Here is a 60,522-nt window from a genome sequence, read left to right as displayed (position 1 = left end):
CAGGAGAGCACTGTACAGGAGGGCACAATACTGGGATCAGGAGAGCACAGCACAGGGGGAGTCAGGAGGGCACAAGACTGGGATCAGGAGGGCACAGTACAGGGGGAGTCAGGAGGGCACAATATTGGGATTAGGAGAGCACAGTACAGGGGGAGTCAGGAGGGCACAATACTGGGATCAGGAGGGCACAATACTGGGATCAGGAGGGCACAGTACAGGGAGAGTAAGGAGGGCACAGTACAGGGGGAGTCAGGAGGGCACAATACTGGGATCAGGAGGGCACAGTACAGGGGGGAGACAGGAGGGCACAATACTGTAATCAGGAGGGCACAATACACAGGGAGTCAGGAGGGCACAATACTGGGATCAGGAGGACACAGTACAGGGGGAGTCAGGAGGGCACAGTACTGGGATCAGTAGAGCACAAAACGGGGAGTCAGGAGGGCACAATACTGGGATTAGGAGGGCACAGTATTGGAATCAGGAGGGCACAGTACAGGGGGAGACAGGAGGGCACAGTACTGGTATCAGGAACACGCAGTACAGGGGGAGTCAGGAGGGCACAATACTGGGATCAGGAGGGCACAGTACAGGGGGGAGTCAGGAGGGCACAGTACAGGGGGGAGTCAGGAGGGCACAGTACAGAGGGGAGTCAGGAGGGCACAATACTGGGATCAGGAGGGCACAGTACAGGGGGGAGACAGGAGGGCACAATACTGGGATCAGGAACACGCAGTACAGGGGGAGTCAGGAGGGCACGGTACTGGGATCAGTAGGGCACAATGCAGGGGGAGTCAGGAGGGCACAATACTGGGATCAGGAGGGCACAGTACAGGGGGAGACAGGAGGGCACAGTACTGGGATCAATAACACGTAGTACAGGGGGAGTCAGGAGGGCACAATACTGGGATCAGGAGGGCAAAGTACAGGGGGGAGACAGGAGGGCACAATACTGTGATCAAGAGGGCACAGTACAGGGGGAGACAGGAGGGCACAATACTGGGATCTGAAGGGCACAGTACAGGGGGAGACAGGAGGGCACGGTACTGGGATCAGGAACACACAGTACAGGAGGAGTCAGGAGGGCACAATACTGGGATCAGTAGGGCACAATACAGGGCAGGTCAGGAGGGCACAATACTTGGATCAGGAGGGCACAATACTGGGATCAGGAAAACGCAATACAGGGGGAGTCAGGAGGGCACAATACTGGGATCAGGAGGGCACAGTACAGGGGGAGACAGGAGGGCACAATACTGGGATCAGGAGGGCACAGTACAGGGGGAGACAGGAGGGCACAATACTGGGATCAGGAGGGCACAGTACAGGGGGAGTCAGGAGGGCACAATACTGGGATCAGGATGGTGCAGTACAAGGGGAGACAGAAGAGTACAATACTGGGATCAGGAGGGCACAATACTGGGATCAGGAGAGCACAGTACAGGGGGAGTCAGGTGGGCACAATACTGGGATCAGGAGGGCACAGTACAGGTCCAGGGACACTTTGAGGGCCATCCAGGGACGGCTTAGTAAAAAGTGTGACTGTCCCAGCAAATCCGGGACAGTTGGCAAGTATGATGTAATGCAAGATTATAACAGGGCTCCATGCCCCATGCATGGTGCCGCTGCATTAACACAACCCTGCCAACGACAGAAGAGGAGCTTGCACATGTGTATTTCGGCTGTCTTTCTAGGCATTTAGACCCAGTGCATGAGGCTCCGGCGTTCATCTGCAGGGTCCTTGCTCTGACCCCTATGTCCTTAAGTGATTCAGCAGTAATAAAGGGGTCAGAGGAAGGGGCCAGGATGCACCGAAGGGGGAACGGGCACCTTACCCTCCCATAAGAGTTGAATGTTGAAGAGAGGCTGCAGCATTAAAATGGAACGGCGGGAGGTAGGAAACCCTGGAGACCTGAGTATAATACCATTTCTATTGCAGGAAACTACATGTCTAGAGACATGTGGGTTGATTTACTAAAACTGAAGAGTGTAAAGTCTGATGCATCTGTGCATGGGAGCCAATCAGCTTCTAACTTCAGTTTGTTCAGCTAAAGTGTTACTAAACCCACAACAGTGAAATCAGTCTGTATATGCAGTAAAGCATGCTTGTTATACTCACTGGAACCTAAGGGGTTAATCTTCTGCATTGTGGAAAAAGGCTGTTTGATCCTGTCTGCTCTGATCCTCCACTTCTTTTGCTGTCCCCAATCCATCTGCTGATAGTACAGAGCGCTAGGAGGCACTCTGCACATGCTCAGTTTGGTTTGTATTGCTAGAGAGTTTTTTTTTTTCCTTGGGATAATGCATGTGATCTACACAGGACCAATCAGCACTGTCCAGACAGGGGGTCAGGGGTCATGCAGGCTCATAGGACAGTCAGAGGAGAATGAAAACTCCTACAAGATTAACTAGTGCTCGGCTGGACACTGATAGAAGTCACAAGACTGCTCTAACTGCTGATGAGAAAAAGTATTTAGCAGTTTATATTTAGTAAAATAAATGCCTTCCCATGTTGTGTGTACTGTGGGAGACCAGATATAGTGAATGCAGGGTCCGTGCAGATCAGATATAGTGAATGCGGGGTCCAGGGAGACCGGATATAGTGAATGCGGGATCCAGGGAGAGTGGATATAGTGAATGCAGGGTCTGGGGAGAGCGGATATAGTGAATGCAGGGTCCAGGGAGAGCAGATATAATGAATGCAGGGTCAGGCAAGAGTGGAATAGTGAATGCGGGTCCGGGGAGAGCGGATATAGTGAATGCGGGGTCTTGGGAGAGCGGATATAGTAAATGCACGGTCCGGGGAGAGCGGATATAGTGAATGCAGGGTCCATGGAGAGCGGATATAGTGAATGCAGGGTCCAGGGAGAGCGGATACAGTGAATGCGGGGTATGGGGAGAGCAAATATAGTGAATGCAGGGTCCGGGGTTACCGGATATAGTGAATGCAGGGTCCTGGGAGACTGGATATAGTGAATGTAGGGTCCTGGGAGAGCGGATATAGTAAATGCAGGGTCCTGGGAGACCGGATATAGTAAATGCGGGGTCCGGGGAGACTGGATATAGTGAATGCGGGGTCCGGGGAGAGCGGATATAGTGAATGCAGGGTCCTGGGAGACCGGATATAGTGAATGCAGGGTCCTGGGAGACCGGATATAGTGAATGCAGGGTCCTGGGAGACTGGATATAGTGAATGTAGGGTCCTGGGAGAGCGGATATAGTAAATGCAGGGTCCTGGGAGACCGGATATAGTGAATGCGGGGTCCGGGGAGACTGGATATAGTGAATGCGGGGTCCGGGGAGAGCGGATATAGTGAATGCGGGGTCCTGGGAGACCGGATATAGTGAATGAAGGGTCCGGGGAGAGCGGATATAGTGAATGCAGGGTCCTGGGAGACCGGATATAGTGAATGCAGGGTCCTGGGAGACCGGATATAGTGAATGAAGGGTCCGGGGTTTAGTAACACTTTAAGCTTTGAAAAAAAAATAAAAGAACTGGAAGCTGATTGGCTACCATGCACAGCTGCAGCAGATTTTGCGCTCTCCAATTGCAGTAAATCAGCCCCCATGGCCTTTTTCTTGCAGAACCCGATAAAAGTTGGTGATGGAAAACATGTTTTCAATAAAAAAAGAAAAATGCACTTTTTAATGGTAGGGTCATGGCCCAGCCAATAGGGAAACAATTCAGCCATGTGGGTATTTTTCTGTATGGCCTGGCACAATGGTGACATAGATAGGGCTTGTTTATATTGGCATTGCTGCTGGAGAGCAATCAGCTTTGGACCGTTTTTCAGCAGGCGTATAATATGTGGTCAGGAGACTTATATTGCCTCCTCGCCACCTGCTTTAATCCCTAAAAACCCCTACCACTGGCGCAGTCCCATTCACTTGAATGAGTCATACTGCCCACCAAAGAGATGAGGGGTATAATTCTTGCTGTGCTGCAAAGCATCCTGACCAAGTCAAGAGGTGTACAATCTAAGGTCCCTAATTTACATTCATACAGATACTAGGGCCAATTAACCTACCAGCATGGTTTTTTGAGGAAACCCACACAGGCACAGAGAGAACATGCATGCATCAGGTGGGTGGTGCCACAGTTAGGATTCAAACCAGCAACCCTAATACTACCAAGTGGAAGTGCTAACCATTTAACCACTGTGCTGCCTGTTTACTATGATTTCATGTGTGGCTTCATACACAAATGTCTATGCAAGTTGCACATGAAGTCACAACATAAGAGAGTGCAGAAACTATTTTACAAACATCAGGCAAGTAGTGCCATGGTTGGGATTCAAGCCAAAAACCCTAGTGTTGCAAGGTGGAAGTGCTAACCATTTAGCCACTGTGCTGTCTGAAGACTAGGCTTTTATGTGCGGCTTCATGCACAAATGTCTGCAAGTCTCAAAATAATAGTGCACTAACCCTTTTTCAAACTCCAGGCAGCTGGTGTTATGATTGGGATTCAAACCAACAACCCTAGTAGTGTCACATGGAAGTGTTAATGATTTAACCACTGTGCTGTCTATGAACTGTGATCTTATGTGCAGCTTCATACAGAAATGTCTATGCAAGTTGCAAAAAAAAAAATAGTGCAGGAACTGTTTATCAAACTTCTGAAAGGAGATGCTATGGTTGGGATTCAAACCAATAACCCAATTATTCTGAGGTGGAAATTTTAACCATTTATCCACTGTGCTGCCTCTGAACTGAGAGTTCATCTGTGGCTTCATGCAAAAATGTCTATACAAGTCACAAAATAATAGTGCAGGAAACCTTTTTCAAATCTCCAGGCTGGTGGTGCCATGGTTGGGATTCAAACAATGGACTCTCGTGCTGCCAGGTGGAAGTGCTAATCATTTAGCCACTGTGCTGTCCGTGGAGTGGGATGGGATGTAATGAGCTTCTTCATACACAAATGTCTATGCAAGTTGCAAAATATTTATGAAACTCCAGGCAGGAGGTGCAATGGTTGGGATTCAAACCAACAACCCTAGGGCTGTCAAGTGGAAGTGCTAACTATTTAGCCGTGATGCTGTCTGAAGACTGTGATTTCATGTACGGCTTCATGCATAAATGTCTATGCAAGTCGCAAATAATAATGCAGTAACCCTTTTTTAAACTCCAGTCAGGTGGTGCCGTGGTTGGGATTCATACCAAGGACCCTAGTAGTGCCACGCAAACATGTTAACAATTTAACCACTGAGCTGTCCGTGAACTGTGATCTCATGTGCAGCTTCATACAGAAATGTCTATGCAAGTTGCAAAAGAAAAGAGTGCAGGAGCTATTTATCAAACTTCCAGCAGGAGGTGCTGTGGTTGGGATTCAAACCAACAACCCTAGTGCAGCCAGGTGGAAGTGCTAACCATTTAGCCACTGTGCTGCCTGTGAACTGCAACGTCTTGTGCGGCTTCATGCAAAATAGTGCAGGAACCCTTTTTCAAAACTCCAGGTGGTGCCATAGTTGGGATTCAAACAATGGACTCTAGTGCTGCCAGGCAGAAGTGCTAACTATTTAGCCACTGTGCTGTCTGTGAGCTGGGATGTCATGAGCTTCTTCATACACAAATGTCTATGCAAGTTGCCAAAAATAATAGTGCAGGAACCATTTATCAAACTCCAGGTAGGCGGTGCAGTGGTTGGGATTCATACCAACAACCCTAGGGCTGTCAGGTAGAAGTGCTAACCATTTAGCCACTGTGCTGTCTGTGAACTCATGTGTGGCTTCATGCACAAATGTCTATGCAAGTGCAAGAACCCTTTTGCAAACTCCAGGCAGGTGGTGCCATGGTTGGGATTCAAACCAAGAACCCTAGAAGTGGCAGGCAGAAGTGCTAACCATTCAGCCATTGTACTGTGAATTTGTGCAGCCTCATACAGAAATGTCTATGCAAGTTGCAAAAAAAATAGTGCAGAAGCCATTTATCGAATTCCAGGCAGGTTGTGCCAGGGTTGGGATTCAAACCAAGGACTCTAGTACTACCAGGTGAAATTGCTAACAATTTAGCCACTGTGCTGTCTGTGAATTGTGATCTCATGTGCGGCTTCATACACAAATGTCTATGCAAGCTGCACATGAAGTCACAAAAAAAAATATTGCAGGATCCCTTTTTCAAACTCCAGGTGGGTGGTGCCATGGTTGGGATTCAAACCAAGGACCCTAGTACTATCAGGTAGAAGTGCTAACAATTTAGCCACTGTTCTGTCCATGAACTGTGATCTCATGTGTGGCTTCATACACAAATGTCTTTGCAAGTCGCAAAAAAATAGTGCAGGAGCCATTTATCGAACTCCAGGCAGGTGGTGCCGTGGTTGGGATTCAAACCAAGGACTCTAGTACTACCAGGTGAAATTAATAACTATTTAGCCACTGTGCTGTCTGTAAACTGTGATCTCATGTGTGGCTTCATACACAAATGTCTATGCAAGCTGCACACGAAGTCGCAAAAAAAAATGTTGCAGGAACCCTTTTTCAAACTCCAGGTGGGTGGTGCCACGGTTGGGATTCAAACCAAGAACTCTAGTACTATCAAGTAGAAGTGCTAACAATTTAGCCACTGTTCTGTTCATGAACTGTGACCTCATGTGTGGCTTCATGCACAAATGTCTTTGCAAGTTGCAAAAAATATACCCAAACATACCACCCGAGCAACGAAGGAGTGGCTTCGTAAGAAGCATTTCAAGGTCCTGGAGTGGCCTAGCCAGTCTCCAGATCTCAACCCCATAGAAAACCTTTGGAGGGAGTTGAAACTCTGTGTTGCCCAGCGACAGCCCCAAAACATCACTGCTCTAGAGGAGATCTGCATGGAGGAATGGGCCAACATACCAGCAACAGTGTGTGCCAACCTTGTGAAGACTTACAGGAAACGTTTGACCTCTGTCATTGCCAACAAAGGATATATAACAAAGTATTGAGATGAACTTTTGATATTGACCAAATACTTATTTTCCACCATAATTTGCAAATAAATTCTTTCCAAATCAGCCAATGTGATTGTCTGGATTTTTTTCTCATTTTGTCTCTCATAGTTGAGGTCTACCTATGATGCCAATTACAGACCTCTCTCATCTTTTTAAGTGGGAGAACTTGCACAATTGGTGGCTGACAAAATACTTTTTTGCCCCACTGTGTATATTTTTATTTCTGATGTTTTATTTATTTTATTTTTTTATTTTATTTTATTTTTACCATCCTTTTCCTTTTGAATTGTTTCACCCATCTCATGTACTTTTTTCATTTGTTCACCGTTCCCATCCATTTATCTTCCACATTTAATTTCCACAATTTTGTTCCCCTCTTTTTTAATTTTTTTCTTCTTTTGTAAATTTCCCCCCTTTTTTTCTCTGTGACTTTCCATCCATTTACACTCTAATCTACTTATCTTCTTACAACAATGGTTTAATCACTAGTTTAATCACATGTGTACCCGTCTGATTGGTTAATTGAACTGTCAATTAGCCTCCATTTCCATATAAAGACAACTTCGCTCTTCCACCTCCCCCTGCTTGATAAAGGAGCGCACTTCCGCCTTTGCAGGCCAGCACATGCTCCGAAACGCGTTGCAGTGCATTCTGGGTATCTGACGTCATCACGGCCATGCCGCTACTGCGTTCGAGCGTGCGGTCCAACCAGCTCTGAAGGGAGGATGTGCACGCTGGCCGGCTCCTCAGCTGTTCCTCTCCAGCCACCACGCTGCTCCAGCAGCACGCTGACTACACCATCCTCCATTCTGATGACAACTCTTCACCCTGTACACCCATCTGACTGATGTTACAACCTACTACGGCTTTTTATGCTTATATTAACCTCAACCATGTGAGTGCTTTTACCTTTCAACCTTAATAAAGTGGTATGCTGCACTTAGAGGCGCTTCTTCTCCTTCTCTCACATGTTGGCACCATCTGCCTGACGAAGAGGTCCTGCGTGGCCCCAAAACGTTGCACCTGTTCTTATGTGGCATGATCTTTCTGCAATAAACATTTTGGACAACACTTGGAGATCCTTGGTGTGTTGGCATTGATCTGTTGGCACCACCCCACTTGACAAATTCAAATGAAAAATCAAAGGGGCTGGGAGGACAATTGTTGGCTAACCATCCAATCAGCAGTCAGTGTTCAGGTATTCAGCCAGAGACAGATTTGTGGATACTTGAACACAATAGCCAGCAATGGAAATTCCACCATCCACACTGTTTAGTGTGGAAGAAAAACTGTATGCATGTATAGAAAGATACTATGCCCAGATGAATTCCCCACTGACTGTGCTCCTGCAGAAAAGTCTTCCCAACACTGAAGCAAGTTGAAATGCAAGACTGGAGAGTCAGCAACTCGTCCTGAAGAATTACTTCATTACACAGAGTAGAGTGTACAGGTAAAATTTCTTACGCGTTTCGGCAATAAGCCGTACTCATAAGGATTATTGCCAAAATGCGTAAGCCAGTTTTATAGCCCCAAATGATGCGGCTATAGTCTCTGAATAGTGCTTAGCCATACATGCATAGAAAGGACTGGAGAGCTGGCAACTCATCCTTCCGAAGAGATTCTTTTATTCCATCAAGTACAGTGTACAGGTAAAACTGGCTTACGCGTTTCTGCAATAAACCGTATTTAAAAGGATTATTGCCAAAATGTGTAAGAAGTTTTATAGCCCCAAATGATGGCACTATAGTCTCTGAATAGGGCTTAGCCATACATGCATAGAAAGGAGTGGAGAGCCGGCAACTCGGCCTTCCGAAGACTTCTTTTATTACATCGCATAGAGTGTACAGGTAAAACTGGCTTACGCGTTTCAGCAATAAGCCGTATTTATAAGGATTATTGCCGAAATGCATAAGTCAGTTTTATAGCCCCAAAATAATGGAGCTATGGTCTCTGAACAGGGCTTTGCCATACATGCATAGAAAGAAAGGAGTGGAGAGCCGGCAACTTGTCCTTCCGAAGAATTACTTCATTACATTAAGTACAGTGTATAGGTAAAACTGGCTTACGCGTTTCGGCAATAAGACGTAATTAGAAGTATTATTGCCAAAACGCGTAAGCCAGTTTTTTTGCCCCAAATGATGGAGCTAGGGTCTCTAAACAGGGCTTTGCCATACATACATAGAAAGAAAGGACTGGAGAGCCAGCCACTTGTCCTTCCGAAGAATCACTCCATTACATCGAGTACAGTGAACAGGTAAAACTGGCTTATGCGTTTCGGCAATAAGATGTACTTATAAGGATTATTGCCGAAATGCGTAAGCCAGATTTATAGCCCCAAATGATGGAGCTATGGTCTCTGAATAGGGCTTTGCCATAGATGCATAGAAAGCAAGGAGGGGAGAGCCGGCAACTCGGCTTTTCAAGGAATTACTTTATTCCATCGAGTGTACAGGTAAAACTGGCTTATGTGTTTCGGCAATGAGCCGTAATCACAAGTCTTACTGCCAAAACATGTAAGCCAGTTTTACCTGTACACTCTACTCGATGGAATAAAGTAATTCTTCAGCAGGCCAAGTTGCTGGCTCTTCACTCATCACTTTCTATGCATGTATGGCTAAGCCTTATTCAGAGACCATAGCCCCATCCTTTTTGACCATAAAACTTTTACCTGTACAGTTTTACCTGTACAGTGTACTCAGTGTAATGAAGTAATTCTTCAGAATTTGGTTCCCATACCCCCAAGGTACATAGATAACCTAAAAGTGCATAGATACCCCCAGACCTGTGCAAACAACAAATGCATTTTTCTTTAAAAAAAAAAAAAAAAAAAAATATATATATATATATATATATATATATTTGGTACAGATCAGTGTCTCCATTTATTTTAGAAGAAGAAAACCGTACAGAATCTAACTGTTCAGAGTACAAACAGAAGAAGGACGACTCGTCCTCGAGGTCTCGTCCCGAGGGAATACGGAGACCAAGTAACTACGGCAAGACTCCTATTCAATCCTGAAGTTCCCAGATCGGATTATATTTTACCATTACCCCTTCCTTGCATTTATGGATTTTTTATTTAAGTAAGAAAAAAAAATGTTTCTCCTCCGTCCAGGACTTGTATCAAGTCGTACTCCGGCTATGATGTTTCACAGTGAAGTATGGAAAGATGACAACCTGTCTGGTCGCTCATGGTTCCCTAGTTGAGGTGATATCCTGACTTCTGTTGTGTCGCTGGAGACTCTGCCCTGTGGGACAATAACGAGTTCTGTAAATGGCATAGAGGGCAAAAGGGAGTGGGCGAGTGGCGGCTGTTAACTGTTACAGTGCCAGAAGAGAGCCGCTCAGGACAGTATCTGGAGGCTCGGAGGAGGCAGAGTGAGGAATATTTTGGCAGAAGCCTGTAGGGAATAAGACAGGGCTTGACAAGTTTGCTTTGAATTTAGGAGCCAGCTAAAAAGGCTAGAAGCTATTTTTTTTTTTTTTAAATCAGCTGCCCGGCCTTTAGAACTGTGTGTCAGAAGGAGAGAGAGGAAAGAAAAAAAAAAAGGGGGAAAAAAAAAAGAAAAATGAAAAAAAAAGAAGAGAAATTGAGGGGGAAAAAAAAGAAAAAAAGAAAAACAGAGGAAGAAAAAAGAAAATCAATGGGGAAAGTCAGCTGCCCGACGTTTAGAACTGTGTGACAGAAAAAAGGAAAAAAAAAAAGAAGAAACAAAAGAAGAAAAATGGGGGGAGAGAAAAAAAAAAGAAAAAAAAAAGAGAAAAAAATGGAAAAAATAAAAACAGGAAGAAAAGAGAAAAAAGGAAAAAAAATGGGGAAAATCAGCTCCCTGGCATTTAGAACTGTGTCAGAAGGAGAGAGAAAAAAAAAGAGAATAAGTAAAAAAAAAGAAGATAGAATGGTGAGATTCAGAGAAAGGTGGGAGAAATGGGATAAGTTCAAAGTGGAATGTAAAGAAGGATAGGGAGGGGATAAGAAAGGAAGAAAGACAAGGGTGCCTTGAGAGTGAAGAGTAAAGAAGCGGAGCGAGGAGATGAGGGAAAATTAGGGAGCAGAGGGGGGCAAGGGGGTGGGAGTGGGTGGATGGGGTTCTCTTTTTATAGAGGTATAAGGGAATTGTGTATTGTTGAATATTTTGACATTTTTAACGATGTAGTGTGATCCATTGAAAATTAATAAAGCACATGTAAGCCTAAAATCAAATATGTAATCTAAAAAAACAAACAAAAAAAAAAAACAACTGTGTGTCAAAAGGAGAGAGAAAAAAAAAGGGGAAAAAAAAGAAAAAAGGAGAAAAAAAGAGAGAAAATAAAAACGGAGGAAGAAAAGAGAAAAAAAGGGATATAATAAAAACGAAGAAAGAAAAGAAAAAAGAAAAAAAGGAGAAAAAAAAAAGAGAAAAAAAAGGAGAAAAAAAAGAGAAAAAAGGAGAGAAAAAAGGGGAGGGAGAGAAGAAAAAAAAATGGAGGAATAAAAGAGAAAAAAAAAGGAGACAAAAATAAGAAAAAAGGAAAAAATAAGAGGAAAAAGAAGGGGGGAAAAAAAGAAAGGAGAGAGAAGAGAAACAGGAAAAAAGTGAAAGAAGGAAATAGCAGGGAGAAGGAGAAAAAGACAAAAAAGAGAGAGAATTTAAAAAAAAAAAAAAAAGAGAAAGAATGGAAGCTATGCGGGCAGGCCAGGATGACACACTGAAAGCGTAAGTCCTCCTTACACTGGACCCAACCCCCCCTCCCATGCTGTACCGGTATACGTGATTCCCCTGCTGTCAGGCACCAGGAACTCCCCCCTGGCTCTCTCTCCTTTCAGCATTGACAGGACAGACTAGACATAATCATCCGCAAAAGTGGCAAACTTATGTTCTATATTTCCTATACATATTCCCTTTATGTCTGGATTTCTTCTTATTGTTGACAACAGTGATTCCAAGGACAAAACATACAACAATGGGGACAGCGGGCAACCCTGTCTTGTTCCATTTGTCATCCCAAATGACTCCGACATCTCCCATTTACCATAACCACTGCGAAGGGTCTCCTGTACAACTTTCCTATCCATGCTCTCATGCCTAAGCCTTTGAGATCTAGAAAAGATTGGAATTTGTTTGAGAGGTTGTTGGAATCACGGGGAGATGGGAAACATGGTATGGCCAAAATATATAAAATTCTCACAGAGTTAGACATAGGGGAAAGAAAACTAAGGTTTATAGAAAAATGGGAAAGAGATTTGGAGGTGGAGGAGGTTAAACAGAAAAAAATATTTAGATTGGTTCACGAGAATGTAAGTACACGCGAGGTGGAAATGAATTATAAATGTTTGATGAGAGGGTATATTACACGGAGTATAGAGCACAAGATGTGTGGGGAGAAATCACCTTTCTGTTGTCGGGGATGTGGAGAGATTGGCACAATGTATCACATATGGTGGAAATGTCCAAAAATACAAGTATTCTGGAGAAACGTAGTACATCAACTTAGAACAATTACAGAAATAGATATTAGCTTGGACTCTGGAATATGACTTTTACATAATACAGAATTATCAGTAAACAAATATAAAGAAACAGGTATATTGTACTTTGTAAATGCAGCTAAAAGTCTGATACCAAAGTAGAAGCTCCAATAGAGGACTGGATAGATAGAGTGGACCAGATTGGTAGAATGGAGAAATTATATTATATACAAGAAGATAGGTTGGAGACATAATATGCAAAATGGAATAAATGGGAAGAGTTTAGATCGAAGGTGAATAGATGAAGAAGGGTTTCTCTTTTTTTATGCCCCTTTGAAATAAGAACACTTTTCGGGTCTCTTTTTTTTTTTTTTTTCTCTTAGAGTGGAAGATGAAGAGAGGTGCAGGATGGATGGATGGTGGGAGGGAGGGAGGGGGGGAGGAAAGGATGATTTTGCTAGCCGGGGGGATTGGAGAAACAAGGAAATATGGGAAATGATTGTTATACGTTTTGTTTTTAAGAGAATGTAAAGAATTTGTGCTGTGGTTTTTATCTTTCCTAATACTTTGAAAACTAATAAACATTTAAATAAAAAAAAAAGAAACATGTTCAGGATGCATTTTGGCATAAGCGCTTTTGACGCGTTCCGGTTCATTTAACTCCTCCCACCAATGATGGAGGATAATTTTTTCCATGGATATCAATGATGAGCTACTATTCCTCCCACTGATACCAATGATGGGGCATAACTCCTCCCACTGATACCAATGATGGGGCACTATTCCTCCCACTGATACCAATGATGGGGCACTATTCCTCCCACTAATACCAATGATGGGGCACTATTCCTCCCACTGATACCAATGATGGGGCACTATTCCTCCCACTGATACCAATGATGGGGCACTATTCCTGCCACTGACACCAATGATGGGGCACTATTCCTCCCACTAATACCAATGATGGGGCACTATTCCTCCCACTAATACCAATGATGGGGCACTATTCCTCCCACTAATACCAATGATGGGGCACTATTCCTCCCACTGACACCAATGATGGGGCACTATTCCTCCCACTGATAACAATGATGGGGCACTATTCCTCCCACTGACACCAATGATGGGGCACTATTCCTCCCACTGATACCAATGATGGAGCATAACTCCTCCCACTGACACCAAAGATGTGACACTATTCCTCCCACTAATACCAATGATGGGGCACTATTCCTCCCACTGATACCAATGATGGAGCATAACTCCTCCCACTGATACCAATGATGGGGCGCTATTCCTCCCACTGATACCAATGATGGGGCACTATTCCTCCCACTGATACCAATGATGGGGCATAACTCCTCCCACTGATAACAATGATGGGGCATAACTCCTCCCACTGATACCAATGATGGGGCATAACTCCTCCCACTGATACCAATGATGGGGCACTATTCCTCCCATTGACACCAACAATGGGGCAGAATTCCTGTTGCTGACATCAACAATAAGGGCACTATTTCTCCCACTGACACCAATGATGGAGCAAAGCTCCTCCCACTGATACCAATGATGGGGCATAACCCCTCCCACTGAAGGGCATAACTCCTCCCTGTTAGGATCCGCCAGGCGGAGCCCTCCGTCTGCCAGCTGGTAGACCTACCCAGAGCGTGGGGTCTAAGCCCGGGCTGTGCTTTCACCAGGGCCCCTGATGGTGGGGATGGACTTGAAACAGTCCCGGGCCAGGTCACGACCTCTGAGCGGGCCACCAGCGGCCGAGGAGGCCTCCGGGGATGTATGTACAGTTGTGACCAAAATTATTCAACCCCCAATGCTGTAAAGGGGTTTAGGGACTATAGTGTACATTTGGAATTGTATTCAGAATCAAATCCTACAAGGACGTTGTAACTACCCAAATGCAACTAAAATGACATCAATTGTTTATGTAATACAGTAGTAAATGGTTCTTATGTGGTTTCTTCATTGCCACAATTATTCAACCCCTTAAAGACTACCACTCTGAAGAACAGAGGTTCATACAGGTGCTTTCCATCAGGTATTGAAAACACCTGTGGATGTCACCGAGCAGCAATCAAGCATAATAAGCACCAATTAGGCAGCTTTAAAATGACTGTGATACTCAGCTCCTTCTAGACATTTACTGGTGTGGTTACAAACATGGTGAAGGCAAGAGAATGGTCCAGGAAGACAAGAGAAGAGGTGATTTCTCTTCACAGGAAGGGCAATGGCTATAAGAAGATTGCAAAGATGTTAAACATACCAAGAGACACCTTAGGAAGCATCATTCGCAAATTCAAGGCAAAGGGCACTGTTGAAACGCTACCTGGTCGTGGCAGAAAGAAGATGCTGACTTCGACTGCTGTGCGCTACCTGAAGCGTAGAGTGGAGAGAAGTCCCCGTGTGACTGCTGAGGAACTGAGAAAAGATTTGTCAGATGTGGGTACAGAAGTTTCAGCCCAGACAATAAGACGCACACTGCGTAATGAAGGCCTCCGTGCCAGAACTCCCAGGCGTACCCCCTTGCTGTCTCCAAAGAATAAGAAGAGTCGACTGCAGTATGCCAAAAGCCATGTGGACAAACCACAAAAGTTGTGGGATAGTGTTCTGTGGACTGATGAAACAAAATTAGAACTGTTTGGGCCCATGGATCAACGCTATGTTTGGAGGAGGAAGAACAAGGCCTATGATGAAAAGAACACCTTGCCTACTGTGAAGCATGGTGGAGGGTCAATCATGCTTTGGGGCTGTTTTGCTTCTGCAGGTACAGGGAAGCTTCAGCGTGTGCAAGGTACCATGAATTCTCTTCAGTACCAGGAGATATTGGATGGAAACGTGATGCAGTCCGTCACACACCTGAGGCTTGGGAGACGTTGGACCTTTCAACAGGACAATGATCCCAAGCATACCTCCAAGTCCACTAGAGCATGGTTGCAGAGGAAAGGCTGGAACATTTTGGAGTGGCCATCGCAGTCACCAGACTTAAATCCGATTGAGAACCTCTGGTGGGACTTAAAGAAAGCAGTTGCAGTGCGCAAGCCTAAGAATGTGACTGAACTGGAGGCCTTTGCCCATGAAGAATGGGCGAAGATACCCGTAGATCGCTGCAAGACACTTGTGTCAAGCTATGCTTCACGTTTAAAAGCTGTTATAACTGTAAAAGGATGCTGTACTAAGTACTAAGATTGAATGTCACTTGGGGGTTGAATAAAACTGATAATGCTGTGAGCACAGAAAAGACATTTGTGGTTATTTCATTATAACTGTTATGTTATATTTGTCTGACCTACAAGTGCCTCTTTAATGTAAATGTAAGCAAGATGACTGAATGATCAAAAGCAATGTCAAACTGGCCAAAACACTCAATTTCAGTGGGGGTTGAATAATTTTGGTCACAACTGTAGGTACCAGGAGAGCCAGCTGTGAAGAGGATGGCGGCCCCAGCAGGGTGGTACGGATAGTGGCCCCGTGGGGTAAGCGGGGTACCGAATCGGCGGGCTAGGAGTAGTCGGGTCACACGCAGGGTCAGCCAGGTAAATCAATCCGTAGGAACAGTCAGGATAAGCCGAGTCAAAACGCAGGAGCAGGCAGAATAGTCAGAACAAAGCCGGGTCAATCACAGGAGCGGGTAGAATAGTCAGAACAAAGCCGGGTCAATCTCAGGGGCAGGCAGCGTAGTCAGGGTCAAAAAACAGGGTCACAGCAGGAGCAGGTATTCAGGATCACATATAGACCTTGCGGCAATTTATGACAGTGCAGGGCATCTTTAAATAGTGCGCCCTGCACTGTCATTGGCTGGCTAGGACGCGCCCCCGGCTGTCATTGGACGCCTGAGGCGCGCCCGCGGTTTCTACTGCGCATGCGCGGCGTCCTGTCAGCCGCGGCTCGCCGGGACCTAGTTCCTGTGTCCCGGCGTGATCTGCCGCCAATGCGCATGCGCGGGGGACAGAGCCGCGATTGCGGCAGACGGAGCCGGGATCCCTGACATTGCCCCCCCCCAACGGGCACCCTCCGGGAGCCCCACTGATCTCTCCACCGCGGGTGAGCACGAAAAAACTCCCGGATGAGCCTGGGCGTGTGAACGTCCTGGGCGGGTTCCCAGGAGTTCTCCTCAGGACCATAACCCTTCCATTTTATCAGGAACTGAGTCTGGCCCCCCCTCCTTCGGCAACTGAGGATAGCCTCCACCTCAAATTCCTCCTGGTCACCTATGGCGATTGCCTCGGGAGGTCTGGATTCTCGGTCTGGGAAGGGATGCGGTCTGGACGGCTTCAGGAGAGATACATGAAACACAGGATGTATTTTGAAAGTCTGCGGAAGCTCGAGTTCGTAGGCCACCTCGTTGACCATTCGTTTAACAGGAAATGGGCCAATGTACTTGGGTCCCAGCTTCTTTGAGGGGCACAGCATCTTCAAGTTGGCTGTTGCCAGCCAAACCAGATCTCCTGGTTGAAGCAGTAAATCTCCTCTTCTCTTTCTGTCGAAAGCCTTCTTACTGTCCTCCTGGGCCTTAGCGATGGCTTCCTGAATAGTCTTGTTGTTGACGGAAAAGAAGTTCAAGATGTCCTGCGACGCCGGTACCAGATTTTCAGGCATTAGATCAGGGAGGAATGTGGGGTGATACCCGTAATTAGAAAAGAATGGCGATTGACCCGTAGCTGAGTGACTTGAGTTGTTGTATGAGAACTCCGCAGAAGGCAACAACGTCAGCCAGTCATCCTGGAGATAGGAGGTGTAGCATCGTAAATACTGTTCCAGCGTTTGGTTGGTCCTCTCGGTTTGACCGTTGGTCTGCGGGTGGTAGGCGGATGAGAGCGACAGCTTGATTCCCAGCGCTTTACATAGGGCGTTCCAGAACCTGGAGGTGAATTGCACCCCCCGATCCGACACAATGTCTTCGGGGACTCCATGAAGCCTGACCACTTCCCGAATGAAGATCCGTGCCGTTTCCGGTGCCGATGGGGTCTTCTCCAGGGGCACGAAATGCGCCATCTTCGAGAAGCGGTCGACGATCACCATTATCGCTGTGTGGCCTTGGGATGGTGGGAGTTCGACCACAAAATCCATGGCTATCATTTGCCAGGCCCGCTTGGGTATAGGTAATGGACGTAACAATCCCCATGCCCTACTCCTGGAGGGTTTGTTCCTTTGACAGGTGGGACACGTCCGGACGTAACGCTCACAATCCTTGATCATGTCCGGCCACCAGAACGAGCGCCGTAGCAGTTCTAGAGTCTTCGTCACCCCGAAGTGACCTGCCATTGGATGGTCGTGGCAATGCCCTAGGACCAAGGTTCGCACCTCTTCTGGGACCATGATTCGGTCTTCCTTCCAAAACAGGCCAACGTGGCTCTGGAGGGGTGACCCAGACAGAACGGGTAGTCTTACCGAAGCATCAAGAAGCCGGGAGCGCAGTTCCGTTTGTAGCGCGAGGAAGCTTCCAGAAGGCAGGATGGTGTCTGGTACCGCAGCGTCGTCGGGGTCCTCAAACATGCGGGACAGGGCGTCTGGTTTGGTATTCTTAGTACCGGGTCGGTACGTTATATGGAATGAGAATCGAGAAAAGAAAAGAGCCCATCTCGCTTGGCGTGGTCTCAGTCGTTTTGCCGTCCTTAAATATTCTAGGTTTTTGTGATCTGTAAATATTAGGATGGGGTGAGTGGCCCCTTCCAGTAAATACCTCCATTCTTCCAGAGCGGTTTTAATGGCCAGGAGCTCCCGATCTCCAATGTCATAGTTGCGCTCCGCTGGTGTCAGCTTCCTGGAGAAGAACGCCACAGGGTGCAGTAGTTCCTTGGTACCATTCCTTTGGGACAGAACCGCTCCTACCGCGTTTTCGGAGGCGTCAACTTCCAACACATATGGGAGCGAAGAATCCGGATGGCAGAGAATGGGAGCAGAGGTGAACAGTCTCTTGAGCTTATCGAAGGCCGACTGAGCTTCGGAGGTCCACTTAAAGCGGACCCCTTGTTTCGTCAGTTGCGTGATCGGGGAGACCAGACCGGAGAAGTTCCTAACAAATTTTCTGTAAAAGTTAGCAAAGCCGATGAAGCGCTGTACCCCCTTTTTGTCGGCGGGTATTGGCCAATCTAAGATCGCCGTGACCTTCTGGGGATCCATCGCGACCCCCGCGGAAGAGAGAACCAGTCCCAAGAATGTGATCTCGTGCTGTTCAAAACAGCACTTTTCAGCCTTAGCGTATAGCCCGTGTTGGCGCAACCGTTCTAAGACCCGTGACACGTGACCCCGATGAACCTCCAGTGAGGGGGAAAAAATTAGGATGTCATCCAAGTAAACTACCACGAAAATATCAAGAAAATCGCGAAAAACATCATTGATAAAATGCTGAAAAGTCGCCGGGGCATTACAGAGCCCGAACGGCATCACCAAATATTCGTAGTGACCGAATCTTGTACGGGACGCCGTTTTCCACTCATCCCCCTCCCTGATACGAACAAGGTTATAGGCCCCCCGCAGGTCTAATTTAGTGAATATCGTTGCTGATCTCAGTCTCTGGAGGAGCTCGGGGACTAGGGGTAAGGGATAACGATTCTTTACCGTAATTTTATTTAGGTCACGATAGTCTATGCAGGGCCGTAACGATTTGTCCTTCTTCTCTACAAAGAACAACCCGGCCCCGGCTGGGGATGTGGAAGGACGAATAAAGCCCTTCCGAAGGTTTTCGTCGATATATTCCCTCAGCACCCCCGATTCCATTTCGGACAAGGGGAAGATACGGCCGAAAGAGATTTCCGACCCGGGTAGGAGGTCAATGGGGCAGTCGTAGGGACGGTGTGGAGGTAGAACGTCAGCTCCCCGCTTACTAAAGACGTCCAAGAAGTCATGATAGGCCGGAGGAATCACCTGGGATAGATTGGTGTCTCCGTCCAAGCACAGGAGGAACCGGGAAACCATGGGTCCTGTGACGTGGCAGTGACTCAAACAATAGGGTGACCGAAAATGAATCGTTCCCTTTTCCCAGTCAATCTGGGGGTTATGGGCCCTCAGCCAAGGGAGCCCCAGAATGACTGGAAAAAGGGGGGAGGCGATGGCGTCCAAACGGAGGAACTCCTGGTGATGGTCTGCCATAGTGGTGAAAATGGGTGGTGTCTCCTGGTCCACCACCCCAGATTTTATACTGGACCCATCTGCCAAGAAAATGTTGAACCCCCTTTCTTTGGTCTGGAGAGGGATTTTTTGCCGGTGGGCAAAAGTCAGATCAATAAAACAGCTACAGGCTCCTGAGTCAACGATCGCGGTCACCGACAATATTCCTCCGGGGAGCTGTAAAGACACAGGAATGGCCAGGTAACTAGACTGATCATCCCTGCCTGCAGGTAAGGAACAAGAAACGGGCGTGGACTTACTCGTTTTTGCAGGACAGGAGCGCACCTGGTGACCAGCTTCCCCGCAGTACAGACACAGGTTCAGTGAGCGCCTCCTCTGGCGTTCCTCGACCGATAAGTGGGAACGGGCCAGTCCCAGTTGCATGGGTTCCGAGTTGTCTCCCATCTCCGTGTTTCGCGGATGGTTCCCTGGGGCTGGAGTTGTATCTCTTGATGGAATCCATGCCACCCTTTGACCCTGGCCGCTCCTTTCCTGTCGACGTTCCCTTAGTCTACGGTCAATTTGAATGGCCAATTCAATCAATCTTTCCAGGGAGTCAGGTAGGCCTACTCGTGCGAGTTCGTCCTTGAGAGGCTCAGACAGTCCAATGCGGAACTGGTGACATAAGGCCGCATCGTTCCATCTGGTGTCTCCCATGCTACGCCTAAAATCGGACGCGTATTCTTCCGCTGCCCGGCGGCCCTGTCGCAGAGAGTATAGGGTAGCCTCTGCGGAAGCAGCCCGCTGAGGGTCGTCATACAAAACGGCCATGGCCTGAAAGAACTCGGTCACGGAGTCAAGATGGGGGTCGCGCCTCTCCATCAGACGGTGGGCCCAATCCTGGGGCTCATCCTGAAGGAGAGAGACTATAAACCCCACCTTGACGGTCTCGGAGGAGAATGTGCGAGGCTGCAAGTCAAAATATAGTGTGCAAGCGTTCCGAAAGGCTCGGAAGCGGCTCCGGTCCCCACGGAACCGCTCCGGCAGGGGAACGCGGGGTTCAGGAGCTAAGGGTGTGGCAACCGCTCCGGATACCGGGGTAGCGGGAGGTTCCACAGACGGGGAATTCTGAGCAGGGGGAGTCTGGGGGGCTAATGTCTCCATGCGGTCTTCCAGTCGGGCGCAGCGACTGTGGAAGTTCTGGAAAGCCTGGGTCAAAGTTGCCAGGTGCTGGCAAATATCCTCTAGGGACGCCGGTCCACTTCCTGGCTCTGTCATGGCCGCAAGGTACTGTTAGGATCCGCCAGGCGGAGCCCTCCGTTTGCCAGCTGGTAGACCTACCCAGAGCGTGGGGTCTAAGCCCGGGCTGTGCTTTCACCAGGGCCCCTGATGGTGGGGATGGACTTGAAACAGTCCCGGGCCAGGTCACGACCTCTGAGCGGGCCACCAGCGGCCGAGGAGGCCTCCGGGGATGTATGTAGGTACCAGGAGAGCCAGCTGTGAAGAGGATGGCGGCCCCAGCAGGGTGGTACGGATAGTGGCCCCGTGGGGTAAGCGGGGTACCGAATCGGCGGGCTAGGAGTAGTCGGGTCACACGCAGGGTCAGCCAGGTAAATCAATCCGTAGGAACAGTCAGGATAAGCCGAGTCAAAACGCAGGAGCAGGCAGAATAGTCAGAACAAAGCCGGGTCAATCACAGGAGCGGGTAGAATAGTCAGAACAAAGCCGGGTCAATCTCAGGGGCAGGCAGCGTAGTCAGGGTCAAAAAACAGGGTCACAGCAGGAGCAGGTATTCAGGATCACATATAGACCTTGCGGCAATTTATGACAGTGCAGGGCATCTTTAAATAGTGCGCCCTGCACTGTCATTGGCTGGCTAGGACACTGTCATTGGACGCCTGAGGCGCGCCCGCGGTTTCTACTGCGCATGCGCGGCGTCCTGTCAGCCGCGGCTCGCCGGGACCTAGTTCCTGTGTCCCGGCGTGATCTGCCGCCAATGCGCATGCGCGGGGGACAGAGCCGCGATTGCGGCAGACGGAGCCGGGATCCCTGACACTCCCACTGATACCAATGATGGGGCATAACTCCTCCCAATGATACCAATATTGGGGCATAACTCCTCCCACTGAAACCAATGATGGGGGAAAATTTCTTCCATTGATAAAAGGATGGGACACTATTCCTCATACTGACACCAATGAAAGGGCATAGTTCGTCCCGTTTGATATCAACAATTGGGAAGAATTCCTGTTGCTGACAATAGGGGCACTATTCCTCCCACTGACACCAATGATGGGGGATAATTTCTTCCATTGATGCCAACGATGGGCATCTATTTCTCCCACTGACACCAATGAAAGGGCATAGTTTCTCCCACTTACATCAACAATGGGGGCAGAATTCCTGTTGCTGACACCAATGATGGGGCACAGTTCCTCCCACTGACACCAATGATGGGGGATAATTTCTTCCATTGATACCAATGATGGGACACTATTCCTCCCACTGACACCAACGAAAGGGCACTATTCCTGCCACTGACACCAATGAAAGGGCACTATTCCTCCCATTGACACCAACAATTTAGCAGAATTCCTGTTGCTGACATCAACAATAGGGGCACTATTCCTCCCACTGACACCAATGATGGGGAATCATTTCTTCCATTGATACCAATGATGGGCTACTATTCCTCCCACTGACACCAATGATGGGGAATTTCTTCCATTGATACCAATGATGGGCTACGATTCCTCCCACTGTCACCAATGAAAGGGCACAGTTCCTCTCACTGACATCAACAAAGGGGCAGAATTCCTGCTACTGACACCAATGATGGGGCAATATTTCTCCCAATGACACCAAAGACAAGGCATTGTTTACTTCCAATGGACACCATATCATTTTCTACTACCACTGGCCCTAGTCTCCTAAAAACTGAAGGGCTGTAAGCTGGCTCTTTATTTAGGCCACTACTCATCCCAATGAAACCTATGAAAGAGCACAGTTCCTTCCACTGACACCAATGATGGGGCAGAATTCCTTCCACCGACACCAATGATGGGGCAGAATTCCTTCCACCGACACCAATGATGGGGCAGAATTCCTTCCACCGACACCAATGATGGGGCAGAATTCCTTCCACCGACACCAATGATGGGGCAGAATTCCTTCCACTGACACCAATGATGGGGCACTATTCCTCCCAATGACACCAAAGACAGGGCACTATTCCTCCCACTGATAACAATGATGGGGCACTATTCCTCCCACTGACACCAATGATGGGGCACTATTCCTCCCACTGATACCAATGACACCAGGTCATTTTCCACTGGCCCTAGTCCAGCACCCCCTCTAAAATCTGGAGGACAGTAAACTGGCCCTTTCTTTAGACAGTCTGGAGACCCCTGGGCTAGAAACTTGAACTGACAATTTTTTATTTATTTCTTTTTAATGAATACATAACTCTAATAAATTATTCTATATATTATTTCCTGGAGTTCAGCTTCACGGTATGACCACCGTTTGGATCATCTGATACGAGAGAAGGTGCGCCCTCTTGTGAATTCGAAGATGTGCATTCAGATTGGATTTCCTGTTAAAACGTTTCCCGCACTCGTGACAGCAGTACGGCAGGTCCCCGGTGTGAATGATCTCGTGGGCAGCCAGATTCGATTTCAAGGCAAAACATTTCCCGCACACGGAACATGAATATGGCTTCTCTCCCGTGTGAAGCCTCTCGTGTCTGGTCAAGGAGGACTTGTGAAAGAAGCATTCCCCGCACTTGGAACATTTGTAGGGGTATTTCCCCGTGTGAATCTGTTCATGTCGGATAAGGTACGACTTTATCGGGTAACTTTTGCCGCATTCGGAACAAATGAACGGCTTTTCCGCCGAGTGAGTCTTCTGATGGGCAGCAAAATTGGACACTTTGGCAAAGCTTTTCCCGCATTCAGAGCAGGAATAAGGCCTCTCCCCTGTGTGAGTTCTCTGGTGTTCAATGAGGTGGATCCTCTGAGTAAAACATTTCCCGCACTCCGTACACGAGAACGGCTTCTTTCCCGTGTGACACATCTGATGCGAGATGAGATGGCCTTTCTTGGAAAAACATTTCCCACAGTCAGAACAGGAGTATGGCTTCTCCCCTGCGTGACCTCTCCTGTGTGCACCACCCTCTGCTCCTTGGCCAGAGGACTTGCCGCGCCTGTGGGTGGTGCGGGGAGCGGGACCGGGAGAACGTCCTTCGTGTGTAGATGGGTCGTCTGAAGTCAGAGTTTCATCTGTGTACCTCCTGTATCGTCCATCTGGTGGAAAGAAGAAATGTCATTAAAGTGTTCCAAAACCCATAGTGAATGCAGGGTCCGGGGAGAGCGGATATAGTGAATGCAGGGTCCGGGGAGAGCGGATATAGTGAATGCAGGGTCATGAGAGACCGGATATGATGAATGCAGGGTCCGGGGAGAGCGGATATAGTGAATGCAGGGTCCGGGGAGAGCGGATATAGTGAATGCAGGGTCCGGGGAGAGCGGATATAGTGAATGCAGGGTCCGGGGAGAGCGGATATAGTGAATGCAGGGTCATGAGAGACCAGATATGGTGAATGCAGGGTCCGGGGAGAGCGGATATAGTGAATGCAGGGTCCGGGGAGAGCGGATATAGTGAATGCAGGGTCCGGGGAGAGCGGATATAGTGAATGCAGGGTCCGGGGAGAGCGGATATAGTGAATGCAGGGTCCGGGGAGAGCGGATATAGTGAATGCAGGGTCCGGGGAGAGCGGATATAGTGAATGCAGGGTCCAGGGAGAGCGGATATAGTGAATGCAGGGTCATGAGAGACCGGATATGGTGAATGCAGGGTCCGGGGAGAGCGGATATAGTGAATGCAGGGTCCGGGGAGAGCGGATATAGTGAATGCAGGGTCCGGGGAGAGCGGATATAGTGAATGCAGGGTCCAGGGAGAGCGGATATAGTGAATGCAGGGTCCGGGGAGAGCGGATATAGTGAATGCAGGGTCCGGGGATGGGATGGGTGGTGGGCGGATATAGTAAATGCTGGGTCCGGGGTTTAGTAACACTAAGCTTTGACAAAGAAAAAAAACTGGAAGCTGATTGGCTACCATGCTCAGCTGCATCAGATTTTGAACTCTTCACTAAATCAACCCTAAGTCGCCAGTCACACCGCTGAAAATTAAAATCGCGTGATTTGTGTGCAATTTCAGGTGCGATTTCTGAAGACTTTATTGCTACTTGTGAAGATTTTCAACCATGTCTTGTAATTTGCCGCGTGATTTCCATTATATACTATGTATGTGAAATCGCAGCAAAACTGCGTAAAAAGTAATGCAAGAGCTATTTTAGAAATCGCGCTGCAGCAAATCGCACGTTAAGACACCGACATTCACATTCATTAGATGCGATTTGAAATCGCAAATTGAACCTGAATCCGCACCGGGCACTCATACTTTATACTGAAAATATACACTCACTGGCCACTTTATTAGGTCCACCTGTTCAATTGCTTGGTAACACAAATTGCTAATCAGCCAATCACATGGCAGCAACTCAATGCATTTAGGCATCTAGACATGGTGAAGACAACTTGCTGAAGCTCAAACAGAGCATCAGAATGGGGAAGAAAGGGGATTTAAGTGACTGAACATGGGACAGAGTTGGGATGGCAATACGGGCAAGACAGCTTTTGATTGTTCAGCAGCCTCGGGATGGCAGTATGGGCAAGACGGCTTCTGATTGGTCAGCAGTGTCGGGATGGCAGTATGGGCAAGATGGCTTCTGATTGGTCAGCAGTGTCGGGATGGCAGTACGGGCAAGATGGCTTTTGATTGGTCAGCAGTGACGGGATGGCAGTATGGGCAAGACGGCTTCTGATTGGTCAGCAGTGTCGGGATGGCAGTACTGGCAAGACGGCTTCTGATTCGTCAGCAGTGTTGGGATGGCAGTACTGGCAAGACGGCTTCTGATAGGTCAGCAGCGTCGGGATGGCAGTACGGGCAAGATGGCTCTTGATTGGTCAGCACTGTTGGGATGGCAGCATGGGCAAGACAGCTTCTGATTGGTCAGCAGCGTTGGGATGGCAGTACAGGAAAGACAGCTTCTGATTGGTCAGCAGCGTTGGGATGGCAGTACAGGCAAGACAGCTTCTGATTGGTCAGCAGCCTCGGGATGGCAGTATGGGCAAGACGGCTTCTGATTGGTCAGCAGCGGAGGGATGGCAGCACGAGCAAGGCGGCTACTGATTGGTCAGCAGCGGAGGGATGGCAGTACGGGCAAGACGGCTTTTGATTGGTCAGCAGTGTCAGGATGGCAGCACGGGCAAAACAGCTTCTGATTGGTCAGCAGAGTTGGAATGGCAGTACGGGCAAGTCAGCTTCTGATTGGTCAGCAGCGTTGGGATGGCAGTATGGGCAAGACGGCTTTTGATTGTTTAGTAGCCTCGGGATGGTAGTATGGGCAAGATGGCTTCTGATTGGTCATCAGCGGAGGGATGGCAGTACGTGCATGACGGCTTTTGATTGGTCAGCACTATGATGGAGCTGACCAATCATAAACCATCTAGCCCGTACTGTCATCCCTGCATGGAGAGTAGAGAAATCCCCGGCTTTTCCTTCTGTGACAGCATGGGAATCGGCGCAGGGAGGTTTCCCCACACCGCTCCTGTGTGAGCTCACTGCAAAGAATGGCATGCAATTTCAACAGGAATGAGGTGCGATTCCTGCCTGAACTTTTTTTTTTTTTATGGTTGAACTGGATGGACTCTTGTCTTTTTTTCTGTCAGACTGACTATGTAAGATGTCAGGCAAGCCGCACATGAAATCGCACTGATCTACGGCTGTAAAATCACGCTACTCTACATTTCAAAGCCGCATTTGTAGTGAACCCCAGGCTAAAGGAGATGGCTGCTGCAACAAGAAAAGTACGAGACTCATTTCTAATCCCAGTGTTTACTCACCCATGTCGATCACAAGGGGAATTTCCTCCTCAGCTCTGGTGTCTCCAGGATCTGTGAATAAAGATGAGAGTGAAGCCCCCTGTACTGAGATGTATAAGAGACCCCAGAGAAGGTGTGTGTGGGAGGAGACTGGTCACGACTCAATGACATGATGTGAAAAGAGTCAAAGGCAGTTTTTATCATGCGCTTTGCAGGCGCACATAACTCCATGACTGCCTATCATTACAAAAAATCAAAAGAAACCCGAAAGTCATCTCCCGCACAATCTTCTCAGGGGATATTCATGAGATAAGCAACACTCGGGTCTTGCAGCTACACAATGATGGGAAGGAACAAACCACACAGCAAGCAATCATATACTGAAACTGACGCACTGACCACAATAGAAATAAAAAATATGAGTTTTCAGAGCTAAAAAGTCCTCCTTTAGGAGTTCCAATGGTAGGAGAAAAGTGAAGATCTAGCACAGTGTTCAGCCGGTGCAAGACTCTGTGTAGAGGGTGGTGCAGCTCTAAGATAGAATGAACGGAAACATTGTCAAATGGCAACATTTCTTCGAATAACCCATTTATTTATTACATAGTTAGTTTTTTAAAGTGTTACCAAGTCCCGGACCCCGCATTCACTATATCCGCTCTCCCCGTACCCTGCATTCACTATATCCGTTCTCCCCGGACCCTGCATTCACTATATCCGCTCTCCCCGGACCCTGCATTCACTATATCCGCTCTCCCCGGACCCTGCATTCACTATATCCGCTCTCCCCGGACCCTGCATTCACTATATCCGCTCTCCCCGGACCCTGCATTCACTATATCCACTCTCCCCGGACCCTACATTCACTATATCCGCTCTCCCCGGACCCTGCATTCACTATATCCGCTCTCTCCGGACCCTGCATTCACTATATCCGCTCTCCCCGAACCCTGCATTCACTATATCCGCTCTCCCCGAACCCTGCATTCACTATATCCGCTCTCCCCGGACCCTGCATTCACTATATCCGCTCTCCCCGGACCCCGCATTCACTAATACGTTTTCCCCAGACCCCGCATTCACTATATCCGCTCTCCCCGGACCCCGCATTCACTATATCCGCTCTCCCCGGACCCCGCATTCACTATATATGCTCTCCCCGAACCCCGCATTCACTATATCCGCTCTCCCCGGACCCCGCATTCACTATATCCACTCTCCCCGGACCCTGCATTCACTATATCTGATCTCCCACAGTACACAGAACATGGAAATGCAATTATTTTAGTAAATATAAACGACTAAATACCTTTTCTCATCAGCAGTATATAACAGTCTTGTGACTTCTATCAGTGTCCAGCAGAGCACTGGTAGGAGGAGTTTTAATTCTGCACTAGGGGGATGCAGAACCCCTGAGTTCTGTCTGGACAGTGCTGATTGGCCCTGTGCTGACCACATGCACTCTTCCAGTAAAAAAAAAAAAAAACTCTCTAGCACTACGCACTAAACTGAGCATGCGCAGAGTGTCTCCACATGATATGTCTTATCAGGAGATGGGGGAGGGGGTTGGGCAGGCACTGGAAGAAGGGGATGGCTACCCTATCCGGAAGTCAGCGCCTTACACACCGGCTAGGTCAGTTTTCAGTTACAAGGCTGCTGCCCTCATCCAAGCCACAGGGGTCAGTAGGGCTCCCAGGACAGCTCCTGTTACCAATAGCGAGGCACTTCTTCTGATTTTGTATTTCACTCCTCCCCCTACCCTTAGCTCTGCCAAAGGAGGACTTTTTTTAAGCACTGGCTATTGTTAATAGTATCTTTGGGCAACCGGCTGCACAAAAAAAAAAAAAAAAAAGTGCAATGGATGCTTTTCTGCTGGATGCTGAAATTAAAGAGGATCTACTTTCAGTAGCTATATGGTTAGCACTTCTGCCTGGCAGTCTTGGATCATTGGTTCTAATCCCAACCACAGCACCACCTGCCTGGAGTTTGTACCCATATGGACGAAAAATATATTTGAAATGCTACAATTTTGGATATATTCAATATATTTAAAAATTTATATATATATATATATATATATATATATATATATATATATATATACACACACACATACATATATACACACATAATTATAGGCATCATAGGTAGACCTCAGCTATGAGAGACAAAATTAGAAAAAAAATCCAGACAATCACATTGGCTGATTTGGAAAGAATTTATTTGCAAATTATGGTGGAAAATAAGTATTTGGTCACCTAGATTTCTGGCTCTCACAGACCTGTACCTTCTTCTTTAAGAGGCTCCTCTGTCCTGCACTCATTACCTGTATCAATGGCACCTGTTTGAACTTGTTATCAGTATAAAAGTCACCTGTCCACAACCTCAAACAGTCACACTCCAAAATCCACTATGGTGAAGACTAAAAAGCTGTCGAAGGACACCAGAAACAAAATTGTAGACCTGCACCAGGCTGGGAAGACTGAATCTGCAATATGCAAACAGCTTGGTGTGAACAAATCAACTGTGGGAGCAATAATTAGAAAATGGAAGGCATACAAGACCACTGATAATCTCCCTCGATCTGGGGCTCCACGCAAGATCTCACCCCGTGGGGTCAAAATGATCACAAGAACAGTGAGCAAAAATCCCAGGACCACACGGGGGGACCTAGTGAATGACCTGCAGAGAGCTGGGACCAACGTAACAAAGGCTACCATCAGTAACACACTACCCTGCCAGGGACTCAGATCCTGCAGTGCCAGACGTGTCCCCCCGCTTAAGCCAGTACATGTCTGGGCCCGTCTGAAGTTTGCTAGAGAGCATTTGGATGATCCAGAAGAGGATTGGGAGAATGTCATATGGTCAGATGAAACCAAAATACAACTGTTTGGTAGAAACACAACTCGTCGTGTTTGGAGGAGAGAGAATGCTGAGTTGCATCCAAAGAACACCATACCTACTGTGAAGCATGGGGGTGGCAACATCATGCTTTGGGGCTTTTTCTCCGCAAAGGGACAGGACGACTGATCCATATACAGGACAGAATGAATGGGGCCATGTATCGTGAGATTTTGAGTGCAAACCTCCTTCCATCAGCAAGGGCATTGAAGATGAAACATGGCTGGGTCTTCCAACATGACAATGATCCCAAACATACCACCCGGGCAACGAAGGAGTGGCTTCGTAAGAAGCATTTCAAGGTCCTGGAGTGGCCTAGCCAGTCTTCAGATCTCAACCCCATAGAAAACCTTTGGAGGGAGTTGAAAGTCCGTGTTGCCCAGCGACAGCCCCAAAACATCACTGCTCTAGAGGAGATCTGCATGGAGGATGGGCCAACATACCAGCAACAGTGTGTGCCAACCTTGTGAAGACTTACAGGAAACGTTTGACCTCTGTCATTGCCAACAAAGGATATATAACAAAGTACTGAGATGAACTTTTGATATTGACCAAATACTTATTTTCCAGCATAATTTGCAAATAAATTCTTTCCAAATCAGCCAATGTGATTGTCTGGATTTTTTTTCTCATTTTATCTCTCATAGTTGAAGTCTACCTATGATGCCAATTACAGGCCTCTCTCATCTTTTTAAGTGGGAGAACTTGCACAATTGGTGGCTGACTAAATACTTTTTTGCCCCAACACACACACACACCATGTTGAAATGCATTTTTACTACAAAATATAGGAAAACTATTTTTAAAAAAAGGCTACGGGCCATTCACAAAGTGCATCGCTTCTCGCGCATGCGCAGTGGGCACCCGGCTGTCACAGAAGCCGCCGCGGGAAGAAGAAGGAAGGACAACTCCACGGAAGTGGGAGCGGGCACCTGTTAAATTCAGGTACCCACTCCCCCTCCCTCCCCAAAGGTCCGCAGTCTCTGGTAATCCCCTGTACTGTGTCCGCAGTCTCTGGTCATCCCCTGTACTGTGTCCGCAGTCTCTGGTCATCCCCTGTACTGTGTCCGCAGTCTCTGGTCATCCCCTGTACTGTGTCCGCAGTCTCTGGTCATCCCCTGTACTGTGTCCGCAGTCTCTGGTCATCCCCTGTACTGTGTCCGCAGTCTCTGGTCATCCCCTGTACTGTGTCCGCAGTCTCTGGTCATCCCCTGTACTGTGTCCGCAGTCTGTCAGGAAAGATGCCCTGCACTGTCATAAATTGCCGCAAGATCTTCTGTGAGCCTGAAGTTTCTGTACCGGACTAGTGACCCCGATTGCCCTGACTACGCTGCCTTCTCCTGTGATTTGACCCGGATTGCCCTGACTACGCTTCCTTCTCCTGTGATTTGACCTGGATAGCCCTGACTACTCTGCCTTCTCCTTTCCTGACCCCCGGCTTGTTTGACTATCCTGCGGACTGACTTATCCTGCTGACCCTGCGTGTGACCTGACTACTCTTCGCCTGCCGATTCAGTACCTTGCTACCCCACGGAACCACGGTTCGTGACCATCCTGCTAGGTCCGCCGTCATCCTCACATCTGGCTCTCCCGGTACCTGCATACATCCCCGGAGGCTCCCGCTGCCACTGGTAGGCCTGCTCGGAGGTCGTGACCTGGCCCTGGTCTGTTACAAGTCCATCCCCACCATCAGGGGCCCTGGTGAAAGCACAGACCGGGGCTTAGACTCCACGCTCTGGTAGGTCTGTCAAGTGGGCAGCCTGAGGCACCCCCTGGCGGATCATAACACAGTCTCTGGTCATCCCCTGTACTGTGTCTGCAGTCTCTGGTCATCCCCTGTACTGTGTCCGCAGTCTCTGGTCATCCCCTGTACTGTGTCCGCAGTCTCTGGTCATCCCCTGTACTGTGTCCGCAGTCTCTGGTCATCCCCTGTACTGTGTCCGCAGTCTCTGGTCATCCCCTGTACTGTGTCCGCAGTCTCTGGTCATTTCCTGTACTGTGTCTGCAGTCCATTGGTTCAGAATATTTTTTTCTTGTTTTTCTCCTCTAAAACCTAGGAGCGTCTTATGGTCAGGTGCGTCTTATGGAGCGAAAAATACGGTACATGTAAAAATATATATATTTTTAAAAAATATTTTTTTTAAATATATTCTTCAGATTTTTTTTAACATATCTTTTTACATATATTTGTAAATGCATTCCAAAAATGTAGATTTGTATTTTTAGACATACAGTATATTTGAAATGTATTTTTAAAAATAGTTTTCCTATATTTTGTAATAAAAATGCATTTCAACATACATATACATATATATATATATATATATATATATACACACACACACACACATATACATACACACACACACTGTATTTATTGAAATATATCTTGAAATATATTGAATATGGCCAAAATTGTAGCATTTCAAATATATGGCAATAAATTTGGGAGGAATATTTTTATATTATATTTCAAATATATTTGTCTTCCATGTGGGTATGTTCTCCCTGTGCCTGTGTGGGTTTCCTCCGGGTACTCCGGTTTCCTCCCACACTCCAAAGACATGCTGGTAGGTTACTTGGCTCCTGTCTAGATTGGCCCTAGTATGTGTATGTATGAATGTGAGTTAGGGACCTTAGATTGTACGCCCCTTGAGGGTTAGGGACTGATCTGAATGTACAATATATATGTAAAGCGCTGCGTACATTGACGGCGATATATAAGTACCTGAAATAAACACATTTTTATTTCCCCTATGGCATCAAGTACATGTAGTACTTAGTGAAAAAGTGCTTCCTAACCCTAGTTATGAGGGCCCATCTCCCACCCTGCCTGGAGTTTGTATGTTCTCTCTGTGCCTGTGTGGGTTTCCTCCAGGTACTCCGGTTTCCTCGCTTCCCCTACTATCCTGCCGTGGCTGATCTGGCAAAGCAAAGGAGGCAGCCAATTGGTAGCTGCAAGTGTCTCAGCAGTGGGCACTTTACTGAGACAAGCGACAGCAAGAGGAATGCAGAGGCTGACACGTCCTCCTTCCCTCTGCATTCCTCTTGCCGTCGCTTGTCTCACAGCCGAGATAACCTGTAGCTATGAATCAGCCTTCTCCTTCACAGCGCTCTCAGATCAGCCATGGCAGGAGAGAAGGGAGGGCGGGGGAGGACCTCATGATGTATGATTTGACGATCATTGAGTCGAAAATCGGTAGTTTTTCACAAATGTTCCAATGTGCCCGATCACCGAAAAGGGGAGGAACCACAAAAATCGGCCAGTGCCATTGACCCACTAACAGAGCGCAAATTGGCTGATTATTCTTAGGTCCAATTTTTGGATGAAAAATTTCGACCCATGTATGACCGCCATTAGTCCCATAGGAGACAGAACTGTTAAAAGAACATGATGATTTTCCTTGGGTATGATTTTTTTTCAGCAGGTAGCCTTTATTACTCACCAGTGCCAATCTCTATAGGAATTTCCTCCTCTTTAATTATTATGCGTTCTTTCTCTTCCTCCTCCTCAACTGGAGTGTCTGTCAGAGTCATTCTGGTGTCTGTGAATAAAGAGGAGCGTGAAGCCCCCTGTACTGAGATGTATGAGAGACCAGTGGAGGGATTGGCAGAGAGGGATGGAGGACACTGAGTGGAAGCCAGTGGAGGGATTGGCCGAGAGGGATGGAGGACACTGAGTGGAAGCCAGTGGAGGGATTGGCCAAGAGGCGTGGAAGACACTGAGTGGAGGCCAGTGGAGGGATTGGCAGAGAGGGGTGGAGGACACTGAGTGGAGGCCAGTGGAGGGATTGGCAGAGAGGCGTGGAAGACACTGAGTGGAGGCCAGTGGAGGGATTAACAGAGAGGGGTGGAGGACACTGAATGGAGGCCAGTGGAGGGATTGGCAGGGAGGGGTGGAGGACACTGAGTGGAGGCCAGTGGAGGGATTGGCAGGGAGGGGTGGAGGACACTGAATGGAGGCCAGTGGAGGGATTGGCAGAGGAGGGATGGAGGACACGGAGTGGAGGGATTGGCAGAGAGGGGTGGAGGACACTGAATGGAGGCCAGTGGAGGGATTGGCAGGGAGGGGTGGAGGACACTGAGTGGTGACCAGTGGAGGGATTGGCAGAGAGGTTTGGAGGACACTGAATGGAGGCCAGTGCAGGGATTGGCAGAGAGGGGTGGCAGATATGGAATGGTTAGTAAGGTGGATGAGTCTGGCAGCAGCATCCATGTTAGACACTTCTCTGGATTTAGTGTTTATTCCTCACCTGGGCTGATCTCTGGAGGGATCTCCTTTTTCATTGTCACACATGTCCCTTCCTCCTTGACCTTGACATTCCTGTGGGCGGTTCTTGAGTCTTTGGATAAAGAAGAGAGTGAAGCCCCCAGTGCCGAGATGTAGGAGGGACCCCAGAGGGTTTGTCTGGATGGCGACTGATTACGTCTCTTGGCTGGTAACGTGCGATTAAAAGCTGTGAAGAGCTGGTGCTTAACAGGGTGTGGTGGCTCCCGACTCCCCCACTGGGCACAGACTGTCTCTTCATTACCTTCTAGTGACAGAGAAGGAAGGGGGGAGAAGAGTCACATAGTTAGTCTGGCTGAAAAATGACAAAAGTCCATCGAGTTCGACCAATAAAGAAAAAAAAAAAAGTAAAACAGTTGATCCAGAAGAAGGCAAAAAACCCAGCAAAGCATGATCCAATTTGCTCCTGCTGGGGAAAAATTTCTTCCTGATCCCCCGAGAGGCAATCGGATATTCCCTGGATCAACTTTACCTATAAATGTTATATCCAGTTATATTCTGTGTATCCAAGAAAGAATCCAGGACTTTCCTACAGCAATCCACTGAGCTGGCCAGAACCCACTCTTGAGGGAGTCAATTCCACATTCTCACAGCTCTTACTGTGAAGAAACCTTTCCGTATTCAGAGATTAAATCTCTTTTCCTCCAGACGTAAAGCGTGCCCCCTTGTCCTCTGTGATGACCTCAGGGTGAATAACTACACCGAGTTCACAATATGAACCACTGATGTATTATACATGGAGATCATATCCCCCTTTATGTATTATACATGGCGATCATATCCCCCCCTTATGTATTATACATGGAGATCATATCCCCCTTTATGTATTATACATGGCAATCATATCCCCCCCCTTATGTATTATACATGGCGATCATATCCCCCCCTTATGTAATATACATGGTGATCATACCCCCACTTATGTATTATACATGGAGATCATACCCCCACTTATGTATTATACATGGAGATCATATCCCCCCCTTATGTATTATACATGGTGATCATATCCCCTTATGTATTATACATGGAAAACATATCCCCCCTTATGCATTATACATGGAGATCATATCCCCCCCTTATGCATTATACATGGAGATCATATCCCCCCCCCCTTATGTATTACACATGGAGATCATATCCCCCCTTATGTATTACACATGGAGATCATATCCCCCCTTATGTATTACACATGGAGATCATATCCCCCCTTATGTATTATACATGGAGAACATATCCCCCCCCTTATGTATTATAAATGGAGATCATATCCCCCCCCTTATGTATTATACATGGAGATCATATCCCCCCCCCTTATGTATTATACATGGAGAACATATCCCCCCCTTATGTATTATACATGGGGATCATATCCCCACTTATGTATTATACATGGAGATCATACCCTCACTTATGTATTATACATGGAGATCATATCCCCCCCTTATGTATTATACATGGAGATCATATCCCCCCCTTATGTATTATACATGGAGATCATATCCCCCCCTTATGTATTATACATGGTGATCATTTAACCCCTTATGTATTATACATGGCGAACATATCCCCCCTTATGTATTATACATGGAGAACATATCCCCCCTTATGTATTATACATGGCGATCATATCCCCCCTTATGTATTATACATGGAGATCATATCCCCCCTTATGTATTATACATGGAGATCATATCCCCCCCTTATGTATTATGCATGGAGATCATTTCCCCCCCTTATGTATTATACATGGAGATCATATCCCCCCTTATGTATTATACATGGAGATCATATCCCCCCCTTATGTATTATACATGGTGATCATTTAACCCCTTATGTATTATACATGGCGAACATATCCCCCCTTATGTATTATACATGGAGAACATATCCCCCCTTATGTATTATACATGGCGATCATATCCCCCCTTATGTATTATACATGGCGATCATATCCCCCCTTATGTATTATATATGGAGATCATATCCCCCTTATGTACTGTATTATACATGGAGATCAGATCCCCCTTATGTAATATACATGGTGATCATACCCCCACTTATGTATTATACATGGAGATCATACCCCCACTTATGTATTATACATGGAGATCATACCCCCACTTATGTATTATACATGGAGATCATATCCCCCCCTTATGTATTATACATGGTGATCATATCCCCTTATGTATTATACATGGAAAACATATCCCCCCTTATGTATTATACATGGACATCATATCCCCCCCCTTATGTATTATACATGGACATCATATCCCCCCCCTTATGTATTATACATGGACATCATATCCCCCCCCCCCTTATGTATTATACATGGAGATCCTATCCCCCCCCTTATGTATTATACATGGAGATCATATCCCCCCCTTATGTATTATACATGGTGATCATACCCCCCTTATGTATTCTACATAGTGATCATATCCCCCCTTATGTATTATACATAGAAATCATATCCCCCCCCCCCTTATTATACATGGTGATCATATTCCTCCTTATGCATTATACATGGAGATCATATCCCCCCTTATGTATTATACATGGAGATCATACCCCCCTTATGTATTATACATGGGGATCATATCCCCCCTTATGTATTATACATGGTGATCATATCCCCCCTTATGTATTATACATGTTGAGAGTGTTTTAGTAACTCAACAAGGAGAGTCTGGGACTCGTAGTCAGTCTTTATTCACTCACCTGTGCTGATCTCTGGAGGTGCTCCATGCTTTAGTTCATCACCGCTCAGTTGAGTCTCTTTTGCTTCCTCCTCTTCAATCCTCGCACATTCTTCCTCCTCCTCCTCAGCTTTGACGTCTCTCTGAGTGGTTCTGGTGTCTCCAGGGTCTTGGAATAAAGATGAAAGTGGGCCGGATAATCTCCTGCAGTACCACATCCTCCTTCCATCGTCGACCCTCAATGTTTTTGAACCCCATTTATCTGCCGGGCTTAATTACTTAAGACCAGTGGTGTCAAACTGGCGGAACTCCAGCTGTTGCAAAACTACAAATCCCATCATGCCTCTGCCTTTGAGAGTCATGCTTGTAACTGTCAGCGTTGCAATGCCTCATGGGAATTGTAGTTTGGCAACAGCTGGAGGGCTGCCAGTTTGACACCCGTGCTTTAGGCAATAGGTGTACGCTTGGTGTTCTTTCCACTGGTGGTGCTGCCCCACCACCCTCTCCTTTCCGCCTCCCCCCTTTTTCCTCCCTTCCATCCTCCACCCCTTTTTTTTCTTCTTCTTCTCTCTCCCTTTCAGTCTTTTTTATACTTACACATCTCTTATCGTCCATCCCGTATACTCCTCCACATTGCTTCGGGTTTTATGGCAGGCTATTGATTAACAAAGGATCTAGACTCTTGGAAGTCTATTGGCCTACAAATTTGGCTCAAGATGGGTTTATGTCATACCCATGTTCAATATCCTAGACCGGGGGTCTCCAAACTATGGCCTTCCAGGTGTTGAGGAACTACAAGTCCCATGAAGCCTTACAAGACTCTGACAGCCACAGGCAAGACTCCCAGAGACAGAGGCATGATGGGACTTGTAGTACTTCAACAACTGAAGGGCCATAGTTTGGAGACCCCTGGCCTAGACTTAAAGTATTACTAAACCCACAGCAGTACAATCAGTCTGTATACGCAGTAAAGCGTGCTTGCTATACTCACTGTGGAACCTAAGGGTTTAATCCTCTGCGTTGTGTAAAAAGGATGTTTGATCCTCCCCTTCTTCCCAATCCATCTCTTGACAGAACAGAGCCTTGGGGGCAAGCTGCACATGCTCAGTTTGGGGTGTATTACTAGAAAGTTTTTTTTTTTTTCTTCGGAGGGTGCATGTGATCAGCACAATGCCAATCAGCACTGTCCAGATAGAGGGTCAGGGGCCATGCAGCCTCATAGGACAATCAGGAGAGAATGAAAGCTCCTCCTAAAAGCTTTAACCAGTGCTCCGCTGGACAGTGATAGAAGTCACAAGACTGCTATATACTGCTGATGAGAAAAGGGATTTAGCCGTTTATATTTACTAAAATAATTGCATTTCCATGTTGTGTGTACTGTGGGAGACCAGATATAGTGATTGCAGGGTCCAGGGAGAGCGGATATTGTGAATGCAGGATCCGGGGAGAGAGAATATAGTGAATGCGGGGCCCGGAGAGAGCAGATAAAGTGAATCCGGGGTCCGGAGAGAGCGGATATAGTGAATGCAGGGTCCGGGCAGAGCGGATATAGTAAATGCATGGTCCTGAGAGAGCGGATATAGTGAATGCATGGTCCAGGGAGAGCGGATATAGTGAATGCAGGGTCCGGGGAGAGCGGATATAGTGAATGCAGGGTCCGGGGAGAGCGGATATAGTGAATGCAGGGTCCGGGGAGAGCGGATATAGTGAATGCAGGGTCCGGGGAGAGAGGATATAGTGAATGCAGGGTCCGGGGAGAGAGGATATAGTGAATGCAGGGTCCGGGGAGAGAGGATATAGTGAATGCAGGGTCCAGCGAGAGCGGATATAGTGAATGCAGGGTCCGGGGAGAGTGGATATAGTGAATGCATGGTCCGGGGAGAGCGGATATAGTGAATGCATGGTCCGGGGAGAGCGGATATAGTGAATGCATGGTCCGGGGAGAGCGGATATAGTGAATGCATGGTCCGGGGAGAGCGGATATAGTGAATGCATGGTCCGGGGAGAGCGGATATAGTGAATGCATGGTCCGGGGAGAGCGGATATAGTGAATGCATGGTTAGCACTTCCGCCTGGCAGTACTATGGTCGTTGGTTCGAATCCCAACCACGCCACCACCTGTCTGGAGTTTGCATGTTCTCCCTGTGCCTGCGTGGGTTTCCTCCTACACTCCAAAGACAGGTAGGTGAATTTGATCCTGTCGAAATTGGCCCTAGTATGTATGAATGTGAGTTAGGGACCTTAGATTGTATGCCCCTTGAGGATTAGGGACTTATGTGAATGTACAATATATATGTAAAGCACTACGTAAACTGACGGCGCTATATAAGTACCTGAAATAAATAATTAATAAAAAAATATAGACAAGAGTGAAGCCCCTTGTACTGAGATGTATGAGAGACCCCAGAGAGTGTGTGTGGGGAGGAGACTGGTCATGTCTCAATGACATGATGTGAGGAGGAGAGGCGGAGTCTAATAGAGGCTGATGGCTCCTGACCCCCCCACTGGGCACATACTGTCCCCCCATTACTGTCTACTGACAGAGGAGGGGGGAGAAGAAGAGATGGTTGTAGGGACTGAACAAGGAGGATCTGGGACTCTTCTCTGGATTTACTGTTTATTACATGCCCATCTCTAGTGCTTCTCCAAAGCTTCTCTCATCCGCAGGGAACTCTCTACCTCAATCTGTCCAGCTATCTCCTACTCTGGCTGCCTTTAGGCGATCCCCGAAAACTCATTTCTTCAGGGAAGCCTATCACTCCTCTAACTAACTGAACTTTAATCACTTTCAACAGCTAATCCCCCACAGTTATAACCATTTGTACCACCTGCCCCACCCTATTAGATTGTAAGCTCTTATGAGTAGGGCCTTCTGAACCCTCTTGTATCTTACTGTATTTTAACTATACCGTCTCCCTTTATATTATAAAGCGCTGAGCAAACTGTTGACACTATAGAAATCCTGCATTATAACAATAATAATAATATTACCTGTGTTGATCTTTGGAACTATTTCATGCTCCTTGCATGGCTCATCACCTCCCATGTTCCCCTTTTCTGTTTCTTCTTTCACTTTAACAACAATAAGATCTTCACCCTGAATAAGACAAACATAAACCTGGAACATTATATTAAATAAAAAACTGAACAATGTTACTCAACAAGAAGACTCTCAGTCCAACCTACCTGATCCTCCTGAGGGATCTCCTGATGTTCCTGTGTGGAGTCCCGGGAATACAGAGGACGGGGACATCTCTCTGGTGGGTTCCCATTACTGGATCCATCTGTAGGAAACACACACACTGACTGAATACATTGTTTCTATGTCTTTATATCAGAGGATGTGTGTATCTAGGTGGATCCTCCATACTCTTCTCTCCTTTCCAAGAAATAAAAGTCTCCTCTTACCCGGTGATGTGAGGGGAGGCCGGTTCTCCATCACCTTGTAGAGATCCGTGTGTCCTTCTAAATACTTCCACTCCTCCAGTGTTTCTATATCTTTATATCAGAGGATGTGTGTATCTAGGTGGATCCTCAATACAACAAATGAAAGTCTCCTCTTACCCGGTGATATGAGGGGCGGCCGGTTCTTCATCATGACGTTCTCCTACAGATCCTTGCGTCCATCTAAATACTTCCACGCTCTTCTGGATGACGGAGTCTGTAGTTCAAATAAAGGTTGGGTGGTAAAGCTCACATAAAATCAATGTTATCGAATCAGTTACTGACCATAGATCTATCTGCATAATATAAAGTGAGAAGGGCACACTCGGTTTGTTGTCGAGGTTACAAGAGGATTCTCACAGATACTCAACTTTACATCTTCAGGTCTCATATTCCACCTTCTTCTTTGCTCTCCTCATTCCCGAGGCCTTGCTCATGAGGCAAAGTGCAGCAAAAATCTGTGGTGTTGTGGACAAGTGCCCTTTCTCACAGTAGGATCTCAAACCCATAGTGACACTAGGAACTAGGGTTGCACCAATACCGGGTACTTGCACTCATGCGAATGCTTCCGATACCCGAAACCGATACCTTTGCGTTGCGATATGAGCCCATGCAAAATGATGGACTCCAATCGCACTGCAAAGAATGGCATGCGATTTGAACAGGAATGCTTTGCAATTCATGTCCGAATCGCAGGCAGTTTCCCCTACCACTCCAGTGTGATCCCAGTATAGAAAGACTTGGAAGCGCCATCTAAGTGTGGCAATAGGCAAACTAAGTTTTTATTAACTCACATGTTAAAAGTACATAACATACCTTGCATGTCAAATCCGGTCGCTTCCGGTGCTCACAGGGCTGGAGATGTAGAAATTTCCAGGACCCCTGTGGGTATAGGGAGGCAGTGATGTCAGCTTTGGGGTGGCCCACCTATACATTTCCTCCAGCCCTGTGAGCACCGGAAGTGAAAGCGGGAAATAATCCCAACCCCACACAACCCGCAGGGAGCTTGAGATGGTTTCTTTCCCATGAGGAGGGCCCTCAGGACCCCCATCATACCAGCAGAGATACTATATAACCCAGCCATCCCAGCTAGAATTAAATGATGGTGGATCACCGATATTAGACACCGATAAATACATGGAAACAGACACCAGAAGAAAGCGCCCCAGTTTGGTGCATTACCGTAACACTTTATTATATACGCTGCTCAAACAAATAAAAGGAAGACTTTGAAAACCCATCAGATCTCAATGGGGAAAAATATGGAGCTGGATATTTATACTGATATGGACTGGGTGATGTGTTAGGAACGTAAGGATGCCCCATCATTTTATGAAAATGATCGACCTACAGAGGACTGAATTCAAAGACACCCCGAAAATCAAAGTGAAAAAATGATGCAGCAGGCGAGTCCATTCTGCTGAAATCTCATTGCAGGAACTCAGAATGGTTCTCTACTGAGTTCATATGGCTCCCATGTGCTTATATGCATGCCTGGCAACGTTGGGGCATGCTCCTAATGAGACGACGGATGGTGCCCTGGGGGATTTCCTCCCAGATCTGGACCAGGGCATCACTGAGCTCCTGGACAGTCTGAGGTGCAACCTGGCGGCATCGGATGGACCAAAACATGATATCCCAGAGGCGTTCTATTGGATTTAGGTCAAGCGAGCGTGGGGGCCATTCAATGGTATCAATTCCTTCATCCTCCAGGAACTGCCTGCATACTCTTAACACATGAGGCCAGGCATTGTCGTGCACCAGGAGGAACCCAGGACCCGCTGCACCAGGAGGAACCCTGGACCCACTGCACCACCGTAGGGTCTGACAATGGGTCCAAGGATTTCATCCCGATACATAATGGCAGTCAGGGTGCCATTGTCTAGCCTGTAGAGGTCTGTGTGTCCCTCCATGGATATGCCTCCCCAGACAATCACTGACCCACCACCAAAACGGTCATGCTGAACCATGTTACAGGCAGCAGAACGTTCTCCACGGCTTCTCTAGACCCTTTCACGTCTGTCACATGTGCTCAGGGTGAACCTGCTGTCATCTGTGAAAAGCACAAGGGCACCAGTGGTGGACCTGCCAATTCTGGTGGTCAACGGCAAATGCCAATCGAGCTCTATGGTGCCGGGCAGTGAGCACAGGGCCCACTAGTGGACGTCGGTGCCCTCAGGCCACCCTCATGAAGTCTGTTTCTGATTGTTTGGTCAGAGACATTCACACCAGTGGCCTGCTGGAGGTCATTTTGTTGGGCTCTGGCAGTGCTCACATTGTTCCTCCTTGCACAAAGGAGCAGATACCGGTTCTGCTGATGGGTTAAGGACCTTCTACGTCCCTGTTCAGCTCTCCTAGAGTAACTGCCTGTCTCCTGGAATCTCCTCCATGCTCTTAAGACTGTGCAGGGAGACACAGCAAACTTTCTGGCAATGGCATGTATTGATGTCCATCCTGGAGGAATTGCAAGCAACGGAGGATGTCACCAGCACACCAAGGATCACCAATATGGGTCCAAAAGTTTTCATGAACGATCACACAGTTACAGCAAGGCAATGACCCCGAGGCCCTGTGAGACTCCGAAACGTTGCCTTGCTGTAACTATGTGATCATTCATGAAAACCTTTGGACCCATATTGGTGATCCTCGGTGCGCTGGTGACATTCTCCCTTGCTGATTCTGTTTGGTTCCAGCCGACAGTCGCTGCAGCACCCACTTATACACACAGCCATTTTTAACGCAGGAACGTGTGCGTTTGGATTGTACATTTGCAATCTGGAGGAGTTGGACTGCCTGTGCAACCTCTGTAGGGTCCAGGTATGGCCTCATGCTACCAGTAGTGACACTGACCCTAGCCAAATGCAAAACTAGTGAAAACCAGTCAGAAAAGATGAGTAGGGAAAAAAATGTCAGTGGCCTCCACCTGTAAAACCCTTCCTGTTTTGGGGGTCATCTCATTGTTGCCCATCTAGTGCACCTGTTGTTAATTTCATGAACACCAAAGATGCTGAAACTGATTACTTGCTACTTACCTGACCAGATCACTATCCCAGGAGTTTCATTGACTTGATGCTAGATTCTGATTACAAAGAGTTCCTTTCATTTTTTTGAGCCGTGTAGATAAAGGGAAGAATTCCAAACTACTCACAAAGATAAACAGTCAATTGCTTGTAAACATCCAACAGGCCACTGGGAGCACATCCATCCACCAGGGTACAGCCTCAGAGTAGCTCTGAGGAAGAGGGTTTCACCCTCGAAACTTGTAAGCTGTGCCCTGGTGGATGGACGGTCTCCCGGTGGCTTGCTGGACTTTTACATAAAATTGACTGTTTGCCTTTGTGAGTAGTTTGGCATGCTTCCTTTTATCTATTCAAGTCTTACAGTAATGCAGTAGGCTGGTGCGCTTTCTTCTTGTGTCTGTTTCCATGTATCAATCGGTGTCTAATATCTGTGATCGTCCATCATTCAAGTCTTCTAGCTGGAATGGCTGGTTGTATAGTATCCCTGCTGGTATGATGGGGGTCCTGAGGGCCCTCCTCATGGGAAAGAAACAAAACCAAGCTCCCATTGGGTAGTGTGGGGTTGGGATTATTTCCTTGGTGTGGAGGCAACCAAGGGCCCAGTGCTTCTCAACTCAAGCAGTTCTACCTTGTCTGGCTAGGGACTGGGAAGGTACAGAGCCCGCTGTGTTAAGCATTCCCTGGGAGTGTCAACTAGAGGATGTTCCTAGTAGGGTTGCCCCGATAACACCGGTGGGTATGAGTACTGATATTTTTGGTCAAGTGTTCGCCGATAACGAGTACCAGTACCTTTGCCTAGTTTCTTCCCCGAACTGAAGAAAGCAGTAAGGCCTCTCCAAGTGTTGGACATCAGAGTGGTGGCTATTTCGACAGTAATGGCTTGTCAAGATTGAACATGAGCCTGCCCCGACTCTTGGTGTGGACTGTATATCATAAGTGCCCTTTTTCTGTAGCGTGGACTTAACCCAAACCATAAGAACATAGTCCAAACCATAGCTCCACTCAAGACTCACTCCTCACATCATACGTAGACAACCTGGGTTCTAGCTACTGTAGCCCATCTCCATCAAAGATATGGAAAAACAACAGCCACACTCCAAACATATCCCCTCTCGCTGTATTTGCCAACGGTCAACCAAAAGGACCACATGTCTCCACCCAAAAACCAACCTTCCTTCCTCTATCCTTGTGAGCAAACCAGGAGGGATGAAACCCATCATTAAAGGTTTGTGTTCAGATGGAGCCATGTGGTATGAAGTCATTGTGTTGACAATCAATAAACAAAGCAGGAGGAGCCAAGTAGGAAGTAAATATTCCATGGAAAATCATTCCGATGGCAAGCAGATCTTCTACTGTAAGCATATGAAGCACCAGCCCAGCAGCGAGTGTCCGTAGAATGGATTCTGGAAGCTCAGCCATTGTGATCCAAGCACCGTGTCAATGGCGTGCAACATCTCTACTGACCAACTTTTTTTTTTTTTACAATAAATCCCCACAAATCCACGATGGTCACTATTCCACCCATCCAGCTTTCAGCCAACGACCCGTCTCAACCTATAAAAGATTGATGGGGGGAAGAAAACGAGCGAGTGACTCAATTCACCATCGACAGACACAGGTTGTGTCTTTCCTAAGAATACATCCCCCAGAGCCCCCCATCCAATGGTCCACCCATCAGAGGACTTGCAGGAAGATGATTTATTGGGGTGACATGACCCATCCAGGACACACACAGTGCTGGGACCCCCTTCTCTCATAGTAACAATATTAATTATTATTATTACCTCCTCCTCCTCCCTGGGCACACACTCCCCAGCCGAACCTCCACCACCAGCTGCTGGAAATGAAGAGCAGAGTTCCTGTAAGTTTTCTGGGTCTTTTTTTTTTTTTTTTTTAAACTTGAGCTACAAGAAAATGGCCGACCACCTTCACGCCTGACTGGCTCTTCTTTCTCTCTGCGCACGCGTGAGCTACAAGAAAATGGCCTCCCACGCTCACGCCCATTTCTTCTCTCACTGCGCACGCGTGAGTTTAAGGTTTCTAGTGCTGTCTTAACTAGAAACCCCGCCCACTGGGCTTCACTACGCGGAGCGACCGCTAGAGAACAGAGCTACAATGTAACATGTCCCCCTTCCGAAGAGAGGTTTCCATTATCTTGTAGCGCAAGAACAATTTATGAAAAACATATAACGTTACATAGATGATTTATAAATAATCATTTTAAAATAATATAATTTTAAATAAATAATTCATATGAAAAAATTTGAATATAAATATAATTTATAACTAAGAACAATAATTATAATAATATATATCTCTATCTAGCTAATATTTATATATTTATTGTATACCATATATATAGATATATATATTGCATTTATTTAGTGTATTTTATATATATATATATATATATATATATATATATATATATATATATATATATATATATATATATAAATTTTCTTATAGTATATAATTGTTTATATATATATATATATATATATATATATATTTATTTTTTATTATTATTATTTTTATTTATTTATCATAACATATCATTGTTTTTAATATTATTAAGTGTTCTCTGTCACATTACAGATGTTACCCCTTTTATAATAAAATATTGCTGGTTTTATATATATATATATAGAGAGAGAGAGTATTATTTTTTTTTCTTTTAAATTTTTTTAGTTACATTTATTTATTATAGTATATCATTATTGTTTTTAATATTATTAAGTGTTCTCAGTCACATAATAATGCATGTCCAATAGTGTCCAGGGAGGGTCCATAGACCACACAGGGCTCGTAGATCCCTTACCCTCAATGGCAGCTTTATGAACCTCTGTACCATGGGACGGCATTGGTTTTATGTTCTCGATTTTGCTATTATAACGCCTAATTATGAAATTACATTATCAGAGATGGTCCCTAGTAGGTCAAGGATGAGCTTGGGTGTGTTAGAGACCCATCGGAGCGACCCCACCAGGAAACTCTCATTGTCCTTGGTCAGCCATAAGCGTCTAATGCATTCCTAGCCACACCACTGCACGTATACAAGCCAGGGATGCTAAACAGCAACGTGCCGCAGGACTATGCGATTCGGTGTGGAGCAATTTAAAAAAAGGGTCAGGAATTTCTTTCCCCACCATTGGCTAGGACAGCCCAATAAGATGAATGGGCAGCTCCACCAGCGTCGTGCCGGAGCTAACACACACGCAAAGATGTGAATGGTGCCTTATGCAGGCCATACATGGGTCGAATTATGAATTAATTTGCTTTCGAAAATCTGAATTTTCGTCCATTTTGCATTCCGATGGTGCCACCATTGACTTCGAAATTCAACCAACCAAGCCTTTAATTTCACCTTGTGTTGCTACAGAAAAGATTTTTCGTGGTCAAGAATTTTCTTTTCTTTTCAGGTCATAGCTCATTTCTTTTTCAATTACATTTCTCATACAATTCATTGATTAGAAATTCGTTTTTCAAAAAATTTCCAACATGCCTGATCACTCTAATTTGATGATCACTCGAAAATCGGCCATTGGTTAGGCTTGCTAACAGTGCGAAATTCGAACGAAAATTCTTTTGGAATTCGACCCGTGTATAGCCGGCTAAAGTGTTACTAAACTCCGGACCCTGCATTCAATATATCCACTCTCCCTGGACCCTGCATTCACTATATCTGGTCTCCCCGGACCCTGCATTCACTATATCTGCTCTCCCTGGACCCTGAATTCACTATATCTGGTCTCCCCGGACCCTGCATTCACTATATCCGCTTTCCCCAGACCCTGCATTCACTATATCCGCTCTCCCCGGACCCTGCATTTACTATATCCACTCTCCCCGGACCCTACATTCACTATATCCGCTCTCCCCGGACCCTGCATTCACTAAATCCACTCTCCCCGGACCCTGCATTCACTATATCCGCTCTCCACGGACCCTGCATTCACCATATCTGCTCTCCCCAAACCCTGCATTCACTATATCTGCTCTCCACGGACCCTGCATTCACTATATCCGCTCTCCTCGGACCTCGCAATTCAAAACTCCGGACCTTGCATTCAATTTATCAAGTCCCCCCGCACCCCGCATTCACTATATCCACTCTCCCCAGACCCTGAATTCACTATATACACTCTCCCCGGACCCCGCATTCACAATATCTGTTCTCCCCGGACCCTGCATTCACTATATCCGCTCTCCCTTGACCCTGCATTCACTATATTCACTCCCTCTTGACCCTGCATTCACTATATCCGCTCTCCCAGGACCCCGCATTCCCTATATCCGCTCTCCCCCACCTGTCATTCACTATATCCGCTCTCCCCAGACCCCGCATTCACTATATTCGCTCTCCCTTGACCCTGCATTCACTATATCCGCTCTCCCCAGACCCTGCATTCACTATATCCGCTCTCCCCGGACCTTGCATTAACTATATCCGCTCTCCCAGGACCCCGCGTTCCCTATATCCGCTCTCCCTGACCCGTCATTCACTATATCCGCTCTCCCCGGACCCTGCATTCACCATATCTGCTCTCCCCGAACCCTGCATGCACTATATCCGCTCTCCCTTGACCCTGCATCCACTATATCCACTCTCTCTTGACCCTGCATTCACTATATCCGGTCTCCCCGGACCCTGCATTCACTATATCCGCTCTCCCCGGACCCTTCATTCACTATATCTGGTCTCCCCGGACCCTTCATTCGCTATATTCGCTCTCCCCGGACCCTACATTCGCTATATCCGCTCTCCCCGGACCCTGCATTCACTATATCCGGTCTCCCCGGATCCTGAAATCACTATATCCGCTCTCCCTGGAACCTGAATTCACTATACCCGCTCTCCCCGGACCATTTGCAGAGGACAAATAATAATAATAAAAGTCCCATTGCAAGAGACTGAAAAATTATTTACGAAAAGAAAACATGGGAAATACAGGCGTACCTCGGTTTACGAATTGAATTCGTTCTGCGGGACTTTTTGTATTGCGAAAAATTCATAAACCAAAAAGCGGTTTCTTATAGGAATGCATTGAAAACCAATTAATCCATTCTGGAGGTCATTGAAAACCAATTAATCCGTTCTGGAGGTCAGATAAAAGTAGTCTTTTATCTTTTCAAAACTCTTTATAAAGTGCACTTTTAAGGCCTTAATACTGTACAGGGACATGCTAAAAAATAATTTGTAAATGCATTGAAAAACAATTAATCTGTTCGTATTGCAAAAAAAATTTGTAAACCGAGGCATTATTTTCAATGGATTTTCATTCACAAACCAAAAATTACGTTAACCAAGGAGTTTGTAAACCGAGGCACGCCTGTAATTTTGTTTTTTTGTTTTTTTAGGTGACAGAGTCTCTTTAACCATTAGCCGCCCGGCCTATATCCGTTTGGCGGCCGCAAAAATGCTGTAGCTTTCCAGGGAGTACGCCATTTGTCGTCCTCCCGCACATGCGCAGTTCACGTGGTTGCAGAGCCGTGCAGCGGCGCGATCTGTCACCGGCTGTGTACCTTGCACATGGCCGATGACAGATCTAAATACCGGCCCCCGTTGCCGGTACCATGTGACCTGCTGTGACCAATCACAGCAGGTCACATGACAGTTATATACAATGGATGGCTTCATTCATGCCATCCATTGTATACTAGTGCCTAGCTGTGAATAATGGTCACAGCAGGTCACATGCACATGTCATGTGATTAGCTGTGGCCAAATCACAGCTAAGCACAAAAAAAAAAAAAAAATCCCTGAATGAATCGATGTCATTCAGGTAAATGCTTGCTTATAGCAAAGTAATTCTTTGCTATAAGCAAACTGTGTAAAAAAAAAAAAAAAAAAATACTGATCACTTCCCCAAAGTAGTACAATGTTACTATGGTAACATTGTACTACTTTGGTCATAGTGAAATATGAAAAGAAAATCTTAAATTTTTTTTTAAAAAAGTAATAAAAAAATTAAAAAAATATATATATATATATTTTTTTTTCATACTGTCACCAGTCAGTGTCCCTGATCACCGCCATGTCAGTTATATGATGACGCTGTACTGCACTGGTGACAGTATGTAAAAAGAAAAATAGTGAAAATAATTTTTTTAATTTTTTCATTTTCCGAAAAATTATGACAAAAAAAATACAACTTCAAAAAACTCGCCATGCCTCTTATGAAGTATGTCGGACTGTCTACTCTGCAAAAAGGGGTCATTTGGGGGATATCTGTACTGTTCTGACATTCTTGGACCTCAAGAAATTAGATTGGCTGTCAGTACTTCAGGATTGATCAATATTCAGATCTATACCATAGTTTGTGAACTCTATGACTTTCCTACAGACTAAATATTACATCCTAATTTGGGTTATTTTCACCAAAGACAGTAGCAGAATACATCTCGGCCTAAATTTATGAAGAACAATTATTTATTTGTAAACTTTTATAACTGAAACAAAGAAAAACGTGTTTTTTTTTCAAACTTTTTGGTCTTTTTTTGTTAATTTAGCAAAAAATAAAAACCCCAGCGGTGATTAAATACCACCAAAAGAAAGCTCTAGTTGTGTGAAGAAAATGATAAAATTTTAGTTTGGGTACAATGTTGTATGACCGCGCAATTGTCATTCAAAGTGTGAGAGCGCTGAAACGTGAGAGCTGGCCTGGGCAGGAAGGTGTAAAATTGCCCGGTATTGAATTGGTTAATAAGGCAGAGAGAAACCTTCCAGCTACAGCCAACTGACAACCCCCAAGGGTGGGGGACCCAGGTAGCAGACCGGTATTGCAATGGTTAAACCGCTGCAGAAGAAATTTTTGGTGAGTTCTCTCATTTCTCCACAAGGTGGCGACCGCTCTCCCTTTTTATTCTTCCTGGGTGGCCGAGCTACGCACCTCAAAGACCTATAAGGAAATCCCCGCCCACTGGGCTGCGGTACTCAGAGCGGCCGCTAGAAGGCGAATCTTTACCGAACGCTGTCCCCGCGGAACAGAGCGGCGGCCTTTTTGTTGTAGCTCAAAGAACAGATTTGGACACATTATTACAGTTCTGGACCAAATGGATTATAATCGATGTTAGATGACTAAGTCCCAGGCTCTATTGCCGCCATAAACTCTTTGATTTAAACGAAGTAGGGTGAAATAAAGCGATATATGGTAGCCATTTTGTTGTAGTACAAAGAACAGGTTTGGACGCATTATTATAGTTCTGGATTATATTTGTCTTTTAATTACTAAGTCCTGGGATCCATTGCCGCCATAAACTCTTTGATTTAAATGAAGTAGGGTGAATTACCTAAAGAGGCGGCGGCATCTGGTGGCCATTTTGTTGTAGCCCCAGACGCAAGACACTTCCTGGTGTGAAACTGGAGAGTGTGAGCCCAGTGAGGAGGAGGTAATAATAATATTTTATTATGAGAGAAGGGGGTCCCAGTATTGTGTGTGGACTGGATGGAAGGGGGGGGTGTCATGTCACCCCAGTAAATCCTCATCTTCCTGCAGGTCCTTTGATGTGTAGAGTTTTAGATGGGGGGAGAACCTTTTTGTGAGGCACCCGTAAATGTGCTAGGCGCGTACCCCTGCCAAGCGTTGGGTATGTAGTTATGCAGATTTGTGCCGCCAAGGCCCGTGTATTTGCACTTCCTGTGCAAAAATTCCCCCATAGCCACAAAGGGTATACATTCACTTTGTGCGCACCAACTGTCTTTGTAAACCCAGCTATTACCTTGCAAAAGTAGCCGTGACATCACCACTGTGCTATAGATAGCCTGTGTGGAGGGCAAAGCTGTGGGATGGACACCGCAGACCCCCCACACTTATTGGAGGAGGCGGAGACGAGACCAGCCACCCTGCACCAGGAGAGAGAGCGCAGTGAGCGGTCTTTATTACAGGGGGCTCTTTCTCTGATCCAAACCCCCCATCACACGCTCTTTCTCCCCCTGATGTCGTAGCTCTGAGCTCAGGGTGTGGCTGCTCGCTCCTGTGGTGTTGGAGGTGAACAGGAACGGCCTATCCTGGCAGTTTTCCAGCCAGGCTTTATGAGGTACATAAAATGGCCTCCACCAGTGGTCTGCAACCTTTTGACTTTCCTGGGCTGCATTGGAAGAAGAGGCACTGACCATAAGGCCCTATGTGATTTTGAACGGCGAACAAAATGGCGGCAATTCCATCTGCAATGCTAAATCGCACCGCAGCTGTGGTAAAGCACACCGCGTGTGTTTGGGTAGCATTCGTTCTTAACGGCGCCTCAAACACGGTGCAATTTTGCTGAGATTGTCACACAACGTGATCTGTTCTGCAAAAACGCATGGCGTGAAATCTGGGGGGGGGGGGTGAAGCCCACCCCAAAATCCCCCCAGATCCAGCCAGGTGCCACTTGGTTGGCTGGTCAATAGGGAGCATTTTCGTGCTGAAGTCAATGGGGCACGATTTTGCATTGAAGTCAATGGGACACAATTTTGCATTGAAGTCAATGGGACACGATTTTGCACGGGAGTTAATAGGGGGCGTTTTTGCATTGAAGTCAATGGGACACGATTTTGCATTGAAGTCAGTAGGGGCCATTTTCACATTGAAGTCAATGGGAAGCAATTTTGCATTGAAGAAAATAGGGGGCGTTTTCGCATTGAAGTCAATGGGGCGCGATTTTGCATTGAAGTCGATAGGACACGATTTTGCATTGAAGTCAATAGGGGGGTGTTTTCACATTGAAGTCAATGGGTTGCCATTTTGCATCGCAATCAATAAGGGGTGTTTTTGCATTGAAGTCAATGGGACACGATTTTGCATTGAAGTCAATAGGAGGTGTTTTCACATTGAAGTCAATGCGATGGAATTTTGCATTACAGTCAATGGGTTGCCATTTTGCATCGAAGCCAATAGGGGGCATTTTCGCATTGAAGTCAATGGTACGCGGATTTGAACTGAAGTCAATAGGGGGTGTTTTTGTATTGGTGTCAATAGTACGCGATTTTGCATTGAAGTCAGCGGGATGGGATTTTGCATTAAAATCAAGGAGACGCCATTTTGCATTGAAATCAATAGGGGGCGTTTTCGCATTGAAATCAATAGGATGCAATGTTGCATTGAAGTCAATGGGACACAATTTTTGCATTGAAGTCAATAGGGGGCATTTTTGCATTTAAGTCAATTATCATTATCAGCACTTTTTATGTTTTTTTTCTATCGGCAAAACGCCGATAACCCTATTTTCAGCCAATAATGTTTGCCGGCCGATATATCGGTGCATAACTACTTTCTGCTACCACTTAAAATTAGAACAGGCTCTTTAATCTATGAGCCTTTTTACTCCAAATAAATTCCAATTTTTTCAGATACACATTTAATGTTTATTGTGATATAATGCACTGCAGTGTGAGTGTTACAACCCAGACTTTGTTTCAACTACAGATTGAGAGTCTTCAGCAGAACAGAAAGATCTGTAGAAGAACATCATGATGGAGGACCGGCCGCCCTCCACATCACCGGGTAAGAGGAGACTATAATTTCTTGTAAAGGAGAGAAGAGTATTGAGGATCCACCTAGATACACACATCCTCTGATGTAAAGACATAGGAACAATAGATGAGTGGGAGTATATAGAAGGACACAAGGATCTCTACAAGGAAGTCATGATGGAGAACCGGCCGCCCCTCACAAAGAGGAGACTTTCATTTCTTGTATTGAGGATCCACCTAGATACACACATCCTCTGATATAAAGACATAGAAACAATGTATTCAGTCAGTGTGTGTGTTTCCTACAGATGGATCCAGTAATGGGAACCCACCAGAGAGATGTCCTCGTCCTCTGTATTCCCGGGACTCCACACAGGAACATCCGGAGATCCCTCAGAAGAATCAGGTAGATGCAGCAAAGTGTTTTGGAAATTTGTACAGTAGATAATACAGCAAAACCACAATATGTGATCTGTCCATGAAAAAACAATATACCTGGTTAATTATAAACTTTTGTGTTATCCAGAGTAATCATTTAATTGCTATTAAAGTTGAAGTGAAAGAGGAAGCAGAAGATCCCTATGTGAATGATGATGGTCCATGTATGGAGGAGGAGATCCCTCAAGAGGTTAGCACAGGTGAGGAATAAACACTAAATCCAGAGAAGAGTCCCAGAGCCTCCTTGTTCAGTCACTACAACAATCTCTTCTTCTCCCCCCTCCTCTTTTAGTAGACCATAATGGGGGACAGTATGTGCCCAGTGGGGGGGTCAGGAGTCATCAGCCTTTATTAGACTCCGGCTCTCCTCCTCACATCATGTCATTGAGACGTGACCAGTCTCCCCCCACACACACTCTCTGGAGTCTCTCATACATCCGCATACGTCATGGAGTTATCTTCCTGAGCACAGACATCTGACAGAACTTTGTAGGCCAAGTGAAAAGTTAGAGTCCAAGGATCAGAAGAAGGACCTCTTGATGGAGAACCAGCCACCCCTCAAAAATTCAGAAACAGGTACATGAATTTATTACCAGCCAAGAGACGTGACCAGTCTCTCCCCGCGCACACTCTCTGGGGTCTCTCATACATCTCAGTACAGGGGGCTTCACTCTCATCTTTATTCACAGACCCCGTAGACACCAGAGAGACTCGGAGAGAGGTCAATGTTAAAGAGGAGAAAGAGGAAAGACCTGTGAAGGTTGAAGAGGAGGAAATTGCTATAGAGATTGGCACAGGTGAGTAATAAACTCTAACTGCAGAAAACCGTTTCCTTTTGCTGCTTCAGCTCTTTAAAAAAAAAAAAAAAAGTAATAATAAAAATAATGACTTGTTTTAGGAGGATTGTGGATCCTGAACTTGATTTGTGTGTTGCTCAGCCAAACAGAGGTCCAAGGTAGTCATTTCTGTACCACAAGGTAGCACAGCTTAATGTCATCTTCTCACATGAATTAGGATTTTATTCGCAACCCTTGGTTAGAAACAGAGGTGGATCTTGTAATAAAGGAGTCTCAGTTTGTCACACTAGAGTAGCCACTTCAGCTCCAGAAGATTCCCCCCCTTTCCTGACCAGGCAATTTTTTTGCCATACGGCGCTGCGTTACTTTAACTAACAGTTGTACGGTCATGCAACGCTCTCTACACAAATTAAATTTATGTCATTTTTTTCCCTCCACAAATAGATCTTTCTTTTGATGGTATTTGATCACCACTGCGTTTTCTATTTTTTTTTGCACTATGAATAAAAAAAAGACAAAATTGAAAAAAATATATACAGGCGTACCTTGGCTTACAAATTTAATTCGTTCTGCGGGACTTTTTGCATTGCAAAAAATTTGTAAACCGAAATGCGATTTCCCATCGGGATGCATTGAAACCAATTAATCTGTTCCGGAGGTCAGAAAAAAGTAACAAAAAAGTTTTATCTGTTCAAAACTCTTTATAAAGTGCACTTTAACCCCTTGGCGCTGGCGCCTCCCGGCCCTTTAAGGGTTTCAGAAGCCGGGAGGGGTTTTAAGGTCATGTGAACGCCGTGATTCGCTGTCACGGTGGTTACATGATCAGGAAAGGTCCCAATCGAAGGAGGAGATCGGGACTTTTCCGTGAGTACTGGACATGTGTGCTGGGAGTGCTCTCAGCACATATGTTTTTCTTAATTGCACACAAATGTGCGGCCGCTCGGCGTCAAGGCCCAGCATTTGCGTGCGGCCAGCGTGAAGAGGTTAAAGGCATAAAGGGACATGATTAAAAAAAAAAATCATAAATGCATTGAAAACCAATTAATCCGTTCCGGAGGTCAGAAAAAAGTAAAAAAAAAAAAGTTTTATATGTTCAAAACTCTTTATAAAGTGCACTTTAAAGGCATAATACTGTACAGGGACATGATTAAAAATTAATTTGTGAAAACATTGAAAATCAATTAATCAATTCGTATTATGAAAAAAATTTGTTAACTGAGGCATTATTTTCAAAGGATTTTTATTCGTAAACTGAAAATTACATTAACCGAGGTGTTCATAAACTGAGGTACACCTGTGTATATATATTTTTCTTTCTACTTTAAAACATATCCAATAATAAAAAAAAATGTAATCAAATTTCTTCATAAATGTAGGCCAAAATGCTTTCTGCTAAATAGTTTTGGTAAAAAAATCCCCAAAAGTGTCTATTGATTGGTTTGCGTAATATATATACTGTGTATATATACTGGAATTTTTTTATTTGTATTTTTTTATACTAGTAATGGCAGCAATCAGCGATTTATAGCGGGACTGCGATACTGCTGCAGACAGTCTGACATTAACTGACTCTTTGTGGGAACCAGTGACACTAATACACTGATCAGTGCTAAAAATATACACTGTCACTGTACTAATGACACTGACAGGGAAGGGGTTAAACATCTAGGGTGGTCAAAGGGTCAGTTGTGTCTAGCTATGTGTTTTGTGTATGCAGTAAGGTGCTTTTACTAGGCAATCTGCTAGATTTTATTCCCTGAAAGAAAATCTAGCAGATCGCTGCTGACAGGACACAGCTCTGCCTTCTTTACAGTCAGTCTCCTCTACAATCAACAGATGCCGGCGCTCATCCATTGGACGTCACTTGTTGAAGCTGATCAACAGGTGCTGGCCAATGGATGAGCATCAGCACCCCTTGATCGGCTTCTGCTGTGTCCAATCACAGCAGAAGCGTCGCTCCGTCACTTGCCCTCCAGAGGATTCCCCCCCCCCCCCCATTCCATTTTTTGCGATACAGTGCTGCATTACTTTAACTGACAATTGCGCAGTCATGCAACGCTGCACCCAAATGAAATTGACATCCTTTTTTTTTCCCACAGATAGAGCTTTCTTTGATCACCTCTGCAGTTTTTATTTTCTGCACTATAAACAAAAAAAGACTGACAATTTTGAAAAAAAAACCACACAATATCTTTTAGTTTTCACTATTAAACGTGTCCAGTATAAAAATTTAAATGTATTCTGCTCCATGTCTTTGCTAAAAAAAAACCCAAATACATGTAAATTAATTGGCTTATAGCGTTTACAAGTGGCGGTATATATACTGGGATTTTTTTTTTTTTTACTAGATAATCAGTGACTTATAGAGGGACTGCGGCGGGCATTCTGACACTGGGGGGAGAACTGACTTGATGTCACTGACTTCCCCAGTGACACCAATGCAGTGATCAGTGCTAATAAAAAGCACGGACACTGTACTAATGGCACTGGGCAGGAAGGGGTGAGCATGAGGGGTGATCAAAGGGTTAACTATGTGAGATGTGTGTGTTTTACTATGTGTGCTGTGTGTGTTCTTCATTGTAAGCACACTGCTTTGTATGGCTGTGCTATCCAGAGCCATACAAAGCAATGTGCAGGAGCTGACAGGGGAGAGATCTGTATTGTTTGCATACAGTTGTGATTGACATCCGAGGCAGCAAATGGCGTTGCGGGTACTGCAGTTCCTACTTAACTAGATCTTAGGTCCGTTGGGCAAGGTCATCATCTCTGAGTAAATTTGGCCATAGATGATTTTGGGGGGTTTTTTTGTTCTGCCAGCAAGCTGAACCCAAAAAAAACAACTGATTACTCCATCCTCTCAAAGCAAGATGAATGGGAGATTCTCGCCACCCCCCCACCCCACTGGGAATCTCCGCTTGGCGGTGGCAGTCACTGATCATCCAAAGTTTTCCAACATTCCTGTTTGACAGAAGTCCATTGGGCAAGGTCATCATCTTGAGTAAAGTTGGCCATAGATGATTTGTTTTTGTTTTTTTTGTTCTGCCAGCAAGCTGAACCCAAAAAAAAAACTGATTACTCCATCCTCTCAAAGCTAGATGAATGGGAGATTCCCAACCAATGGGAATCTCCGCTTGGCGCTGGCAGTCACTGATCAACCAAAGCTTTCCAACGTTTCTGCTTGACAGAAGTCTATGAACTTCTGTTGACTTTTGACCTATCTATGTCCAGCAATTTACCCATAATAGTACTTTTCTTTAGTCTCGGTCATTCTTATTTCTTCCAGATGGACGATATAGAAGGTATGATACAGAAGAAGCTCCTGCTGTCCTTTCTGGTGCTGAAAAAGATAATGATGTCACATCAGGTTCCTCAGAAGACGATGATGTCACATCAGATTCCTCAGAAGATGATGATGTCCCATCAGATTCCTCAGAAGACAAAGATGTCACATCAGATCCTTCAGAGAAAAAACATATTCCCCCAAATTTCCATCCAGCACCTCATAGTGCAGACACGAAATTTGATCCCTCAAAACATGGAAGGAGTGTTGTTGACCACTCAGCTCGTGGCATTCATGATGGTCCCAAACAGGAGAAGCCATATCCATGTTCTGAGTGTGGGAAGAGCTACAGCTCCAAACAAGGTCTTCTGATACATCAGAAAACACACACGGGAGAGAAGCCCTATTCATGTTCAGAATGTGGTAGACGTTTTGCGGAAAGGTCGAATCTTGCTAGACATCGAAGCACACACGTTGGGGAGAAGCCGTATTCATGTTCGGAATGCGGCAAACGGTTTTATCATAAATCGTCCCTTATCACGCACAAAAAAGTTCACACAGGGGAGAAGCCATATTCGTGTTCGGAATGCGGGGAGTCTTTTTCTTCTCAACATTCTAAACTTCTTCACCAGAGGACTCACACAGGGGAGAAGCCGTACTCCTGTTCTGAATGTGGGAAATGCTTTACCACAAAATCGAGTCTTGCTAGGCACCACACGGCTCACACGGGTGAGAAGCCTTACACATGTTCCGAATGCGGCAAATGCTTTGCGGACAGAACCCACTTTTATTGCCACCAGAAGTCTCATACGGGGGAAAAGCCATTTTCCTGCTGCCAATGTGGGAAAAGCTTCGTCTTTAAAGCCAGTCTAGTGAAACATCAAAGAAATCGCACGTGTGTTGTCCAGTTTTCCTGTTCGGAGTGCGGCAGGGAATTCAGGAGGAAGTCTAGTCTGGTCGTACATAAGGAAATGCACAAGAGACTCCATCTCATGTTTCAGCAGAATCACAACGAGGAGAAACCTGAACCCAAGGCAGATGTTAGCCACCTGTCCTGAAGTTGAAGGACCCCAAGGCAGATGTTAGAGATGTGTCCTGAAGTTGAAGGACCCCAAGGCAGATGTTAGCCACATGTTCTGAAGTTGAAGGACATTCTTTGGTTTGGTTCTCTGTATTGTACTTGGTCAAGTAATACCTTATGGGGTGTTATAGACCTCTTGTGGGATCAGGAAGGAATTTTTTCTCCTGCAGGAGGAAATTGGATCATGCTTTGCTGGGTTTTATTTGCCTTCCTCTGGATCAACTGTGGATGTAGTATTATAACTTTTTTTTTTTTTAATGGTTGAACTGGATGGACTTTTGTCTTTTTTCGGCCAGACTAACTATGTAACTATGGAGTTATTTATAAAAAAAAATTTGGGGGGTTGTTTTTTTTGTATGCTGCACCAGGAACATAACTTACCTCCAATGAAATCCCTTTTACTGATATTTGAGTCCTGCTTGCAACTGCAAACTTCTAGCTCTGCATGGTTTAAAGTGTTACTAAACCCACAACAGTAACATCAGTCTGTAGGTGCAGCAAAGCATGCTGGTTATAGTCACAGTGGAACTTAAGGGGTTAATCCTCTGCATTGTGTAAAAAGGCTGTTTGATCCTGTCTTCTCTGGTCTTCCCCTTCTTCTACTGTCCCCAATCCATCTGCTGATAAAACAGAGCCTTAGGGGCACGCTGCACATGCTCGGTTTGGTGTGTATTGCTAGAGAGGATTTTTTTTTTTTTTTTGGGAGAGTGCATGTGATCTGCACAGGGCCAATCAGCACTGTGCAGACAGAGGTCAGGTGTCCTGCATCTTCCTAGAGCAGAATGAAAACAAACTTTAACCAGTGCTCTGATGGACACTGATACTGATTGAAGTCACAAGACTGCTAGATATTGCTGATGAGAAAAGGGATTTAGCAGTTTATATTTACTAAACTAATTGCATTTCTATGTGTGTACTGTGGGAGACCAGATATAGTGAATGCAGGGTCCGGGGAGAGCGGATATAGTGAATGCAGGGTCCGGGTAGAGCGGATATAGTGAATGCGGGGTCTGGGGAGAGCAGATATATTGAATGCGGGGTCCGAGGAGAGGGGATCTAGTGAATGCAGGGTCCGACGAGAGCGGATCTAGTGAATGCAGGGTCCGACGAGAGCGGGTCTAGTGATTGCAGGGTCCGACGAGAGCGGGTCTAGTGATTGCAGGGTCCGACGAGAGCGGGTCTAGTGAATGCAGGGTCCGACGAGAGCGGATCTAGTGAATGCAGGGTCCGAGGAGAGCAGATTTAGTGAATGCGGGGTCCGGGGAGAGCAGATATAGTGAATGCGAGGTCCCGGGAGAGCGGATATAGTGAATGCGGGGTCTGGGGAGAGCGGATATAGTGAATGCGGGGTCCGACGAGAGGGGATCTAGTGAATGCGGGGTCCGACGAGAGCGGATCTAGTGAATGCAGGGTCCGAGGAGAGCAGATTTAGTGAATGCGGGGTCCGGGGAGAGCAGATATAGTGAATGCGAGGTCCCGGGAGAGCGGATATAGTGAATGCGGGGTCTGGGGAGAGCGGATATAGTGAATGCGGGGTCCGACGAGAGGGGATCTAGTGAATGCGGGGTCCGACGAGAGCGGATCTAGTGAATGCAGGGTCCGACGAGAACGGATTTAGTGAATGCGGGGTCCGTGGAGAGCGGATATAGTGAATGCGGGGTCCGTGGAGAGCGGATATAGTGAATGCAGGGTCCGACGAGAGCGGGTCTAGTGATTGCAGGGTCCGACGAGAGCGGGTCTAGTGATTGCAGGGTCCGACGAGAGCGGGTCTAGTGAATGCAGGGTCCGACGAGAGCGGATCTAGTGAATGCAGGGTCCGAGGAGAGCAGATTTAGTGAATGCGGGGTCCGGGGAGAGCAGATATAGTGAATGCGAGGTCCCGGGAGAGCGGATATAGTGAATGCGGGGTCTGGGGAGAGCGGATATAGTGAATGCGGGGTCCGACGAGAGGGGATCTAGTGAATGCAGGGTCCGACGAGAGCGGATCTAGTGAATGCAGGGTCCGAGGAGAGCAGATTTAGTGAATGCGGGGTCCGGGGAGAGCAGATATAGTGAATGCGAGGTCCCGGGAGAGCGGATATAGTGAATGCGGGGTCTGGGGAGAGCGGATATAGTGAATGCGGGGTCCGACGAGAGGGGATCTAGTGAATGCGGGGTCCGACGAGAGCGGATCTAGTGAATGCAGGGTCCGAGGAGAGCAGATTTAGTGAATGCGGGGTCCGGGGAGAGCAGATATAGTGAATGCGAGGTCCCGGGAGAGCGGATATAGTGAATGCGGGGTCCGACGAGAGGGGATATAGTGAATGCGGGGTCCGACGAGAGGGGATCTAGTGAATGCGGGGTCCGACGAGAGCGGATCTAGTGAATGCAGGGTCCGACGAGAACGGATTTAGTGAATGCGGGGTCCGTGGAGAGCGGATATAGTGAATGCGGGGTCCGTGGAGAGCGGATATAGTGAATGCAGGGTCCGACGAGAGCGGGTCTAGTGATTGCAGGGTCCGACGAGAGCGGGTCTAGTGATTGCAGGGTCCGACGAGAGCGGGTCTAGTGAATGCAGGGTCCGACGAGAGCGGATCTAGTGAATGCAGGGTCCGAGGAGAGCAGATTTAGTGAATGCGGGGTCCGGGGAGAGCAGATATAGTGAATGCGAGGTCCCGGGAGAGCGGATATAGTGAATGCGGGGTCTGGGGAGAGCGGATATAGTGAATGCGGGGTCCGACGAGAGGGGATCTAG

At 46.4% G+C, this 60,522-nt stretch overlaps 2 protein-coding genes across 3 annotated transcripts; one reads left to right on the top strand and one right to left on the bottom strand.

The window, feature by feature from the left end:
* Positions 1 to 22,859: 22,859 nt before the first annotated feature.
* On the bottom strand, positions 22,860 to 44,663 carry LOC149466302 (uncharacterized). 2 transcript variants are annotated; one of them, XM_089672947.1, is made up of 9 exons: positions 44,523 to 44,663; positions 39,839 to 39,935; positions 39,461 to 39,558; positions 39,266 to 39,371; positions 36,297 to 36,443; positions 33,535 to 33,816; positions 32,728 to 32,826; positions 26,405 to 26,455; positions 22,860 to 23,743 (listed from the first exon to the last, which is right to left on the bottom strand). In XM_089672947.1, exons 2-9 carry the CDS (start codon positions 39,870 to 39,872, stop codon positions 22,947 to 22,949), a joined length of 1,614 nt encoding a protein of 537 aa, XP_089529073.1. In that variant the 5' UTR covers positions 39,873 to 39,935; positions 44,523 to 44,663; the 3' UTR covers positions 22,860 to 22,946. The 2 variants fall into 2 exon arrangements, with proteins under 2 accessions (XP_089529073.1, XP_089529075.1); XM_089672949.1 differs by lacking the exons at positions 26,405 to 26,455; positions 32,728 to 32,826.
* Positions 44,664 to 50,035: 5,372 nt separating this feature from the next.
* On the top strand, positions 50,036 to 60,062 carry LOC149466301 (uncharacterized). The gene is made up of 6 exons (XM_089672975.1): positions 50,036 to 50,130; positions 52,146 to 52,223; positions 52,501 to 52,598; positions 52,719 to 52,830; positions 53,320 to 53,427; positions 56,711 to 60,062. The coding sequence occupies exons 2-6, from the start codon at positions 52,190 to 52,192 to the stop codon at positions 57,763 to 57,765; spliced, it is 1,407 nt and encodes a 468-aa protein (XP_089529101.1). The 5' UTR covers positions 50,036 to 50,130; positions 52,146 to 52,189; the 3' UTR covers positions 57,766 to 60,062.
* Positions 60,063 to 60,522: the final 460 nt, after the last annotated feature.

The sequence above is a fragment of the Staurois parvus genome, unplaced genomic scaffold, assembly GCF_062004578.1.
Source record: "Staurois parvus isolate SC_StPar_1 unplaced genomic scaffold, SC_StPar_1.0 ptg000132l, whole genome shotgun sequence".
NCBI classification, from domain to species: domain Eukaryota; kingdom Metazoa; phylum Chordata; class Amphibia; order Anura; family Ranidae; genus Staurois; species Staurois parvus.
This window is presented reverse-complemented; position numbering and strand designations above follow the sequence as displayed.

Bases quoted from the DNA above. Each gene is read 5' to 3' on its own strand.
- LOC149466302 (XM_089672947.1), bottom strand. From the start codon at position 39,872: ATGATGAAGAACCGGCCGCCCCTCATATCACCGG. The intron at 26,456-32,727 runs GTGAGTAATAAA...CTTTATTCACAG, and splicing joins TCCTATAGAGATTGGCACTG to ATCCTGGAGACACCAGAGCT. The intron at 23,744-26,404 runs GTGAGTAAACAC...TCTTTCCACCAG, and splicing joins TCCCCTTGTGATCGACATGG to ATGGACGATACAGGAGGTAC.
- LOC149466301 (XM_089672975.1), top strand. From the start codon at position 52,190: ATGATGGAGGACCGGCCGCCCTCCACATCACCGG. The intron at 52,224-52,500 runs GTAAGAGGAGAC...TGTTTCCTACAG, and splicing joins GCCGCCCTCCACATCACCGG to ATGGATCCAGTAATGGGAAC. The intron at 52,599-52,718 runs GTAGATGCAGCA...TGTGTTATCCAG, and splicing joins AGATCCCTCAGAAGAATCAG to AGTAATCATTTAATTGCTAT.